Consider the following 72,089-nt stretch of genomic DNA (forward strand, 5'->3'; position numbering starts at 1 on the left):
ACTCACATGGAGCGAAAGAAGCTCAAGGAGAAACTAGCAAAAATTCAGCATAGTTTGATCGGTCGACCCTTGTAATCAGCAAGTCGAAACTCTGCCAAAATTTCCAGATTACTTGCTGGCTGATTTCTACCATTTTAGCCAGGTCGAAATGCCAGTTGATAGATTGGGTCGATCGGTTGAAAATTATAGAATTTTCAGTTTAAATTTCTGGACACTTTTTGGTTATTCGACCCGTTGACTCGACCGGTCCACATACAATAGAAATTACATATTTTTCAAAAATAGTTTTCTAATTTGATTAGTACTCTTTTATTTACTATTTTAGAGTTTTTTTAGGATTGTTTAAGGCATGTTAAACTCGCTTTTTAATCAATATTATTAATTCTATCGATAAAATTTCTTAAACGTTCTTCTATTTCTCTTGTGAATTAAAGAAAATCTCTTATAGATTCAAGAGTTCCTTATAAATTCAAGGTGTTTATTGGCCAAGGAAGACACTGCTCGACCTCATCACGTAGTTGTGAATGCACCACATGAAGACAATACCATTGCTTTTTTTCTTTTTTCCAGTTTCTTTCTTTTGCTCGGCTGATACACCTGTATCGTTTGTTGCGTGAATGGGATGGTTAAGATTTCCTAACGAAAGATCTTCTTCATAATCATGTAAATGGTAAGCTGTTATCATGGGTCAAGAGGTGTATGAAGTAGGGATGGAATGGACTGGATAATACCAGCCATGGTCAGGATGGTATGTCTAGATCATAATGTCCATGGTTTGGATGCTTTGGATCATAATATTGATGGTTTGAATGGTGTAGATAAAAGTATCAACGGTCTGGATGGTCTGTACTATGATATTGGCGGTCTTGATTGTTTATATCACAGTTTCGAAGATTTGGATAGTTCGATCATAACATCTATTGTCTAGATGGTCTAAATCTTGTAACTATCATTTATATATTTATATTCATGGCTTGGATGGATGGATCATAATATTCATTTTATGGTGGCATTTTGTAATTTCCAGTGCATGTAGGGGCACTCTGATCATTGTATGAAGAAGGGCATTTTCATCGTTTTATGTGATGAAGTGGACGACTCTTCCTAATTTCACATGGGTGGATGGCGTGCATTTCTCACAAACATTATGTGGGCTGCATGACAGGTTGAAAGGCGGGCATTGGATACCCATTGTTTTTTACCTTGTGGCCCAGTTGAGTTTTGAGACTATCTCATTTTTGGTCCTACGTCCTAGAATGACTTTGAAAAACTAGTGGATGGCATTGATTTCTCAAAAACATTATGGTATACCCCGCAATCTAATCAACATGTGCATTTAATTAACACTGTTTACCTTGGAGTGAGTGAGAGAGTTAGCTTCAACTTTGGGCATTCCATGCTAACTATTTCCTACCTTCTAATCCACTAGAGTTTTGGATCTGCCTCATTACCTTGCCCTAATATGATATGGTGAGATTTCTGGACGGGCTGGATTATCACAAACTTCATGGTGGCCCTCAGGTGTTTCAACGGTGTTCGTTTTATCTCCTTTATTTCATTTCATGTGGCCCACTTGAGCTTTGGATCTACCTCATTTTTTTTTGGCCCACCACTTAAATTGATCTGGCAAAATTGGTGGATGATATGGATTTGTCATAAACATCATGGTCCCTATGGTCCTGTTAATAGCGAGTGTTTAATATGAGAGAGAGAGAGAGAGAGAGAGAGAGAGAGAGAGAGATATGATTTCAATGATGGGCCTTCAATATCCTGGCTTCCTACCCATATGTTCCACTTGAATTTTGGATTTACTTCATTTTTGGGCCACGCCCTAAAATGATTGTGCAAAAACGGTGGAATGGATTGGATTTGTCACAAACATTGGTATGCCTATGGGTGTTTAAATGGTTGGCTTTCAATACTCGCTATTTCTTAGCTCAGAGGCCTACTCGAGCATTAGATCTACCTCATCTTTAGGTCCACCACTTAAAATAATCCAGTGAAACTGGTGGATCACTACGCCAAAATCGCCAATTTGCGACGGACCAAATCCATTGTAAAACTAAATAAACGACGGATTTCGACCGTCGCTGTTTACTGGGTCTTTTTTTCGACGGATAAAATCCGTCATTCAATCTGCGACGGATAACGTCCGTCGTTACATAGCGACGGATAAGATCTGTTGTAAAAAATAAAAAATCCGTCGGTAAATGTTAAAAAATCAGTCGTTACTAAAAATATTAGCGACGGATAAGATCCGTCGCTAATATGAGTAAGCGACGGACCTCAAATCCGTCGTTGATTTTCAACGGTCAGAAATTAGCGACGGATAAGATCCGTCGCTAATATGAATAAGCGACGGACCTCAAATCCGTCGTAGACGTTCAAGGGTCAGAAATTAGTGACGGATGAGGTCCGTCGCTAATATGAGTAAGCGACGGGCCTCAAATCCGTCGTTGGTTGTTAATGTTCACAAATTAGTGACGGATTTGTTCTGTCACTAAAATATCTGTAAATAAAATAAAATATTGATAAATTATTATTATTATTATTTTTTTAATCTTGCACCTGATAGTCATTCAAAAAATAATTCACACTACTGTTTGATAAGAATCCTATTCACAAAATTGGTAACAACTCAATTCAATAAAAGAGGAAATGACCCAAGTGGCCCACTCTAACAAAAGTTGACTTACCCTACTAACTAAACATTTCCCCCTCTTAAATTAGGACCCGTATAAAAGAAATTACCCGGAACTTCAACTGTTGGCTATGCCTTGCCTTGAATTGGCTACTTATTATCTACTCTTGTTCAACCTTCTTTTGAGCCCTTCCTACATATATTACAAACAACCAGATTCAATCCAAGAAAAGAATAGTTTAGTCAACCCTTCATATATTACAAATAACCAGCTCAAATCCATGAAATGTGAAGAGTTTAATCAACTGAAACCAATTAACAAAATAAAAGATTAGAATTCATCCTAGCCATTAGAGGTTCAGGTAAGAGCATTTCTTAACTTCATAGCATTCACTGGGAGAGCACAATACAGTTTGAAAGGATCTTTAGATGTTGGAATCAATACACAACAGTGCAAGGCAATCTGCATTTAATGCACTAGTGTCTAACAACATGACTAACGGAAAGTGTAGGAACTGGGAAATTCCTATTTCCCAACAATTCGAACTCTTTTATGAGCAGGATAATGCATCAAGTTCAGCTAAGTTGGACTGTAGGTTATTGTCCAGCCAGTGGACAACTTCTAACCTGTCGTGCATGCAACATCCAACTTGTCCAAAAGGTGGGCCTACCATGAGGAGCACCTTGTGCAAAAATCAGCACAATCCATGCACCAGATGAACCCTATATGTATAGATGCCCTGGCCCATAATTCAGGCTGGTCCCACATGCATGTTGACTGTTTGGGATCACATGAAGAAACTTGATTTGTATACGAAAATATCATGTGTTTGGTCAAGCACATATTGTCTATTTGAAAGGGAAAAAAAAGAGGAGAAAATGTACCCATTTAAATAGATATCCATGGTTTAGATTCCATGTATATGAGAGATTCATGCCAAAGATCCTAGTAACCAATGAATAAATAGAGAGGCAAACAATTCCAGAGCTAAGGAAGAGCTCTAGGTGTAATGGAAAAGAAGAAAAGATAAATAGATCCCCAAACATGCATTGCAATTAAAACAAATACTGTTAGTAGTAAAATACAAGAATTTGGAGATCAAACTAAAGAAAAGAATCCAATGCATGTGCAGTTCATTACCAATGTCCTTGTAAAATCTCACCTGAATCAGTTGATTTCAATAACTGTCAAGTTGGGGAAAAAAAAAACCATGATTGTCAATTGCATTAACATCTTCAGTTTTGCCATAACCATCACCATTGGAGTCAGCCATGTATGCTGTAAAAGATACAAAACTTGAAAATGCCCACAGAAGTGCTTAATGCAAGTGCAAGGGATGATATTAGACTAAAAAAAATCCCAGATAACTTTGGAATGAAAAAATAAGGAAAAAAATAGCAAATTCAATCACATAAACCGAACACTTGCAACCGTCCATCACACAAATCGCATTAAAAGAAGAAAAAATAAACATTAAACTATCTATCCATTTCCTACCAAAACATGCCAGGTTGGTATTTGTTAAATCTGAATTCCAAAGTATGAATTTGAAGTTAGAAAACTAGTGGTGAATGGATGTTTGGTTTATCCAAAAGGTATCCAGTTTGAAGCTGAAAGGCATAAAAAGTACATCTTCCAAGTTCTTTTACTCGGTCTTCCACTCAAAACAAAATGTTTACTATTGATCCTAGTATTATCTACTACATACTAGTAACATACAACTAATATTGGGGCACCATACCATAAGCTACAAAATTTCATGTCCCCCTAAACAAGGCATCCTCCATTGATAACATATATATATATATATATATATATATATATATATATATAATAAGTTTTTTTTTTTCATTTACATTCACAAATACATTCATCATCCATCAAACTATTAACAACATTTACAAAAAATAAAATATATCCAACCAACTCTTAATAATAATTTGCAACTTAACCTACTGGGAACCGTTATGCACCGTAATGTCTTACGGCAGAGCAGGTTCTGAGGAGTTACAAGTTGACCCTAACGACAGCATATAAATGAAGCGATAAAGATATAAATGATTTGAGATTAATTAAAGGTTTCGAGAACTTACATCCACCTCGCTCTTATTGCCAAGTAGTCCCGACGAAAATGCATCCACACTACGAGAAGGGAAAAAAAAAATAAATTTTGTGGCTGCACCGATACGGTCTAGTATGAACGGCTGCCTACGTATCCAATGTTTGGAAGATTGGGATCAAGCCACTACGTAGTTCTTAATATTTAAATCAGAACATTTTACGCATAAGCAAAGAAAAAATTAAAATAAATTATAATAGAAATATGTGTACATTCTATCACGCATAAGAAGATGAAAAGCTGAAACAAATCACTAGATTAGTCAAGCAAAACTACTAAATAATTCAAGATAAAGATTTAGTCAAATAATATCCAAAATAACCTCAAACACAATCCATATGTCCTGACCAAATTACAAAAATATGTTCTTGACTTAGGAAAAGTTTTAAGTAAACTCCTTTAATATCTATGTTTTCGTCAGCACTCTAGGCCAAACGAGAACATCACCCACGTCGCAATCGGCTAACGTCTTCTCAATGTCACCAAACACATTCGCACTGGGAACTTCAACAACATCCAATATAACTTTGATGCAATCTGGAGGGATGCCTGCATTATCTCTAATCAGACGCCCACGTGCAACAACTCGACTACAAATATCTATCAAATGACAGATTTGTTCCACCCGTAGAAGTGGAGGTGGAGGTGGAGTTGACTCATCACGATGACTTGAGGTATCGCCTGATCGAAAAAACGCCAACAAGAAATAATTTTTATTATTTTCATGGATAAAATAGTAACTATACATTATTCTTTTATTGTTAAAATACCTGAGAACCAGCAGTGCCTGGAGAGCATTGCATTGGTTGAACTGGAATATTTATTTGATTCTGAACTTCAAGCAAACGTTCTCCAATAGTCAATATCATGTCCTTGCACTCGTTGATCTTGTTTTCCATTTACTCTTTTAATATAATCATCGATGCTTTAACCTCGGCAATTTCGCCCTTTCCTTCTCTAATTTCATTAATGTAAGGGGTTGAAGCAATAATGGTAGTTTTTGCAATATGACCCAACCCCCTTACACGTCCTCTTTTATCAAGACCACAAACCTAAATGATAATCAACCATTATTAGTAATGCATGTATATTATAACAAAAAATGTTCAGAAAGCTAAGTATATCAAAGTGAAGAGAATGAATGAAAAACCTGTGCAACCGGGTCGTGATTTAAATCATTATGTATACAAGCCGGGTTATTGGCAACTATGTCTTTTATTTTTTCTGTTGTGATGCTCAGCTCCTGTGAAGGGAGAGACCCATCGGATCTAGTATGAGTTGCCAGAAATAATTCAGTTCTTGTGATTTGAGTATCTGGATTTTTTTGTTGTTGTAATTTACAATGAGAAATCATGTTAATTATTCTGTATTCTTAAATTGGATTAAAAGAAATTAAAGTTATATTAAAAACTTACAATCAACTCTGCCGTCCTAGCAGATCCCCGTCGCCCAGTCGTGTGAGGGAACTTCATTTCGCTTCTGGATTCCTTTCCCTTTCCACGACGAGACTTTGCCTCTTCTGTAGATTCGTAATCAACGAATTTGACCCAATCTTCTAGCTTTACGCCATTAGGGCAATTTTTTTTTCTGTCTCCATCATTATCATACATATCCAGGACAGTTCCTTGTAATCGGTTCTTCCAATCCTTCCATATATCATTAGCACGCTTAATTATGGCAGTTTTACAGCTGTCACTGTTGTCAACATCATATTTAGCCTACATATTTCATTAAATAGGGCAATTAGTTAACAACAATTATATTATAAACATTAGAAAGTAAAACTCATGTATTTAAATGCTTACCAAAATAGTTGACCAAACATTATCCTTGATGGTATCTGGCACAAGCCGCCAATCTTTGTATGCAATTGGACAATGAGTCCTGACCACATTTCCTAGAAATGAGGTGAATTGATTTTTGTTATCTCCAGTAATCTCTCCAACTGGACTAATTGAAACTTTTATCTTTGTGGTGCTTCCTGGGGCAGAACTAGAAGGCCCTATATACGACATAATTTCTAAAAAAAAATTAAGATTATTAGTAATTTAATATGTTGCTATACATAATAAAGAGATGACACTATACACATGCATAAGTTTTTACTGAATTTAGAAAAAATGAAAAGAAAAATAATCTAATATAGTAAAAGTAGTTAAATTTATTTCAACCTGATATGAAACTTGATCAGTTTCTTTTTCGCTTCTGAATACGTGGGTTACTTGATACAATTTCTACATATAACCCTTCTTGTATATCTTCACTAGTTGGGTCATACAGATCATCTACTAAGGAAGGGCTCGAGGAACCTGCAGTCAACCTGGCCTCAAACACTAGCGGATCCTCAAATGCACATGCATCTTTTGTTAGTCGCTTCGGAACATCTAATACAACATGCCAGTCATCTCTTGTCGGATCCTTGCAATAGAAGACTTGAGCCGCCTGAGATGCATGTATAAATGGCTCATCCTCTTCCTTGATATTCCTTCTAAACCTTCCTAGGTTAACAAATATCAGATTTGTTTCAGGATCTACATAACATCCATTTGAACTATCTTCGATATGCACCCAATCACAGTAGAACAATGTTATCTTAAAGGTGAAGTAGTTTAATTCAAGAATTTGTCTAATGATACCATAGTAGGTGGCTTCCTGTTCTACCAAGTTCTTATCCCTGACACTCGCCCTGAACATAGTTAAGGCTTTCATAGAGACTCCGTTGTTTTGTGTTGTCAAGTTTTTTTCAGAGTCTGATGTGCAAAAAACATATCCATTTACTGAATATGTACTGTATGATGTGGCATCGTCGCTAGGACCAGTAGCGATTCTCTTAAATTATGACATTTCTTCATTCTCTAATTGTTCCCTTAACCAAGCATTGTAGTCTACTTCTTTTTGTACCGACGGATTGCCCCTCCTGTTTTGTCCCTTACGTGTTTGGTCATGAATGTATTCATTGTACTTCCTACAATTCACATATAATATAATATATGAATTAAACTTTTTACTTTACATGGTACAATTTAAAAACATTAAGGATAGAAACATAGACTTTTGTCAACTTACCCCAGCCATTGAGTATTTTCAGCGTGATGTTGTAATACCCATCTGCGTGCTTGTTGATATTGCACATTAGTAAGAAGATAACTTTTTCCTTTTTTATCGATTTGAAAATTATCGGCATTATCATCACCCTCATCATAGAATATCTTTTTCACTCTCTTATGGCTTCCTAACATCTTATCAGGCATGTAGTCCATGCAGTATACATCATGGACTCTTCCAGTATGTAGCGTTCAGCAATACAACCCTCTGGATAAGTTTGATTTGTCACATACTTTTTGTATGTTCTCATTATCCTATACACATTAAAATCAGATATGGATATAAATTTTAAAAAAAAATGGAAAAAGAAAGTTGATAAATTCTGATAATTAATGTTACCTCTCAAAAGGATACATCCACCGATATCTGACAGGTCCACAAAGTTGTGCTTCCTTTGCTAAGTGCACCACTAGGTGTGTCATAGGAACAAAAAAAGATGGGGGAAAATATTTTTCGAATACACATAATGTTTCCACTATTTTTTTTTTTACATTTTGAAGCTCTTCACGATTAATAACTTTTGAACATATGACGTTGAAGAATCTTGACATTTCACAAATGGCAGTGCGCAATGTCTTCTTCTTTCCTAAAAACGAGTGCATCAACAAAACTGGTAGCAATTGCTGCATCACAATGTGATAATCATGTGACTTGAGGGCCTTTAGCTGACAATCCTCTAAATTGACACGATGTGTCTAGTTTGCACAATATCCTCTTGGGACTTTCAAATTGCTCAGTGTCAAACAAAACATGTTTCTTTCAGATGTGGACAACGTGAAAGGAGCTTTGGGTAAGAATAACCTGCCGTTTCTTTCTTCAGGCCACATAGACTTTCTTATCTTCATAACCTGAAGATCCTGACGGGCTTGTAAACCATCCTTAGTCTTATCTTTTGTATCCATGATTGTTGCAATGAGGTTCTCGGTGACATTTTTCTCAACATGCATCACATCCAGATTGTGACGAATGGGCAAATGCTCCCAGTATGGCAAGTCAAAAAGGATTGATCTCTTTGTCCAGGCAGTAATGTTGTTCGGGTCATTCTTAAACTTTTTCTTAGTCTTTCCCACTTGCTTTTCGAAAACGGTTTCAATATTATTCATTTTACGTAGTACATCTGAACCTTTCATACGCTTCGGAGCCTTTCTTTTTTCCTCTTTCCCATTGAATCTGGTTCTATCAGTCCTAAAGTCATGACCTGATGGCAGGAATCTTCTATGTCCCATATATGCAAACTTCTTTCCATGTTCAAGCCAAACCGATTCTGTCTCCTCACTACAAATAGGGCATGCGTACTTTCCTCCTGTCCTACAACCAGAAAGATGTCTATATGCTGGAAAATCATGTATTGCCCATAGTAAAATTGCCCTCATTTGAACATATTCTTACTGTGCGAGTCATATGTCACAGATCCTTCCCACAATTCAAGCAACTCTGCAATCAACGGTTGCAAATAAACGTCAATGTCATGTCCTGGACCTTTTTTTCCAGGGATCAAAAGTGTTAACATGGTAAACTCCTTCCGCATGCATAAATGAGGCGGGAGATTATACGTAACAATCATAATAGGCCAGCAACTATATGAATTGCTCATATTCCCAAAAGGATTGAATCCATCCGTTGCAAGTCCTAAACGAACGTTATGTGGCTCCGCAGCAAAATCAACATACTTTTCATCTACAATCTTCCACATAGACGAATCCACTGGATGACGCATGCAAATATCATCTTGAGCTGACTTTGAATGCCATATCATATTCTCTGCAATCTCTGGTATAGTGTAGAGTCTTTTTAACCTCGGCGTTAATGGGAAGTACCTTAGCACCTTACAAGATACATGTGGGGCGGTTGACCTTACAATACTATTAAATTTCCATCTGCTTGCTCCACATTTTGGACAACACTGCTTATCAACATGGTCCTTCCAGTACAAAATACAATCGTTAGGGCATGCATGTATTGTCTCATAGTTCATACCCAATGAACTGATCAGCCTCTTTGCATTATAAGTATTATCTGGCAAAGAGTTCTCGTTGGGCAAAATTTTCTTGAGCAAGTTTAATAACTCTGTAAAGCTATTGTCTGACCAACGAAACCTAGCCTTCATACTCAGCAACTCCACTGTCACAGACAACTTTGTATGCTCCAGTTTACACGATGGATATAGGGGTTGTTTTTCTAACAGATGGGTGTAATCTAGTTAGTCCCATACATGAAAGTAGACGACCAAAATCTGAAAATCCGAATCAATCTAACAAAAACCAACAAAATCCAAAACCCAAAATAAGATTTAAAACAAACCAAAATGGATGCCTAAACTGCAAAAACTACACAAGAAGCATGTACATGCATCTACCGACTAGTTACCACCTGTAGTTTCTCCAACAATGCATGACATCGATAAACTTCTGCTTTTGATTTTTCTATATAGCATAAATTAGAAAAGATTCAAGTGACTAAAATTTTTCTATGGATGGTAACTGGCCAAGAAAAGCTAATCACATTATATATAGTAAAAATTAGAAAAGATTCGAGTGACAAAAATTTTCTTATGGATGGTAACTGTCCAAGAACAGTTTAGCCATTTGTTCCAAATGACATGGATTGACGACTCATCTGAGTTACACATGACTTGTCATAGTAAACTTGGACCCTAGTTTGGAACCACAAATAATCTATCATGTAGCAGCCAAGGCAAGATCAACTGGTCCGTTTTCAGCATCTATCATGGTCATGTAGCAGCCGAGGCAGGCACACGGCTCAAGCGGTAAAACACTGCAATTACTGCTGGTTGAACTCGCCTCACACGTGTGTAAGATCAGAAAGCTGACCAGGCTTTCCTTATTGTGTAGATTACATGCATCCAAAAGCAGCCAAAACATGTCAATTTGCTCTTTGCCTTCGTTTATATTGTACAACAGGCATCAGCACTGCTGGGATCAAATGACGAGTGGGTCTGATATTGCACATGTGTGCCTTGATCGCATTTGCAAGGCATCAGCATTGCTGAGATCAAAAGCCAAAAAGCTAGCTTCTCTTTCATTCAGAATAGTTATCCCTCAAAGAAGACGACGCTAGACTTCATCATGGCCATCCCTGCATCAGCGTTTAATACAAGCCAGTGGGCCTTTAATAAGGAGCATTCAAGAGAGCTTTGCTATGACTATCCGCATGTACAAGGTGGTATATCGTAAACCCAGCACAGCACCATAGCAAACAGGTGCAATGACCAGGCCATCCATCTACCTAGTGGGTCTGGCCATGTTGATGTTCTCACCTAAGAAACAAATCTAGTCCACTCAGGAAGTGGGCAATGAATTTAGAAAGAAGGAATTGCTTAGAAAACTTCAGCCAAGCTTTTCTAATTAGTTGTACTTTTACTTGGAAAATTTCAGCCCATCTAATTAACATGATTATTGGGCCAGGTCATCCATCCACATAGTCGTACTCTTCTCGTGTGGACCGTCTAGATCACACACCGACATGCCATGACATTGCAGCCATTTTGGTTTTTGGCAATCCAAACTGTTTGCGAGGTGGAATAGTCAAAATGTGTCATGTGCTCATCACGTGGTGGGCCATCATCTCATCTATGTAAATCTTCAAATTGATTTTTCTGCCCGCCATGTGACCTATATGAACACGCGTCACATTTCAACAGGTTCACGTTAGAAGTTTCATAACATGAGATTTTTGTAACAAGTGGTTCAGGTAGTTCACGTTGTCACACAAAGGGTCCACCAGACCTAGATGGTCATCTATATATAAATAAATAAATAAATAAAAGGAAAAAAAAGGCAATTCTAATTGTTAGGTAGGATAGAATGTCAAGTGCAATTAACAGCCCACTCCAGATCACCTTCATTTCAAGTCGATCGACGATCAATATCATTGATCAACAATAGCAAAAGTTTTGCTATGGGCACTTTGTTTTCGTAGTAAAAGACAATATCAAGAAAGGGTTGGTAGCCGGGCAGCATAACACGGTCGTTCCACCACTTCCCTCTGGGGCCCACCAGCACAACATCACCTATTTTGTTTGGTGGGTGGGTCCCACGTAGGGCCCACGATCTTTTATATATATATATAATATAAAATATATAATATATAATATATAATATATATAATATATAAATATAAAATATATAACATATATGTGCATGCTGACGTCCAGGCCCTGGACGGCCTGGACAGTCACATACATCAAGGAGGGCCTCACACGTGGGGTGTGGATGGTGGACGGTTTGGATAAAACACATGCACGGTGGTGTGGCCCACTAAAGTGGATGGATGACGTGGGTGAGTCTCATGGACCCCACCCTCAGTCCACACCTTTGTGTTAGCCACTGTACAAGGCACTAATGCCTCAACGTTAAAACGAGGTACCTTTCAACCAGCCTACCACTGAGCTATGGATCTGGGCGTGGATAAACAGGGGCCCACACGGACGTGGGTCCCACCGTCTAGGGGTGGTGGACGATTGGATAAAACACATACTCTATGGTGTGGCCCATCTAAAAGGGTGGACGGCGTGGATGGGTCTCATGGACCCCACCATCACACACTCCACTGTCAGCACACACCCACCGTCAGTACACACCCACCATCAGTTAACACTTCACTGTTACCAGAGAGAGAGAGAGCATTACCTGTGTTGGTGAAGAGATCGACAGGAAGAAAGAGGTGGGAGAGATGTCTGCGGCCGGCGCTGGGAGAGGAAGAGACGGAGTGAATGAGAGGGAGAGAGAACAGGGGAGTCATTTTAGGTAGATTGCGTTCTGAGTAACTCAGTACCTTGCGTACTGAGTAAACCATGTGGGGTCCACCGTTATTTATTTATTTTATCCACTCCGTTAATACATTTTAACAGATAATTTTAAGTCTTGATACCAAAATGGAAGAATATCTAAACCTCAAGTGGACCACACCACGAGAAACAATTTTTTTGAACCTCTACCATTGAAAAATTAATGGAGGTCACAGAAGTTTTGGATCAAGCTGATGTTTGTTTTTTCTCTTCATTTATGTATTTGTGATCTTAAGAACAGGTTGGATGACAAATAAACATCACTGTGGGTCCTAGGAAGTTTTCAACGGTGTAAATCATTATTCCACACTATTTCCTGTGGTATGGTACTCTAGAGCTTTGGATTGACTTAACATTTTGGATCAACCCCTAAAATTAGTTGGAAAAAAGGATGGACGGTGTGGATTAACCACATACATTCACAGTGCAAGATCTGGACCATGAATCAGGTGAAAAAAAATATAGACATTCCGTTTCACAGAAATAATCCGATAACAAATCACTTACTATTCGCGTGTACATCGAATATATACCATTGGTGATTGTGTTCCTGTAATTTTCCATTATATAATAAATTAATGGATAGGATATATGGAATATAGAATTAAATTGATCTAAAAAAATCTGATTAATGGGTCAGATCTAATAATATGTAGGTATATCATCATTTATACCGCGATTCATTTCTTCACTCTCTTCTCATGCGAGTCGTCATGGAATTTCAAATTTAAAGAATGGGAAGGTGATGTGGTTACCTGACCAACCGTGCTCTGTTAGGGGACGTTGATTATATACACGTACACATTCTCACACGCACGTTTCGTACCTTCACTTAATCTTAACCGTCCAAAATATCAGATCCAGTAAGAATTAGGTACATCCCATAAATCGATTCGTAGCCATTTGATTAATGGTCATTTCCTATTGAAATGTGACTGTTGGATATCCAATCAATATTGTTTTCCTATGATGTGGTCCACCTTAGGTTTATATTCCTATCATTTTTTTGATCAAGCCCTAAAATGATTGGTAAAAATGGATGAACATAATGGATGAAATACATACATCATGGTGGGGCCCACATAGCACGTAATACTAGCCAACGGGTGGGTGGCAGGGGAGTAGTCAATCCGTTCCCATCCATGCTGGTATTTGTGGTGTGGTCCATTTAATCTTTGGAAATGATTCATTTTCGGAATAATTCTCTGAAATGATCTCGAAAAATGGATGAACGGTGTGGGTTGATCCCAAATTTTCGGTAAATCCAAAGCTCAAGTAGACCATGCCACACGAAACAATGTGGAATAATGATTTCCACCATTGATACCTTCCTTGGGCCCACAGTAACGTTAATGTTAATTTATTTGCCATCCAACCTATTCATAATATCAAATATATATGAATGAAGAGAAAACACAAACATCAGCTTGATCCAAAACTTCTATGGCCTCCAAGAATTTTTCAATGGTAGAGGTTCAATCACACTATTTCCTGTGGTGTGGTTCACTTGAGCTTTGGATATGCTTCCTTTTTGTTCTTTAGACCTCAAATTATTTGTTAACATGGATAAACGGAATGGATAAAATAAATAAATAATGGTGGACCCCACAAAGTTTACTTTGGTAAAGGTAATGACTAATTCACCTAAATGTAGAGGGGTTTCCTTAAAACATTCATAATCATATATTAGGCTTGCCTTAATGTGATTCACATATCCAACCCACTCATTATGTGTGTCCCACTTGGATGGGGGGTCAGACCAAGTTTTAGCCGCATCCAAAACTCATGTGGGCCCCACCAAGTGCTTTTATATTTTTTATGATGTCTTGACGTGGTTTTAGATGGTATGGTCGACCTGAGTTTCGTTTATGGATGATTTTTGAGATATCTCATAACCTAAAGGGGACACATTAAATGCACAGTGTTGATGTTCGACACACATCATGATGGGGCCCACAAAACTTATCTACATCAATTCGTAGGTTCTCACAAGGTCAATAAATTGGGTCACAATTTTGACAATAACATTTAGCCCATTTTATATGTATAGTCCATTCACTCTATTTTATTGATCAATATCCTCAATTTGACTAGTTACTCGCCTCAATCAGGCTAGCTACATGTGAGAAAGGTATTGGGAATACAAGATTGATCAACAATTTGAGTGAAATTTGATTTAAACATATGAAGTTATTTACTCTTCAATCTGGACTAATTCGATTGTCCAAAAATGGTTAAATGTTCAATTAGTGGATGTGCCTAATAATTTATTAAAAAAATATTTTTTTTCACAGATAAATATCAATTTCCATTTAACATTTACATTTTTTTCAAAATGTATATTTTTTTACTCTTAATTTTTCTTTGAAAACTTTTAACAAAATATCATTTTTAATATAAAATATTTCAAAAAAATAAATTAAAATACAAATTCTGAATTTTTATTTTCAAAATATCTTAAATTTTTGCAATTTTTAATTTTTTTCCAAAAATTCCAAAAAGCCAATTTTTTTTTTCTTTAAAAGCATCATGTTGTTTTCAACTTTTCAATTTTTTTAAAAAATTATATATATTTTTTCAAAATCTTAGTGTTTTTATAAATAACTTTTTCTTTTAATTTCGAATTTTGAACATTTTCAATTATTTTTCAAAATCACAAAATTTTTCAACTTATTTATTTTTCGTTTCAAAATGTTTGTTTTTTGATAAAGTATCGATTTTTTAATATCGTTTTATTTTAAAAATTTTCAATTCTTTTTCACTTCTCCATTTTTTTAAAAATCATTTTATTCGAAATTGTCAATTTTAATTGAACTTCACAATTTATTTTTATTTTTTTTTTCAAATTTCAAACTCTCATTTTCTTTTTAAAAATATTTTCATTTTTCAACATTGTGAAAATTTTCACATTTTTTAAAATATTTTTAATTTTCTTTTTCAGGATATTATTTTTTCTCAAAATCAAATGCTATTTTTTTTTTCAAATTTATCAACTTTATTAAATATTCTTTTTTGTTCCCACAATAGATTTTTATTAAATCACGATTTTTATTTTTTCAAAATCTAATTTTTTTTCTCAAACATTGTTAAATTTTTTAAACTTCTCAATATTCTTTTTCATGTGATATTACAAATCATTTAAATATTAGTTTTAAATTAAAAAATAAAAATAAAAATTCCACTCATTTGATATAAAAATAAATAAATTTTCTTTTTGCATTCAATCAATTGTTAAAAAATAATCTTAGATACAAATATGTACAATTAAACCACTGAAATTATGTTAAAAAACAATTATTAGACTACAAAAAACTTAATTTTCCACCATATTCTAAAGAAAATGAAAAAAAAAAAAATAAGGTTTAGGCAAAAGTCCTTTTACGAGGGACCTGATCTGTCGCAAAATCAGTTGAAGCCCGCCATTTGCTAATTTCGGCGGGAATTTGCAACTGTTCGTTTCCCGTCGCGAAATCGAAATTTGCGACGGATTTCATCCGTCGCCTAGTTACGACGGACAAAAAATTCGAATTTTAGCGACGGATTTTGGTCCGTCGCTAAATTTCGCGACGTTAGGCCTACGGATATTCGAGAAAGACAAGCTTAGCGACGGACTTTTTTCGTTAGCGACGGATTAAATCCGTCGTTAAACCAAGAGATTTTTGTACATAATGGATGGGATGGGACTTGCCACAACATCACAGTTGACCCTTGCCTTTTTTGTGGCCCACTTGAGCTTTTGATTGCCTCAATTTTGGGCCACCACCTAAATTCATCTAATGAAACTAGTAGATATGATGGATTTATTAGAAACATCACAGTGGGCCATATGATCTTGTCAATGTAGGGGGTTTTAGCTCCTGCACCGTTTACGAAATGCAAGATTGAGAGAGTTGACTTCAATATTAATGGATGTTTAATACTCACTCTGTCTTGCTGTGTGGTGCACTTGAATTTTGGATCTACCTCATTTTTAAGCCCACGCCCTGAAATGATTTGGTGAAAATGATGGATGGGATGGATTTGTCAAAAACGTCATGATGGACCCCAAGAGATTCAATGGTGGTTGTTCAATACTCACTATTTCCTTCCGTGTGGCCCACTTCAGGCTTGTAACTACCTCATCTTTAGGTTCACCACCTAAAATGATATGACCAAACTGGTAGATGGGATGAATTTGTTATCGATCCAAAACAATAAGGTCCCACCACAAGAACCTGTGAGGATTGAATGACCCACCATTGAAAAAACTTGGGGCCCTCAAAAGATTAGGTTTTGGGTGATGTTTGTTTTTTCCCTCCATCTTGGTGGGAGTCACCTTGTGAACAGCTTGGATTCATTATAAACATAAAGGTGGGCCTCAGGAAGGTTTGAATGGTGGGTGTTTCAATCCTCACTGTTTCTTGTAATGTAGCCCACTTGATTTTTGGATCTACCTCATTTTTGGGCTCAAGTACCAACATGAGATGGAGAAATTGATGGATGGATTGGATGTTAGACAAGAATTGAGATGGGCTCCACATGGCTCTTGGTTGGATGCATATTGCTTCCATACCTAAAGCACAACATGGCCCAAGCTCAATAGGGCCCACCATGATATATATGTTTGACAACTTGATTATAGTTGCATTTCTTTCTCAACTAGGATTGAGGGGAAGGATTACATGGAGTTGAATGTGGGGCCCTGTGTCTATGACATCTAACCCGTGCATCATGTGCACTCCCCTCATGCTATTGCTAGGCCAAGATACTAAAAAAGTCAAACATAAAACCTATAAACCACAAGATGTGCCCTCCCTGACTTTTGAATTGGGCTGATTTTGGTTAGTCCCTTCCTCCAGATGGGTGCACCTTTCCAATGTGTTGGATAAGACATACACACCGTAATGGGCCCCTACACAGCATCTTGAAAGTTTCAATGATGTGGCCCACTTGAGTCTTGGGTCAGGCTGACTTTTTGCTTGACGGTAGGAGAAGGAAGCATACCTGACAGAAGTGGTGGATGTCATATAAGACACGGTGGGCCCCATATAGCTAGACCATATTTATCACTTGTATTTCTTTCAATCCAAAGAAATGTATTTTACCACAACAACAAAGTGCGGCATTGCCGACCCTTTTTTTCGGGCGCTTCTTTCAATCCAAAGAAATGTATTTTACCACTACAACAAAGCGCGGCATCGCCGACCCTTTTTTTCGGGCGCCCAACGTGCACTGCCGGCAAAGGGCGCCGAACATATCAATAACCCTAACTGGCCCCTTCATTTGCTCTCTCTCTCTCTCTCTCTCTCTCTCTCTCTCTCTCTCTCTCTCTGAGAGTCAGAAACCCATTTGGTTTAGAGAGGCTATATTTCGCGTAGAAATTCCATTACAGTCACAAACCCATTTGCTTTAGGCTTTAGAGTAGCTCTATTTCACATAGAAAAATCTATAGTCACAAACCCATTTGATTTACAGTAGATATATTTCAAAAAAAAAAATCGTAGTCACAAACCCATTAGTATTAGAGAAATTTCATAGACACAAACCCTTTTGGTTTAGAGAAGCTATGAACATGTGTGTAGTTATTACACAAAAAGAGGAGGCTACAAAAGGCAAGATGTGCTGGTATTACTCAAAATGGAGGTTTATAAAGAAAAATTCCCATTTGAAATTGTTACATCGGATCTTTTGCTAAATTCTCGTCCTAGATTTTTCTTTTCTTTTCTCCCTTGTCATAACAGAAATCATGGCTGATGGATGACCCTTCCCCTTTGACAAGAAGTACGAAAGTCTAAAGAAAAAATTGGATAATAAAAAGAAGTCAGGGCCGAGGTTACAATTGATATGTGAGGAGACATTGCCTAGAGCCAATGTGACTCGTTCGGTCGTAAATGGTCATGCAGGGATTCAAAAATGTCTCGGTGGCTATGGTTCCAGTGGCTCAGCAATTACAGTTAATTGCTATGGGGTGAATCCAGAGAAATGGATATTGCAACTGAGCAAGGAGAAGAACGAGTACGTCTTCACGGGGGATTTGGCAAAAATGATACATAAAATCAAGGAGTATCATAAAATCATGGACCAAGAAAGCAAAATACAAATATGGGGCTGCCCAAAGGCAACTTGGGTGGACGGTGTCTGCTTCGTGTTTAGCTTCGACCTTTAGTGCATGAGAGTGATCGTGAAAGAAAGGCCGCGATCATGACACATGAACAAGTCCACGTGTGTGTGGCATAGGATAGATGGATAGATAAGTACCATTACACATATAATAAACATTGAGTCCCGGATACACATGCATGCATCTACAATATACCATGGCTTTTTTTCTTTCTTTTTTTAAAATGGTGATCTCTTCTTTTATTTTTTCTGATTACAATGTTATTCCATTTGTAGTATTCATGGTTTGAAATAGGTGGATCACGACGCCAATACTGTCTGGCTGTTGACAGCGTTATATGAGCCCCAATATGATATATGTGTTTTATCCACGCTGTTCATCTGTTTTTCTAAATCATTTCAGGACATGATCCCAAAAACAAGACAGATCCAAATCTTAAGTCAACTACACCAGAAGAAAACAGTAGTGATTGAACGCCCACCGTTAAAAACTTCTTATCGCCCGCCATAATATTTATTTGCCATCCAACCTGTTGATTAGGTCACATAGACCTGGATGAAGGGAAAGAAAAGAAAAGAAAAGAAAAAACGGAGCTTCATTCAAAACTTCTGTGGCCCCTAAGAAGTTTTTAATGGTAGACGTTCAATCACTGCTGTTTCCTGTGGTGTGGTCCAGATGAGATTTGGATTTGTCTCATTTTTGGAATCATGCCCTAAAATGATATGAAAAAATGGATGGACAACATGGATAAAATACATATATCATGGTGATGTCCACAGAGAAGCAATAAATTTTTGACACGCTCACTTACAAGGTTTTTATTTGTTGGGCTTCCTCTCCCAACGGTTCCGATGGCGTGGCCCACCTTAGTTTCTGATTATGCTGGTTGTTGGCCTCATTGACTAACGTAAAAGGGGTAGATCAGATGCACATATCAAAGTGGGCCCCACAGAGGTCATCTCTACTAGAACTTACCCTCTAGTTGATATTATACTATCATTTTCCTTGAAATAAACCAATAAAATGGACCCGACTCAATCTGTGGGTTGGACATGGATTGGGGTTTTAGGTCTGATAATCAACTGGGCTGGATCTGTCTGCATGTCCTAAATGTCCAAACAAATTCGCCTAAACAAGTCTGATTTCTATTGTTGACGTGTTGAGTAATTCAGTAGTGGGCCTATTCCAGATTTCCAGCCCAAGCTCAGTTCCTTATCCTTGCGGTTAGCTCGGACTTTGGGCTTTAGCTCAAGGAATGTATCTGGACATGATTGGCCCATCCGAATGGGGCTGCACGTGGTCCAAATGCTGAAACTAATACAGGTGGTTTGCTTGTACATTTGGTTGCACTTTCACAAACCCTCATCTGAACCACCATCAACCAAACAAGTATTAGAAGCTAGAAATCAATTGGATCGGTTTTCTACGAGCGGACGAACAAAATCAGAATAACTCCCTTTTGCGTGAATTGCATCCAAATGGGCCCTCTCGAGTTCCTGATACTGCTGATCTTTGGGATATCCTGAAGGGACTCACCAAATGCATAGAGTGGATGTCCAATACACATCACAGTGGGGCCCACACAGCTCAAGCTCATAGGAAGCTCCCATGAGGTCGACTTCATAGCACCATTTCTGGTGCTATGAATTGGGCTGGATCCATGTCTGAATATATTCCAAAAATCCCAACAAATTAACCCATACTATTGGTAAAACACCATGTGAATCCGAATTAGATTCCCAGCATTTTGCCAAGATTTCAAAATTATCCGTTGGGAGGTATTTGGATTCACATGGAATCCAATTCAACATTAAATATAAGGGTTGCCAAACATAGAGAAAACTCACATTTACCATCAATTCACACCAAATGCAGCCATCCAAAAGATTTCTGGTTCGTTGTTACAATTGATCTGCGAGAAGACAATGGCTCGAGCTGATGCGAGTAACTTCGTTATAGATGATGATTTAGCCATGGCTGGTAAGTGTAGTTGCTTGAGTGGTCCCAGTGATCAAATGATCTATGTTAATGGCTATAATCAGAGGGGAAGGAAATGGGAATTGTGTCTGAGGAAGCAGCCCAACGGAGTGTAGTGGGAGGATATGATAGAGGAAGTTATGAGGGTTGAAGGAAGTCATGACGCTTCTGAATTTTTGCTTTCACTTTTGCCATTGAAAGTATTGGAATTGTCTGATAGAGAAAAAATAAAAATAAAAATAAAAATAAAAAGTGGTTGTAGCCTTGTAGGACTACTCATCTAACTCATATCCAACCAAGGCATGTCAACTCAGCTTCAATCAGTACTTGACTCAAAGCAACCGAATCGAAAAGCCATGGTTGTAGATTAAGGGGACCTATTCTCAGTTTCCAGAGCACCACCGGCTTCAAATTATCCTAATTAGAAAATCGGTAAACCATTCATTTGGATTGCCAAATGCTGTTCTTGAGTGTAGATGCTTGTACTGGTAATTACTCGAAGGAGAGATGCCTCTCCTGGATTTTATTGGCCAATTTGGATTTAGCCAATAAAAAGATCCAAACAAGATAAACCGTACATTCACCAATAAAAATGTGTGGCCCACTTAACAAGCCCATCTCATAAATTTCGGGCTGAACTGAGATGGTCAATGGAATTCACAGCACACATTGGAAGCAACTACAGCAAACAAATAGTGGTTTTCTGATAATCCTATCCATCCAACCACTCAATTCTACCTATCAAATACGGAACATTTGCTCTCTCTTTTTCTTTTTCTTTTTTCACTACCCATTTCTTAGCTGTCCATTTTTTGGCTTCTAAAGTGACAGCTAAGATAATCCAATCACTATTTTTGGGACTTTCCTAAAAATGGGCCAGAATGCACCCAAATGAAATTTCAATGAGATTTATAATACACCTCAAAATGATAACAATAAGCGTTTTGTAATACAGTTTATGTCACAACGAAATCAATAGCTATTTGAATCTGTACTAAAATTGCATGCTGCCAATCGGATGACCATTTTCACCAACCGAATTCCATCCTCTGATGCATTTTGCTGTATTCAGCATTTGGCTGCAATCCTTGTAGAAGCCTTTGGATTTGCAGAAGATGGTCACATTCCAGAGGAAAAATCAGTGGTGCCAAGCTCGACGCAGAGCGGTTTTATCCCAGGTTCATCCAACAAGCTAAATGCACAAAACCCATAGTAGGGATGGTAGAGATCCGGCAGCTGCTTCGGGAATTTACTGAAACCGCCGTACTGGTGCAGGAGAATCAATAGAATTAAAAGAGGAGGTCCAGAATGACATTAGTTACAATTGATGATCCTGGCTGATCCAATGGGTCCCAGCATGGATGGACCACAGCCCAAAATCTCCAGGATGTGAAGATCCTGACCAATCTTTGGATCATCGTTCCTATTAAATGTTTGCTGCATTTCTTAACTGTTTGTGTCCCCATATGGGTTGGGGATCCAAGACACTGGTAGAAGGTTAGGATCATCCTGTCCAGGAGGTTTGGGGGGCTTGATCTATTGTGGAGCACGTCAGATCAATAGCCTGGATCCCAATTGTATAGCACGGGAGTCTGAGGATGTCATTCATATCCTTACGGATAGCATAAATACAGGAATGAAAACTCTCCATACAGCACATACATGGCGTTCCAAACCATCCATTCACAGGCACAAGGACGAATGTCTTATGGACCAAAAAATAAAATAAAAAATTACAACAATAGGACAATAGTAATCCAGCTGACAGTTTTTTGTACAACATATGTTTCACAAATAGGTTGTCCGATCGTAGTGATTTTTGGTGTAGGATCCATTTATTGAGCCTCACGATGAATGGACGGTTCAGTTCATCATACATGTACGCCACATATACGGTGTAAACCTTGGGAGGATTAAAATGGACTGCATCTACAATTAATAATAGAGCTATGACAGCAGAGAGAGAAGGTGATGAACCATGTACCGGGGTCTGACAGGAAAGCAAAAAAGCACGCAGAGCATCCTTGTCAAAGAAGTGGTGAGCTCCTAAGATCTTCAAAACACTGCCGACCCTGAATGCCACATTGCCCTTTTTAAACATCACACCAAATGCAGCTGCTGACTCTTAGGGGCCTGTTTGGATTGATGGAATCCAAAGTGTAGATTTGGAAAGGAAAATGTCATATCTGAGGGAAACTGTGGATGAGGAAATCCATTGAAAAGAATCTAAAAAAGGTTGGTTGTTTTAGTTTCCATCATGCTCAGAGAATTGTGGAATAGTCAATGGTCAAAAAGTAAAACCTGTTTCTCAAAAAATTTTGTGGAAATGAGGACAATCGAGTTATTTGGAGGAAAGGGAAAGGCCCTTTTTTGAGGAAAACCTTGGAAAAGAAAATCGTATTCCACGGGTTACTTTCTTGTCACAATGGGTGGAAAATGACAGATCTACAGAAGACATTTTCTTTTATACAGTTACTTGTGGATTCCATCAATCCAAAAGAGTCCCTTAACTTCATGGCTATGTGGGCTTACCAAAATGCATAACATGTGTCACTAGGCTTGTTGGTTCGGCCTTGAAATCCACCATCAATTGTTTGCCTCTGTAGTAGGAAAAGGGAAGGGTGCAAACTTTCACATTCAAATGCTAACATCTGCAGAGGTTGTCACTAATATTAGAGTACAGAGGGCAGCAAAATGCACCCTGTCGAATTTGTATCGCAAGATCACAATATCCAACCATCTAATACATTTCAGAAATGACATCAGGTGCTTATTATGACACTTCAATCTTAAGCCTGAAAGCACAATCCATGATGAGGAAATCTATGAAGTTGATTGAGAATTTGCTTGGCCTGCATTTTGGTGATTGAAATCGTTCATATTGTGGGCCACATGGGGGATTGGAGATCCCTAAAGATGGCACTCCTCGTACAATTTGGGCCTCATTAAATGCGGACTATCAGTTGCAATCATCCATTTTCATGATGCAGAAGAATCCTGCAGCTACCTTAGAAATGGTGTATCACAAAAATATATACTGCTTCTTTGAAAAAAAAATAAAAAGGTGGAGCAGGCCCACCAAATATATTAATGAAAATGATGTACATCCATTCGGGCGGGCCCCAACAAAAAGATATGGGCCTCACCTATCTTATACAAGAACACCCTCTGAACTAAGCACAACTCAACACCAGAAGCAATCCAAGGGCACCCAGGGGATACAGCCTGGGCGAAGGGGACGCCTCTACCTACCCTAACTGGCGAAAACAGGATCGCAGGGCACCCAGACCCGCTTGGTCGAGAACCATGGAGCCCCTGACACAGCGGGGCAATTCAGACCGGGATTTAAAGAACTTGTTCTCACACCCTTCGCTGGCCAGTCTAGCTAGAGCATCAGCCACTGAATTGCCCTCACGGAAAATATGCCTAAAAGAGATGCTGAGGGACCGGCTGAGAAGGTGAAAAGCCCCCATTCTATGCCAAAAATATATACTGCTTTGAGACTGACAAAAGAAGAAGAAGAAGAAGAAAACAAAGAAAGAAAACAAAAGAGAAGAAAAGAAAAGACACCTCTAATTAGCTCCACTCCAGCAACGCTGGCACGTTGATGACAGAAGATGAAATGAATTTGGATAGACTATCATCTTTGATGAATCCCATCAACCGTAGAGCTGCAACCGCACAATAAGTCGCACCACCTGTGTTGCTAAGACAGTTATAGATGGTAAGCTTTCAGAGAGATGTTCGTTGACTTTAACCTAATAAAATCATAGGTGGTATGCGCCCCACCACCGCCCCCCCCCCCCACAGAAAAAAAAAAAAAGAAAAAAAGATGTCAAGTTGGAAAGAAAGGGGTGTACTATTTTAGTCTATTTGATACTTTCTTTGAAAATGCATATGCCAAAGATGTGATTCTTCACAAGCGCTCATCATTTTATTTGTTTGGGTTTTCCAAAGTCATGATTTTATGACACAGACATCAGGAGGATTGCCTGAAAAACAAACAATCCGAAGGAAGACCATACATTGTGACATCCAGATTGAAACCAGAAAAGCTGTAAATGGATCTATACACGAATAAAGACATTCCATCCCTCACTGACGTAATCACAGCAGCAATTCAAATTGCTAAGTGTGTGTTTGGACTTAGGATAAGTGCCGAATTGTGCATCAGTGATAATTCCAGTGTGGCAGTTGAAAGAAAGGCATGCTTCCAGAAATATATTAAGTGCATAACTGCATTCTGCATCAGACAGTATGAGTTTTAAATATCAGCATGAATTGCCCTTGAGCTCCCAATGGGCTTGCGGCCCATTGGGAAAATGGGAAATAAGAGCGGTGGCAATTTGGGAAAATGGGCTTTTCGGCCCAATGGGAGCTTAATAATTCCCCCACAGACCCTGAAATTTAAAGCAACCTCTTGCGGTTTCGGCCCCTCATACTTCGACAGAAGCTGATTCAAGCCCATGCTACAAAATTGTCAAAGCTTATCTTGACAGAGAAAGAAAATCCTCCGGTGTTAGTCATGGACATGAGGAAGAAATGGTCTATTTAAACTCGGTAGGAGAGTTCAAAGTTAGACTGCCGCTAAGGAGCAACTTGACTTGTCCAGCAATGTCACTCCAAATGGTGTTGGATTAAAAGAATTGTTATATACACACCATATAAAACCTGTAAATATGAATAGAAAAGAACTTCAAAAAGAAAACATAGCCACAGAAGCTGCCAACGAGTTATTGCATCTTCGAAGTTAACAACTTCTTCTTCTTCTTTTTTCTTTTTTCTTTTTTTTTGATCACTATCAGGGAATGAACCCTGGATCGATCACACACTACACAGTCTCCACCAGCTCATCTAATAAGCAGGAGACATCTTCGAAGTTAGTTTATATGTGGAACCAACATCTTTCCATTGATATCTTTATAAATCCATTTAGTTACTTTTCTCAACCGATAAACATGGATATATATTCATGAAGCTGTGGATGGACCCACACAGTTTAATTAATCATGACCCATGTGGACCTATCACCTATTTATCCGCAAAAAGAGGTATGCTACAGCACTGCTTATGGGCCAAGATATAGCTTGTTTTTTGGGTTAAATCTAGCGGTCTTTTCTTTCTGTTTGAATCAGACAAGTTGGAAATTTCAAGGATAGGTTTTTAGATAATCAGGAGCTGAGATGATCCTAGAATCAAGGGCTGAGATTTATCCCCAGATTTTGTTTTATGTATATACACATTTTAATGGGATTCTTATTAGAGTGATTGATATTCTTTTTGCTGGAATCTTTTTTGAGAAGGGTTTTCTCTTTTTCCATAGCTGTGATTTCTTGAAGTTTATCCAAGAGGTACCCTCCTTATGGTGCTTCTCCATTAATCTCTTTTAGTGAATTTTGGATTGTTTTGCTCGAGTTTAAGGTGAATCAGATGACTCATCCGTACAACAGCCCCTTGTTTGCACCATATATGTACATAAATGAGCCTTGCCAATCCCACATGAGTGTAGAACCCAGCCATCATAACAGCAGCGCATGTGCCAAGATGTACAAGATTGAAGCCATCCAACAGGTTGGTCCACTGTGTAGATGACCTGGCCAAAAAATAAGGCTGCTCCACTCATTAGGTCAATTACAATGCAAAAAACAAATGGAAGGTTAAAAAACAAAATCAGCCAAGTTTCCTTAGTCATATTTTGTATAACGTCGCCACCTGATGAGTGGACATGCCTAATTTTTGGGACAGAACATCTACAAGCTGGAACCAGCCAATCATTGCATTAAAAACCAACATTTGAAACATGTAGGACAACCAGTTTCTGCACTAAAATAGCAATAGTTGAAATATGTAAGTCGCATGATAATATGGACTTTGCAGTATCTACTTACCATGAGATTCTGAGCCCGGAACTAAGCCAAAACCACCATCATATGACTGCAAATGACAGCTGGAATATTTAGTGTAGATGCATGACAAACCCAACATCTTTGAAAGGCATTTTATCAGGAAAAATGGTGGCAGCATAGAGCGGAAAAATCACAAAAGAAGGAGCACTAGCCACAGACCTGGCAATTGAGTAAAAACCAACATTGGTGGGAGTCACCTTGTGAACAGCTTGGATTCATTATAAACATCAAGGTGGGCCTCAGGAAGGTTTGAATGGTGGGTGTTTCAATCCTCACTGTTTCTTGTAATGTAGCCCACTTGATTTTTGGATCTAACTCATTATTGGGTTCAAGTCCCAACATGAGATGGTGAAATTGATGGATGGATTGGATGTTAGATGAGCATTGAGATGGGCTCCACACGGCTCTTGGTCGGATGCATATTGCTTCCATACCTAGAGCACAACATGGCCCAAGCTCAATAGGGCCCACTATAATATATATGTTTGACAACTTGATTATAGTTGCATTTCCTTTCTCAACTAGGATTGAGGGGAAGGATTACATGGAGTGGACTGTGGGGCCCACTGCAATGTCCCTATGACATCTAACCCGTGCATCATGTGCACCCCCCTCATGCTATTGCTATTTGCTAGGCCAAGATACTAAAAATCAGCCACACTGGAAGAAACAACGAAAAAAAGTCATGCATAAAACCTATAAACCACAAGATGTGCCCTGCCTGACTTTTGAATTGGGCTGATTTTGGTTAGTCCCGATGGGTGCACCTTTCCAATGGGTTGGATTAGATATACACACCATAATGGGCCCCTACACAGCATCTTGAAAGTTTCAATGAGGTGGCCTACTTGAGTCTTGGGTAAGGCTGACTTTTCACCTGAGGGTAGGAGAAGGAAGCATACCTGACAGAAGTGGTACTGGATATCATATAAGACAAGGTGGGCCCCACATAGCTCGACCATATTTATCTCTTGTATTTCTTCCAATCCAAAGAGTAGTATTTTACCTAGAAATTTCAGAGTCACAAACCCATTTGGTTTAGAGAGGCTACATTTCGCATAGAAATTCCATTACAGTCACAAACCCATTTGCTTTAGGCTTTAGAGTAGCTCTATTTCACACAGAAAAATCTATAGTCACAAACCCATTATATTTCAAATAAATAAAAAAACCATAGTCACAAACCCATCAGTATTAGAGAAATTTCATAGACACAAACCCTTTTGGTTTAGAGAAGCTATGAACATGTGTGTAGTTATTACACAAAAAGAGGAGGTTACCCAAGGCAAGATGTGTTGGTATTACTCAAAATGGAGGTCTATAAAAGAAAATGCCCATTTGAAATTGTTACATCGAATCTTTTGCTAAATTCTCGTCCTAGATTTTTCTTTTCTTTTCTCCCTTCTCATAACAGAAATCATGGCTGATGGACGACCCTTCCCCTTTGACAAGAAGTACGAAAATCTAAAGAAAAAATTAGATAATCAAAAGAAGTCAGGGACGAGGTTACAGTTGATATGTGAGGAGACATTGGCTAGAGACAATGCGACTCGTTTGGTCGTAAATGGTCATGTAGGGATTCAAAAATGTCTCAGTGGCTATGGTTCTAGTGGCTCAGCAGTTACAGTTAATTGCTATGGTGTGAATGGAGAGAAATGGAAATTGCAACTGAGCAAGGAGGAGAACGAGTACGTCTTCACATGGGATTTGGCGAATAAGATACATAAAATCATGGACCAAGAAAGCAAAATACAAATATGGGGCTGCCCAGAGGCAAGTTGGGTGGACGGTGTCTGCTTTGTGTTTAGCTTCGACCTTTAGTTCATGAGAGTGATCGTGAAAGAAAGGCTGCAATCGTGCCACATGAACAAGTCCACGTGCGTGTGGCATAGGATAGATGGATAGATAAGTACCATTACACATATAATAAACATTGAGTCCTGGATACACATGCATGCATCTATAATATACCATGACTTTTTTTTTCTTTTTTTTTTGGTGATCTCTTCTTTTATTTTTTCTGATTACAATGTTATTCCATTTCTAGTATTCATGGTTTGAAATAGGTGGATCACGACGCCAATACTGTATGGCTGCTGACAGCATTATATGAGCCCCACCATGATATATGTGTTTTATCCACACTGTTCATCTATTTTTCTAAATCATGTCAGGACATGATCCCAAAAATGAGACAGATCCAAATCTCAAGGCAACTACACCGTAAGAAAACAGTGGTGATTGTACGCCCACCATTAAAAACTTCTTATCGCCCACCATAATATTTATTTGCCATCCAACCTGTTGATTAGGTCACATAGACCTGGATGAAGGGAAAGAAAAGAAAAAAAAAATTGAGCTTCATTCAAAACTTCTGTGGCCCCTAAGAAGTTTTTAATGGTAGACGTTCAATCACCACTGTTTCCTGTGGTGTGGTCCAGATGAGATTTGGATTTGTCTCATTTTTGGAATCATGCCCTAAAATGATATGGGAAAATGGATGGACAACATGGATAAAATACATATATCTTGGTGAGGTCCACCGAGAAGCAATAAATTTTTGACACGTCACTTACAAGGTTTTCATTTGTTGGGCGTCCTCTCCCAACAGTTCCCGATGGCATGGCCCACCTTAGTTTCTGATTATGCTGGTTGTTGGCCTCATTGACTAACGTAAAAGGGGTAGATCGGATGCACATATCAAAGTGGGCCCCACAGAGGTCATCTCTACTAGAACTTACCCTCTAGTTGATATTATATGATCATTTTCCTTGAAATAAACCAATAAAATGGACCCGACTCAATCTGTGGGTTGGACATGGACTGGGTTTTTAGGTCTGATAATCAACTGGGCTGGATCTGTCTGCATGTGCTAAATGTCCAATCAACTGGGCTGGGCCCCACAGAGGTCATCTCTACTAGAACTTACCCTCTAGTCGTTGCGAAGGTTTGTTTCCTTGTGTAGTTTTTGGTTTCTTTCACGATAGGCCCCCTTTTAAGTCCTGGGGTGCCCGAATGTACAGGAGCTAATTATTAATGAAATGGATCCAGTTTTTTTGAAAAAAATAAAAATAAAAATAAGTTGCCTAAACAAGTCTGATTTCTATTGTTGACGTGTTGAGTATTTCAGCAGTGGGCCTATCCAGATTTCCAGCCCTAGCTCAGTTCCTTATCCTTACGGTTAGCTCGGACTTTGGGCTTTAGCTCATGGACTGTATCTGGACATGATTGGCCCGTCCTAGTCGGACCGCACGTGGTCCAAATGCTGAAACTAAAACAGGTGGTTTGCTTGTACATTTGGTTGCACTTTCGCAACCCCTCATCTGAACCACCTTCAACCAAACATGTATTAGAAGCTAGAAATCAATTGGATTGGTTTTCTACGAGTGGACGAACAAATCGGAATTAACTCCCTTTTGCGTGAATTGCATCCAAATGGGCCCTCTTGAGTTCCTGATACTGCTGATTTTTGGGATATCCTATAACCTAGAAGGGACCCACCAAATGCAAAGAGTGGATGTCCGATACACATCACAGTGGGGCCCCACACAGCTCAAGCTCATAGGAAGCTCCCATGAGGTCGACTTTGTGGCACCATTTCTAGTGCTATGAATTGGCCTGGATCCATGTCTGAATATATTCCAAAAATCCCAACAAATTCACCCCATACTATTGGTAAAACACCATGTGAATCCGAATTAGATTCCCCGCATTTTGCCAAGATTTCAAAATTATCCGTTGGGAGGTATTTGGATTCACATGGAATCCAATTCAACATTAAATATAAGGGTTGCCAAACATAGAGAAAACTCACATTTACCATCAATTCACACCAAATGCAGCCATCCAAAAGATTTCTGGTTCGTTGTTACAACTGATCTGTGAGAAGACAATGGCTCGAGCTGATGCCAGTAACTTCGTTATAGATGATGATTTAGCCATGGCTGGTATCTGTAGTTGCTTGAGTGATCCCAGTGATCAAATGATCTATGTTAATGGCTATGATCAGAGGGGAAGGAAATGGGAATCGTGTATGAGGAAGCAGCCCAACGGAGTGGAGTGGGCGGATATGATAAAGGAAGTCATTGAAAGTATTGGAATTGTCTGTTATAGAAAAAAAGCGGTTGTAGGACTACTCATCTAACTCATATCCAACTAAGCCATGTCAACTCGGTTTCAGTCAGCACTTGACTCAAAGCAACCGTATCGAATAACTATGGTTGTAGATTAAGGGGACCTATTCTCAGTTTCCAGAGCACCACCGGCTTCAAATTATCCTAATTAGAAAATCGGAAAACCATTCATTTGGATTGCCAAATGCTGTTCTTGAGTGTAGATGCTTGTACTGGTTACTCGAAGGAGAGATTCCTCTCCTGTATTTTATTGGCCAATTTGGATTTAGCCAATAAAAAGATCCAAACAAGATAAACCGTACATTCACCAATAAAAATGTGTGGCCCACTTAACAAGCCCATCTCATAAATTTCGGGCTGAACTGAGATGGTCAATGGAATTCACAGCACACATTGGAAGCAACTACAGCAAACAAATAGTGGTTTTCTGATAATCCTATCCATCCAACCACTCAATTCTACCTATCAAATACGGAACATTTGCTCTCTCTTTTTCTTTTTCTTTTTTCACTACCCATTTCTTAGCTGTCCATTTTTTGGCTTCTAAAGTGACAGCTAAGATAATCCAATCACTATTTTTGGGACTTTCCTAAAAATGGGCCAGAATGCACCCAAATGAAATTTCAATGAGATTTATAATACACCTCAAAATGATAACAATAAGCGTTTTGTAATACAGTTTATGTCACAACGAAATCAATAGCTATTTGAATCTGTACTAAAATTGCATGCTGCCAATCGGATGACCATTTTCACCAACCGAATTCCATCCTCTGATGCATTTTGCTGTATTCAGCATTTGGCTGCAATCCTTGTAGAAGCCTTTGGATTTGCAGAAGATGGCCACATTCCAGAGGTAAAATCAGTGGTGCCAAGCTCGACGCAGAGCGGTCTTATCCCAGGTTCATCCAACAAGCTAAATGCACAAAACCCATAGTAGGTATGGTAGAGATCCGGCAGCTGCTTCGGGAATTTTCTGAAACCGCTGTACTGGTGCAGGAGAATCAATAGAATTAAAAGAGGAGCTCCAGAATGACATTAGTTACAATTGATGATCCTGGCTGATCCAATGGGTCCCACCATGGATGGACCACAGCCCAAAATCTCCAGGATGTGAAGATCCCGACCAATCTTTGGATCCTCGTTCCTATTAAATGTTTGCTGCATTTCTTAACTGTTTGTGTCCCCATATGGGTTGCGGATCCAAGACACTGGTAGAAGGTTAGGATCATCCTGTCCAGGAGGTTTGGGGGGCTTGATCTATTGTGGGGCACATCAGATCAATAGCCTGGATCCCAATTGTATAGCACGGGAGTCCGAGGATGCTATTCATATCCTTACGGATAGCATAAATACGGGAATGAAAACTCTCCATACGGCATGTACATGGTGTTCCAAACCATCCATTCACAGGCACAAGGACGAATGTCTTATGGACCAAAAAATAAAATAAAAAATTACAACAATAGGACAATAGTAATCCAGCTGACAGTTTTTTTACAACATATGTTTCACAATTAGGTTGTCCGATCGGAGTGATTTACTGTTTATTTTATTGAGTGCTATTTACTGTTTATTTTTCCTTTTCTTGAATCTTTATTATATTTATACTCAAGAGTCTTTAAGAAAAAAAAAAATGTTGTCTTGATCGGAGTGATTTTTGGTGTAGGGTCCATTTATTGAGCATTACGATGAATGGACGGTTCAGCTCATCATACATGTATGCCACATATACGGTGTAAACCTTGGGAGGATTAAAATGGACTGCATCTACAATTAATAATAGAGCTACAACAGTAGAGAGAGAAGGTGAAGAACCATGTACCGGGGTCTGACAGGAAAGCAAAAAAGCACGCAGAGCATCCTTGTCAAAGAAGTGGTGAGCTCCTAAGATCTTCAAAACACCACCAACCCTGAATGCCACATTGCCCTTTTTAAACATCGCACCAAATGCAGCTGCAGACTCTTAGGAGCCTGTTTGGATTGATGGAATCCAAAGTGTAGATTTGGAAAGCAAAATGTCATATCTGAGGGAAACTGTGGATGAGGAAATCCGTTGAAAAGAATCCAAAAAAGGTTGGTTGTTTGAGTTTCCATCATGTTCAGAGAATTGTGGAATAGTCAATGGTCAAAAAGTAAAACCCGTTTCTCAAAAAGTTTGTGGAAATGAGGACAATCGAGTTTTTTGGAGGAAAGGGAAAGACCCGTTTTTGAGGAAAACCTTGGAAAAGATAATCGTATTCCACAGGTTACTTTCTTGTCACAATGGGTGGAAAATGACAGATCTACAGAAGACATTTTCTTTTATACAGTTACTTTTGGATTCCATCAATCCAAAAGAGGCCCTTAACTTCATGGCTATGTGGGCTTACCAAAATGCATAACATGTGTCACTAGGCTTGTTGGTTCGGCCTTGAAATCCACCATCAATTGTTTGCCTCCGTAGTAGGAAAAGGGAAGGGCGTAAACTTTCACATTCAAATGCTAACATCTGCAGAGGTTGTCACTAATATTAGAGTACAGAGGGCAACAAAATGCACCCTGTCGAATTTGTATCGCAGGATCACAATATCCAACCATCTAATACATACAAGAAATGACATCAGGTGCTTATTATGACACTTCAATCTTAAGCCTGAAAGCACAATCCATGATGAGGAAATCTATGATGTTGATTGAGAATTTGCTTGGCCTGCATTTTGGTGATTGAAATCGTTCATATTGTGGGCCACATGGGGGATTGGAGATCCCTAAAGATGGCACTCCTCATACAATTTGGGCCTCATTAAATGCAGACTATCGGTTGCAATCATCCATTTTCATGATGCAGAAGAATCCTGCAGCTACCTTAGGAATGGTGTATCACAAAAATATTGATATCACATACTGCTTTGAGACTGACAAAAGAAGAAGAAGAAGAAGAGAAAGAAAGATAACAAAAGAGGAGAAGAAAATACACCTCTAAGCTCCGCTCCAGCAACGCTGGCACGTTGATGATGGAAGATGAAATGAATTTGGATGGACTATCATCTTTGATGAATCCCATCAACCGTAGAGCTGCAACCGCACAGTAAGTCGCACCACCTGTGTTGCTAAGACAGTTATATATATAGTAAGCTTTCAGACAGATGAATTGACTTTAAACTAATAAAATCATAGGTGGTATGCTCACACGATCCCCCCGAAAAAAAAAAAAAAAGAAGTAGAGGAAGTATATGTCAAGTTGAAAAGAAAGGCGTGTACTATTTTAGTCTATTTGATACTTTCTTTGAAAATGCATATTGCCAAAGATGTGATTCTTCACAAGCGCTCATCATTTTATTTGTTTGGGTTTTCCCAAAGTCATGATTTTATGACACAGACATCAGGAGGATTGCCTGAAAAACAAACAATCCGAACGAAGACCATACATTGTGACATCCAGATTGAAACCAGAAAAGCTTTAAATGGATCTATACACGAATAAAGACATTCCATCCCTCACTGACGTAATCACAGCAGCAATTCAAATTGCTAAGTGTGTGTTTGGACTTAGGATAAGTGCCAGAATTGTGCATCAGTAATAATTCCAGTGTGGCAGTTGAAATAAAGCCGTGCTTCCAGAAATATATTAAGTGCATAACTGCATTCTGCATCAGACAGTATGAGTTTTAAAAATCAGCATGAATTGCCCTCCAACTCCCTTGTAGGACAAGAAATAAGAGCGGTGGCAATTTGGGAAAATGGGCTTTCGGCCCAATGGGAGGTTAATAATTCCCCCACAGACCCTGAAATTTAAAGCAACCTCTTGCAGTTTCGGCCCCTCATACTTCGACAGAAGCTGATTCAAGCCCATGCTACAAAATTGTCAAAGCTTATCTTTGACAACGAAAGAAAATTCTCCGGTGTTAGTCATCAACATGAGGAAGAAATGGTCTATTTAAACTCGGTAGGAGAGTTCAGGAATTATCAAGTCAAAGTTAGACTGCCGCAAGGGAGCAACTTGACTTGTCCAGCAATGTCACTCCAAATGGTGTTGGATTAACAGAATTGTTATATACACACCATATAAAACCTGTAAATATGAATAGAAAAGAACTTCAAAAAGAAAACATAGCTGCAAAACATTTGGTTTAGGGAAGCTATATTTCATGTGGAGATTCCCTAGTCACAAACTCATTTAGTTTAGGGAAGCTATATTTCACATAGAGATTCCATAGTCACAAACCCATTTGGTTTAGAGAAGCTATATTTCACATAGAGATTCCATAGTCACAAACTCATTTGGTTTAGAGAAGCTATATTTCACATAGAGATAGATTCCATAGTCACAAAACCCATTTGGTTTAGAGAAGTTATATTTCACATGGAGATTCCATAGTCACAGACTCACATACCCATTTGGTTAGGGAAGCTATGTACATGTGTTGGTATTACACAAAAAAGACGGTTACCCAAATCTGTTGGTATTACTCAAAATGGTGGATGTGTATAAAAAAATGGCCACTCATAATAGTTGAATCGGATATCTTACTAAATTCTCTCAGCTTAGAATTTTCTTTTCTCCCTTCTACTAACCAAATGTTAAAAATTCTTAGGACAAATTAAATGGCGAAAAGATTTCTGGTTCACAATTTCTATTGATCTTTAAGAAGACAATCAGTCGAGCCAATGTGAGGTGCTTTCTTGTAGATGATGATGCAGCGATTGCTTCTATCCGTAGTTGTCTCCCTCATCCTGGCACCCAAACGGTCATTGTTAATGGCTATGATGAGATAGGAAGGAGATGGAAACTGTATCTGAGGAAGCAGCTGAATGGGTATGTCATCGAAGGGGAGTGGGCCAATATGATACATAAAATCATGAGGGCCAAAGAGGGCAAGATACAAGTATGGGGCTGCCCGGAGGCACATTGGGCTCGCAATGTCTGCTTTGTGTTCACCTTCACGAGAGATTGATTGTGGAAGAAAGGATTGCGATTGTACCACATGAATAAGTGCCCGTGTATATATGTGACATAGGATAGATTGATAGATAAATACTTATATACATACATATATGGATACACATTCATGTACAATACCATGGCTGTTTCTGACTGATACTGGGCTGGTGCACCCGTATCATCATGGGCAATATCTAGTACCGATTTTGAAGGATGCTTGTACCTGGGTTGCATTATCTATTTTCCTCTCAGATCTGTAAGTTATACTGCTGCTAGTTTTATTAGTTGAGTTACACCGTCCAATTTATGGATCTGAACCGTCCATTAAGTCTAGAACACATTGTATGTGCTACCAAGCAAAAATCACAAGAATTGAATAATCCAATCCATCATTGATTCGGTCTTAGTTTTCCAAAGCTATGGATGGGATGGTTAAGATTGCCTAACAAAAGAGTTTCTTCGTAATCAATCATGTGTTAAGAGATGTATCCAGCGGGGATGCAACAGTCTAGATAGTAATATCCATGGTCAGGATGGTCTTGATGATAATATCCAACATTTGGATGGTGCAAATAAAAGTGTCAACGGTTTGGATAAGCTTGACAAAATAAACACCAAAATACAATATCAAGATATGAGAGTACTGGATCATTTATCATAAATAACAGCAGCAACAACCCCAACAACAACACAACGACCCTGTTTAGTAACTACTGAAAAATGAGTTATGCAGTATATAAATTGTTGGTGATTAAAATCATTTTTAATCCCTACCAAAATAATTGATCTCTAATGCATAGTTAAGGTTGACTAAATTGATATGAAATCATTTTTCAGTGGCTACCATGTTGGGGGGATTGTGGAAGCACACGGAGATGAATCAAGTGAAGTAATCCAATCACACCAATCAAACACAAACACAAACACTCCAATTTTAATGTGGAAAAATCCTCAGGGCCGAAATTTTTTTTAAAAATGGCTTGTTAGTTCATAGATCGACTTGTCGGTGCCCTGCACAAGCATGGTTAGCTCATAAGGGCACATGCAATCGACCCTTAAGGCCCAATTTTTTTTAAAAAAAATGTCTTGTTAGTTACCTTTGATTGTCGTCGGGGCAATTCTGGCGGTGTGGCGTGGTCGCGGCTATGCCACGGGTTAGCGGGGATCGGGTGAATGTTCCAATCTATCCCCTCCTACACCTTCTCCCCTTCTCCTCTTCTCTCTCTCTCCTCAATTTTTGCAAGTGAAAATTTGTATGAGAGTGAGAGAGAAATTTTTGGGCTTTTATAGTCTCAGATTTTGTGTCCAAATGACCTTAGGGGTCTCTTTTCCATTATACTTGCCCATAATAAGTTAGTTTTGGCCCATAAGGCCCCTTCGGGGGCCCACTGGCTTATCCGCACAAAAGGGGTAGGTGCCCCATCATAGGATTTGCGATTGGTCAAAATTGAGTAGAGATCAGATGCTTCGATCAACCGCGGGGACCTCATTTGTAATGGACGGTCGTTGATGATCGATCAGGGACGCGGCTATACAGATACGGGTGGGGAAATATCCTTGACTCGTGTCTCGAGTTTGGTCGTAATCTAACGGTCAGAAGTTCGTAACTTTGCGAAACAATGAGGGGTCTATTTTACTTAAGTTTTCAGATTTCAGCCTAAGGGATTCGCGCGTTTCAAGCACTTGGCTTATGACCCAAGTTGAGAAATTCTGGGTACTTTCTTGGTTTGCCACCCGTGATGGGCGTCAAGCTCAGTGAGACAGACATTATTGTATAGTTTCGGAACTAGTGGTCCACTAACAAGCAGTCTAGAGCTCGTTTGGATAATCAATGCATTTTTTGGATGAATTAGGTATCAAGATTTCTTGTGCATAATTAATAGGGTTTAGATTAACTATGTTCATAGTGTGACCTATTCACAATTAACGAAAATGGCGATGCGATCATAATTACTCTAGACCGTTGGTTCTTAAGCTAAATGAGTAACTGGGTTGATTTGGTTTATTAATTAAGATCCAACCCATAGTTGTCTCAGCTTTAGGGGTCTTTATGTAATTATGGTTGTCTCAATTGGTTAGTGATAGATTGGCTAGATTTGGGCCTTAGATGAACAAATCACAAGACTAGACTTGAAGTTTAAGTGATTGGGCAGGTTTATTTGGCTTCATATGGTCAATTAATCGAATTCATATGGTTCTTTATTGGTATCACCTACGTATATATAGGCTCACCTTGAGCGTCAAAGGTCAGTAAGTAACGACATAGGCTAGTTGTATAATTATTTTTTTATACTAATTTTTAGCAATCTAAAATAGCGAAAATATAGAACGTTACAATACCCGATTCGAAGAAGCCTTGAATTACCCCAAGTTACACCCTTGAAACCTTAGGAACTAATTGGAAAGCTCTGAGATATAACCCAATCCCAATTACACCTCTATATACAGTCTTAGGAAGAATCACAATCGAAATCGGAAACAAATCTCGCAGATCGCAACTCTGCGATATGTTCAATGGGACCTTCGATGTCATCAACAAACCTTCGATGTCATCAACAGACTGTCGGTGGCATCGAACTAACACCAAAATAGTCCAGAGACAAAACATGAAAAATCGAATTTTCTCGATTGCCTTTCGTTGGGTTTCGATGGTATTGAACTTAAGTTTTGTAGCATCGAAACTAAGTTCGATGGCTTCAAACAGGTACCCAAATGGTCCAGCAACCAACTAGAGAAATTCCAAAATTCTCAATGGGATCGAGTAGTCGTTCGTTGGCATCGAATGGTCTGTTAATGGCATCGATAGACCTTGTTTCTGAATTGATTTAAGACATCAAAAAACAACATACCAAACATGGCCTAAAACTCTAAAAAATACCATTTTGTTACTCGAAGGAACGAAGGATTGGAAGATTGATTTAGAGTGGGTCGCGGACAGTTTCATGGCCAAGATGGATTAGAAAAGGCCCGGTCGACGACAGAAGTGATCCGGACCGTCAGACCTCAGATCAAGCGTATCTCGCAATCCGGAATGAGTTACCTGCCGTAAAATATATGATTTTGGTGTAGAACGAGCTACTTTAGCCAACCAACCCTACTACGTCAGGTTGCGTAGCCCGGAATTGCGAAAAACCCCTAGATCGATGGTCGTTTCCCTATTTTAATTTCGTTTTTACTATAAATAGTAAGTTTTAGTTTGATTATAACTCTTCATCCGCCGGGCTTTAGGAGTTGCGCCCAACGTGAAAGGAGCTTAGAATAATTAGGAGAACGGTTTGGTAAAGCCAAATAGGACACTTACTATTTTTGGCCAAAAACCTTACGCACTAGTAGACATCACGACCATCTATAAATAGTAAGTTTATTATTTATAGTAAGTCGCGGATTCTAGGAGTTTGAGTTGTAGTTTGATTCTGATTTCTTTCCCATTGCTTAGTACCCCTATTTAAAGGGTTGTGAACTTGTTTTTATTCATCAATTAATCAAATTCGAATTTATTAGAATTTATTTCTATTTTCTGCTTTCTTTCCTCGTGGATTCGAGAAGTCTCTGTGAGGAGTCCAGAGAAGCTCCCTGGATTCGGAGTAGTTATCCTCATCACGTTCATCCCTGCGTCAATCGGTATCAGAGAGAGGATTCCCTCGGGCCGATGGCAAACAATGAAGGTATGAATCAAAATCCTGTGGACGGTGATCCAGGGATTCGTTATCCTTCGGAAAGAATAGAAGCTTTCCACCGGGAGAGTCAGTTGACCATGCAAGGGCTGCAGGCAACTCTTGACCGTCTTGCGGATGTGCTACTTCCGCCTCGAGCCCTAGGCGGTGCTCCACTACCTTTGGTTGCTCCCCCGCCCATGGTGGCTCTACCACCCATGGTTGTTGTACGACGCAACCCCGATTTTCATAAAGCACTACCAGTGGCAAACCGTAGGGCTACACTAAATGATTCAAGTTCTAGCGGCAAGGACCTTAATGAGGGTTTTGCCCGATGACCAATCCATGGAGGTAATTATCTAGATCGTGCTGAAAGAAACTATCGAGGTAAGGCTGAACTTCCTAGTTTTAACGTTTTATTACGTATAAAAGATTTTCTCGATTGGTTAGCCGAAGTACAGAGATATTTTGATTACATGGATGTGCTAGATCATAAAAAGGGTAAAATTGGTAGCGTTTAAATTAAAATCTAGTGCTTCTGCATGGTGGGAACAATTACAACTCTCACGAGTCCGCGAGAACAAGGCGCCCATCTCATCATGGCCACGGATGAGACATCTTCTTCGATCACGATTTCTCTCCGGTGATTATGAGCAGATATTATTCCAGCAATATCAAAATTGCAGACAAGGAAATCGAACGGTCACAGATTACACTGAAGAATTTCAATGGCTGGCTACATGAAACGATCTGTCAGAATCTGAGTCACAGAAGGTGGCACGATTTATAGGGGGTTGCGACCGACAGTTCAGGATCGAGTTCAAATGTACCCAGTCGGGACTGTGGATGAAGCAGTTCAATTGGTGGGTAGGGCAGAAATACAACTTGCAAGAGCTCCTACTCGTCCATATCCTTCAACTCGACCCCCCATAACGGGTCCCACGCAAGACCCAGTGCTGCCACGAGAAAAAGACTCAGTACCTCAACTTCCTACAACCGCAAACCGTGATACGGGAAGCAGCTCATCCAGACCTCAACGTGCAGCACCCATAACAGCGGGTCCGAGTAGGATTCCAAATCCTTATGCTCGACCAAGGTCGAACAATTGTTACCGCTGTGGCCAACCAGGCCACTTATCAAACACTTGTCTTCAACGTCCCGCAATATACTTAACTATAAACGAAGGGGACACTGAAGATGAGGCCATAGAAGAAGACCATCGCTTTGATGAACATGAACAAACCACTGAAGAAATAGCAGGTGGCGATGAAATGACAGGCGAGGATCGTGGTGAATTTTTAGTTGTGAGGCGATTGTTGTATGCCTCACGGAAGGAATTACATCCACAATGACACAATATATTTCATACTCGGTGCACCGTCAACAAAAAGGTCTGTGATGTGATCATAGATAGTGGTAGTAGTGAGAACATCATCTCGAGAGTGATGGTGGACAAGTTGCGGCTACCAACGATGAAACGTCCTTCCCCGTACTCAATTTGCTAGATAAAAAAGGTGAATGAGACCAAGGTAACTGAACAATGCACTGTCTCATTTTCAATTGGTAAAAATTATAAGGATCAAATACTTTGTGACGTGGTCGATATGAAAGCTTGTCATATGTTACTCGGTCGACCCTGGTAATCAGACCGTGATGCGACCCATCGGGGACGAGATAATGTTTATGTATTCGTCAAGGATAGTCGAAAAATAATCCTTGCCCTTATGGCACCAGAGAACCACCCTGGAGCCTCTAAAGTGGAGGGGAGTTCTCTCCTGACCATTTGGAATTTTATGGAGGAATCCAAGGAAACCGGCGAGGTATACGCTGTAGTGGTGAAGGGCGAGGAAGAGGAACCCTCAAAGATCCCTCCAAGTTTAAGACTGTTGCTAAATGAATTCAAAGAAGTCTGACCTGAGGATTTACCTAATGGATTGCCCCCCATGAGGGACATCCAACATCACGTAGACCTCGTCCCTGGGGCTAGCCTACTCAATCACCCTCATTATCGGATGAGTCCGAAGGAGTGTAAGATACTTCAAGGGCAAGTGGAGGAATTGATCCGTAAAGGTCTCTTGAGAGAGAGCATGAGCTCATGTACCGTACCAGCATTATTAACGCCAAAAAAAGATGAAAGCTTGCGCATGTGTGTCGACAGCTGGGCAATCAATAAAATTACCATCAAATATCGGTTCCCAATACTACGGTTGGACGACATGCTCGATATCTTAGAAGGGGCCAAGGTGTTCTCGGGTACTATCAGATTCTTATTCAACCCGGTGATGAGTGAAAAATGGTATTCAAGACCAAGGAAGGGTTGTATGAGTGGCAGGTCATGCCCTTCGGCCTATCGAACGCACCAAGTACTTTTATGCGTTTGATGAATCAAGTTTTAAAACCGTTCACTGGCCGATTTGTGGTAATATATTTTGATGACATATTGATATATAGCCATGATGAGGCGGAGCACAGGAAACATCTCAGGCAGGTGCTGTAGGTCCTACAAATTAACAAGTTGTACCTCAACTTTAAGAAGTGTAGTTTTTTAACTGATAGCCTGTTGTTTCTAGAATTTATTGTAACGTCCACAGGCATTCGTGTGGACGATGAAAAGGTACAAGCTATTAGGGAATGGCCGATCCCGACAAACATTCATGAGGTGAGTTGTTTTCAAGGGTTAGCGACTTTCTATTGTCGATTTGTGCGAGATTTTAGCACCATAGTCGCGCCTATAACAGATTGCATGAAAAAAGGACCGTTTCAGTGGATCGATAAAGCTGACAAGAGCTTTCATGAGATCAAGTATCGTTTGTCTACAACACCGGTCTTGGTGCTTTCTAATTTCGACAAATTGTTTGAGGTTGAGTATGACGCTTCATACGTTGGAATTGGAGGAGTATTATCACCGGAAGGCAAGTCGATAGCCTTCTACAGCGAGAAGCTCAGCGAAGCCCGAAAGAAGTGGTCGACTTATGAGCTTGAGTTGTACACAGTTGTTCAGGCGCTGCGACATTGGCGACATTATCTGATTCAAAGAGAGTTTGTTTTGTACACTGACTATCAAGCATTAAAGTTTATTAATAGTCAGACTAATGTGAATCGTGTGCATGCTAGATGGGTTGCATTTTTACAGGAATTCACGTTCGTTCTGAAGCACAAGTCAGGGCAGCAGAACAAGGTGGCTGATGCACTTAGCCGTCGTGCATCACTACTTGTTACGATGAACAACGAGGTGGTCGGCTTCGATTGTCTCAAGGAGCTATATGCCGAGGACGAGGACTTCAAAGATTCTTGGATGAAGTACCAAGAAGGTCACCCCAGTTACCTTCATATACAGGACAATTTTCTCTTCAAAGGGAATCAATTGTGCATCCCCCAAAGTTCTCTGAGGGGACAAATTATTCAGGAGCTACATGGAGGTGGCCTCAGTGGACACCTGGGGCGAGACAAGACGCGAGCTGTTGAGGGTCAAATATTGCATATTAAACCTCAATTATTACCTGAATTTATGAACATGATGCCGTTTAACGACCTATTTTAATCGTGTTTATGCTGCAGGGTGAATTTAGGAGCCTGGACTGAAAAAGGATGTTAAAAGCATAGAAGTTTTAACGTGAGGACAGGGAGAGAAAGGAGAAGTCTTTTTTTTTCTTTTCCTTATTTTCTTTTCTGTTGTTTCTTTTTTCTTTTTTCTCTTATGACTCCTAAGGTTATTAGTCCATCCATGAGGGGTTAAACCTCTTAGCTAGGGCTAAGAGGTGAAGCCTGTAGCGTGATGGGAGACTTTTGCTATGCCTTTGTTTAGACTGAATTGATGTTGATTTTAGTTTTAATTAGGGGAATATTTTTTTTAGTTTTTAATGGTCTGTTGTGACTAAAATTACAATAGGTCTGCGATGACTTTAAGCATGTTCCTTTCCTTTTATGTGTATGACGTCAGGAAGCCCTATTGTTCACCATCATCTCCTGGGCATGGTTGAATGACGGTACCCTTCCTAACCTTCATACATTGTTGATAGGTTGGTAATTAGTTTAATTCCGTTGTTTACTTTGTCTCCTGGTCATGGTTTGGTGATGGAATCCATTCTAATTCATATACCTTTCATCTCTTAAAAACTATATCAAAGGAGGTTTGGTGATGGAATCCATTCTAATTCATATACCTTTCATCTCTTAAAAACTATATCAAAGGAGGTTTAGTCTTGTTTTTCATGAAGATGGAACTCTAAGTCCAGTTGAGTTGTTGAAATAGGCATAAGAACTCTAAGTGGATCCTCTGAATCCCTAGTTCCTTTCCCTGAATTGTTTAAGTTTTAGATAATTATTTCATCATCGTTCCTCAAATTACATTCGATTTAGATTTCATCTCATTCTAGTTCTAGTTCTAGTTAGTTTCATATTACGTACAGGTTTCAGTCCCTTGGGATTCGACCTCGGTCTCACCGAGTTTATTACTATATCACAACCCTACACTTGGGGAGTGAACACGAGCTCTTGTGGAAGAGCGGTATTACTGGCCGCAATTAGTACACAATGTAGGAAAAGCCGTACAACGTTGCCATGTTTGTCAGACATCCAAGGGGCAATCTCAGAATACGGGCCTCTACACCTCGTTACCTGTGCCTAACGGTCCTTGGGAGGATTTATCAATGGACTTCGTGCTTGGTCTCCCACGAACACAACGCGGCATGGATTCGGTGTTTATGGTGGTAGATCGTTTCTCCAAGATGGCGCACTTTATACCATGCAAGAAGACTCTCGATGCAACACACGTGGCGAATCTATTTTTCAGGGAGGTCGTATGGCTACACGAGGTCCCCAAGACCATTACTTCCGATCGTGACAGGAAGTTCATTAGCCACTTTTGGCGGACTTTATGGAATCGATTCGATACACGACTTCAATTCAGCAGTGCTTATCACCCACAGACTGATGGGCAAACCAAAGTTGTGAATCGCACGTTGGGAAACCTCCTTCGCTGTATTTTAGGAGAAAAACTGAAGCAGTGAGATTTGGTCTTATCTCAAGCGGAGTTTGTATTCAACAACATGGTGAACCGCTCAACAGGGAGATCACCATTCCAGATTATCTACAGACGAGTGCCTCGCCACACACTTGACTTGGTCCCTTTGCCCAAGCACCCAGGCACGAGCATTGTAGCAGAACATATGGTAGATAAGATCATGGGCATCCATGCAGAAGTGCAGACCAAGCTACATGCCTCGAACGAGAAGTACAAGGAACAAGCATCGGCGACAAAAAGTGTTCGAGGTGGGCGACCGACCGCGTTATGGTCCATTTGCGCAAAGAGAGATTTCCGACCGAGACGTACAACAAGTTGAAAAATAAGAAGATTGGACCCGTCCCAATCATTCGAAAGATCAATGACAATGCTTATATTGTTAATCTTCCAAATGATATGGCGATCTCACGGATTTTCAACGTCGCGGACCTGACCGAATATCATGAATCAGAGCAGGATGAGAACTCGAGGACGAGTTCTTTTGAAGTGGAGGGGACTGATGTAGAGCGGGTCGCGGACAGTTTCATGGCCAAGATGGATCAGAAAAGGCCCGGTTGACGACAAAAGTGATCCGGAACGTCGGACCTTAGATCAGGCATATCTCGCAATCCGGAATGAGTTGCCTGACGTAAAATATATGATTTTGGGGTAGAACGAGCTACTTTAGCCAACCAAACCTGCTACATCGGGTTGCGCAGCCCGGAATTGCAAAAAACCCCTGGATCAATGGTCGTTTCCTTGTTTTAATTTCATTTTTACTATAAATAGTAAGTTTTAGTTTGATTAAAACTCTTCTTCCGCCGGGCTTTAGGAGTTGTGCCCAACGTGAAAGGAGCTTAGAATAATTAAGAGAACAGTTTGGTGAAGCCAAATAGGACACTTACTATTTTTTGGCCGAAAACCTTGCGCACTGGTAGACATCACGACCGTCTATAAATAGTAAGTTTACTATTTATAGTAAGTCGCGGATTCTAGGAGTTTGAGTTGTAGTTTGATTCTGATTTCTTTCCTATTGCTTGGTACCCCTATTTAAAGGGTTGTGAACTTGTTTTTATCCATCAATTAATCAAATTCGAATTTATTAGAATTTATTTCTATTTTCTGCTTTCTTTCCTCGTGGATTCGAGAAGTCTCTGTGAGGAGTCCAGAGAAACTCCGTAGATTTGGAGTAGTTATCCTCATCACGTTCATCCCTACGTCAAAGATTCTTCATTTTAGTTAAGATAATAAACATGCACAAGGAAAAGGTCCAAATGCAGTAAGGTTTTCCATGATTCACAATCTCAGCCTTTACATAAAAACAAAGGTCTGGATTTGACCAATTTTTCAGGACCTTGCAAAAGGTAAATATTTTCCATGACTTTCACACACAAGTTCCATAGTCACAAATCCATCTGGTTTAAAGAAGCTATATTCCACGTAGAAATTCCATAGTCACAAACCCATTTGGTCTAGAGAAGGTATACTTCACATAGAAATTCCATAGTTGCTAGCCCATTTGGTTCAAAGAAGCTATACTTCACATAGAAATTCCGTAGTTACAAACCCATTTGGTTTAGAGAACTATATTTCACACGGAAATTTCATAGTCACAAACCCATTTAGTTTAGAGAAGCTTTATTTAAAAATTTCATAGTCACAAGCCCATTTGATTTAGAGAAACCATTTACGTACGTGTTATGGTATTACACAAAAACAATGGGTTAACCCAAGTTAAAATCAGCCGGTATTACTCAAAATGGAGGTCTATAAAAGAAAATGCCATTCAAAATTATTGCATTGGCCGATCTCCTTTCTCCTAAGAGAAATCATGGCTATTCGAAAATTTCCCTTTGAGCTCCATGGAGAAAGTGTCAAGCATCTAAAGGAGAAAATATATAGTAATGAAATGAATTCGGTTTCAGAATTACAATTGATATGGGAGAAGACAATGGCTCAAGACAATATGAATAACTTCGTTGTTGATGATAATGCAGCGGTGACTAGTATCCGTAGTTGCCTCCGTAGTTATGGTGGTGTTCAAACAGTCGCTGGCTATGATTGGAGGGGAAGGAGATGGAAATTGTGTCTGGAGGAAAGGTCGAACAAGATCTTCTTTGAAGAAGGGTGGAATGATATGATAAAGAACATCAAAGGTCGACGAGACAACGTAATACAAATATGGGGCTGCCCGGATGCAAGTTGGAAGCATGATGCCTGCTTCGTCTTCACCTTTGACCTTTAAACAAGAGAGTGATTGTGATAGAACGGTTGCGATCGTGCCCCATGAACAAGTGCATGTGTGTCTGGCACATACACATGCATGTATATACAATACATGCATGAACAATACCATGGCTCTTTTCTAATCTCTTTCCTTTTATTTTTCTAAAATTTCAATGATATTTCGTTTTTTGCATTCAAGGTTTTGAATGGGTGTGTGACGTATTGACCGTTTACCAACGATACCGTTGTGTATTTGGCCCGTAACAGCCTATAATAGGATGTTTTGGGCTGATATGGGGCTGATATACTGAATCATGCATGGCAATACATATAGTACTGGTTTTGAAATTGGCTTTCACAGACTTATCTATTTTAATAAAAGAATTGCTTCATCATTGCAATGTGATGCGTCGGGACCTTAACATTTGAATCTTGGTCATTTAAAAAAAAAATGAAATGAACTGTTTATATGAAAAGTTGGTTAGACAACAAATAAAAGCTCTCATTGGAATTATTTCAACATGTTTACGCCAGCTCTGGCACATTCATGCTGACCAATAAAATGCCATCACATGTCGACACTACCTACAAAATAATGGATCAAGTCCTAATCGCATACTGAGGTTATCTTTTGCCCAACATCCTTTGGTGGCATGTCATCTACCATAAGAAAAATGGTATAGAACCTTACGCACATCATAAGAAAAATGGTATAGAACCTTACGCACATTTGCAAATAAGACACTGTGACAAGTGATATGTAACCCCAACATAAGTTGCACACATAATCCCCTTAAGGGAGGGGCCCATGAGGTGCCGCCGTTGGCTCACGAACCAGCGGAAGTGGACCATGCGGATCCCCATCCACACGGGGACTCAGATCCTCTAGAGCAGCGTACCTGACAAGTTTATAAAGACCTGCCGAGATAGGGATCTGATCACAATTTGGATATGCTTGACAAGACTGTCATATAATCTTACTAAAATGGGAGACCTTCACCAAAATGGAAGACTTTCCTAGAGATGATTGGTGCTTTCATGGCGATTACGAAGGTTCAAGATGTGAATTCATCTCAAAGTGGAAGGAAATTGGAAGACACCATGAGGAATATGAATTCAGTGAGATTGATCCTGTAACGTCCATGGATCTCTGCAATCATGTTGGTAAAGAGATCTAAAAATGATTTCAAACTGTAACCTTTAAAAATCTCTTTGGCTAGGCTCGGAAGATCGGAAAACAATTTTGCTCCGTAATCATCAAGGATTTTGGACCAACATGGAGACCAGTGAGGGTTTGTCTCCTCTCTAGCTATATAAGGAGCATATGTTGAAGACTTCGAGGCCTTGCGCCAAACACAATCAATTTATATAGCGCAACGCTGCTTATAGTAGTTTAAATTTCTCCACTTGTGCTTAGCCACATTATAGAACGTCTGAAATTTAGATTACTTAAATTGTTACTGTCTAGCGCCATCGCTGTAGTATGCTTAGGAGTAACATAAATATCCGCGACTTACCATTGCCAATCCTTACCCGAAAGATCACACCCCGATCACATTTCGTTGATCACCCACCGAGATTGCTTATCCATACAGACAATCGCCCATATTTTTCTTTTATTTATTTCTTTATTAATTGTACCGAATTTCAAATACAAATCAATAAAATCGACATTGTTGTCCTCTTAGTTTTAAATCTTTTCATCCATCATTGTTCTATTGAGAATACAAGGTCAACAATTACTGTTGAAACAAAAGTCCTAAATGTAAGGGAAAATGTTTCCATTCGGAAGGATAAACTTTGCCGCTTCTAAATTGTTGATCTTTTGCAACGATAGGTGGTTCGAAAGCTAGCCGATCCCACAGATTCAGTCTTAATCGATCAATCTTAACACTTATGGTCGCAATGTAGTCAATCGAATTCAAGTCAAGTACGACTACCATGCCTGTACTTTCTTAATCATAAACATTTAACTAAATATAGTGAAACACAGTCCTTAGATAACTTGGCTTTTTTTCTTTTAAACATAAACGACCATCATAACCTTTGTATATAATCAATGGTCGAAATGTTAACTTTTTTTAGATAAACGGTTTTTACCATTGAAAAATGACCAAATTTGATGCATAGAGTTCCAATGTATCTTGTCATAGTATGTGAAGATGTCTCATAAATTCCTTCGTTATAGACTCAACTTAATACGGGGGCATTTTCACACCGAGCTCGAGTGGGGTAGCCCGTGGGATGCGGGGGCACACACGAGGTAGGTGGCCTGCATAATCTATAGATTTGAGGCCTGTGTGAGGTGAAGCCCATGAATTTGGAGCCCATGAGGAGGGTTCGGACAAGGACCTAACCCATGAATTTGGGGCCTGGGTTATGAGATAAAGGGATTAATTCACCATGCTCTATCAGTTCGAGCTTTTAGAGTCAGTGGTTAATTATCCTAAATGCGAGCAAACTTGATTTTTATGAAAATTAGGAAATTACGAAGTGGAGAAATATTTGGAGAGTCTTGGCTATTCAGGACTAAAGTGACTGTCACCTATGAGTGGCCATATATACCATAGGAAACAATGTTTATTGATCATTAATGGGCCACAAAAATTTTAGCTCAAGCTGATATTTGTTTTTCCCCTTCATCCAGGATTATGTGACCTAATCAATAGGTTAGATGGATAATAAACATTACAGTGGGCTCCATGAAGTTTTTAATGGTAGGGCAGTCAATCCTTATAGTATGGTCCACCTGAGAAATAGATGTGCTTCATTTTTGGGCTCACGCCCTCAAATGATCAAGCAGAACGGACAAACGTCGTTGGATATAGAATACATACATCGAGATGGGACCCATAGTAAGGGCCGCACCTTCTTGGGTGAGGCCAGGGCGCACCGATTCCGCTCCCTCCAAACCGTCTATCTAGTGCATCTCCTCATTCGAAGCCAGGTGCATAAAAATCATCCCCATCTCAAGCCCAGTGGGCCACACCAGTCCACACAACAAGATGCAATGTAAATTCAAGTCTAATAGCACTTAATTTACGTGGTGTGGCCCACCCTAATTTTTCAATGGGCTGATCTTTGGAGAGTCACTTTATCCAAATTACGCAGCTATGGTTGTTCTGCAAGAAAGCAATTGCTAATGCGAGCCGTACAATCGCAGATGATGCTGGACCATCTACAGTGACGGTTAATATCCGAAACGAATGGGAACTGAATGTTTGTAACGGGCCAAATGGGAATGTGTGTGCCTTCGATGAGGGGCGGTCCAAGAAAATAATAAATATCATGGACCTGAGCCGTGAGATACAAATGTGGGACCGTCCAAATGAACGTCGGATATGCAATGTCTGCTTGGTATTCACCTCTAACCATAAAATAGGACGGAAATTGTGAAAGAACGAACGTGAACGTGCATGTGTCATATGAGATAGATACCTAAATGCATGCACACAAACATAGAGCCTGTGTGGCCTGAATTTTGGTGTATCCCTCGAAATCGGATTGCCTACTGAGTTATCGTACAGATTAAACTCTGTTGGGCCCAATTGGTTTATCCACGCCGTCCATCCGTTTTTCCAGATCATTTTATGGGTTGAGACCAAAATTGAAGTATATCCAAATCTCATATGGACCACACCACAGGAAACAGAGGCAATAATGTTTTCCACCGTTGAAACCTTCCTAGGGACCACAGTAATTTTTATTTTCATCCAACCTGTTCATAAGATTAAAAAAAAAAAAAAATGGATTAAGGAAAAAACAAATGTAAGCTTGATCCAAAACTTCACTGGCCCCCAGGAAATTTTTAACGGTAGAAGTTAAATTCACACTGTTTCCAAAGGTGTAGTCCACCTGAGCTTTAGATATGCTTCAAATTTTAGCTCTAACCAAAAAATTATATATTAAAATAGATAAACCGAGTGGATAAAATAAATAAATCACGGTGGGCCCCACAAAGTTTACCCAGTACGCTTAGCCTACTTAGTAACTCAGTACGGAATTCCGTATCCCTCCACTGGATAAATGGATTGGAAATGGTGGGCCCCACATAACAACAATTTAGAAGGTTTTTATTTGTTGATTGTCCTCTTCCAACAATTCCCAAAGGCATGGCCCACCTAAGTTTCTGATCATTCTAGTAGTTGGCCTTATGGACTAACATCAAAAGAGTAGTATATCTGAAGCAGACATCAAAGTGAGGCCCACAGAGGTCATCTCAGCCGTAACTTACCCTCCAGCTGACACTATATGATCATTTTCCTCGGAATAAACCAATAAGAGATGGTCCAGTCCCACAGAGGATCACATGGAGTTGACTGTGGAGCCCACCATTGTGTGCGTGTGGCATCTAACCCGTACATCATGTGCACCCCCTCATGTTGGGTCAAGATCCTGAAAATCAGCCTGATTCAAAAACTCGGCTGGCCACTCTTGAGGATACAATGAAAAGTCATTCAAAACCGAGCTGGCCCTACTTGAGGTAGGTCCAAATCTCAGGTGGAGACTTTATGAACAGGTTGGATGCAACGTAAATATTGTGGTGGGCCCCCAAGCAGTTTTGGACCGTAAACATTCAACTCCTGTTATTTCCTGTGGTGTGGTTCACTTGAGATTTGGATCAACCTAACCTTTTGGATCAGGCTCTAAAATGATCTTGCAAAATGGATGGAAGGTGTGGATATAGCACATACATCATGATGGGGCCCAAAGAACTTTGTCACGTCAACACACCACCAAAGTTGGTGGTGTGTGGAACACCACGCAATCCGCTTCCGACATTCAAAAAAGTGGTGGATATGATACAAACCCATTTGCTTTGGAGAAGCTACATTTCACGTAGAAATTTCATAATCACAAACCCATATGGTTTAGAGGAGCTATATTTCACATAGAATTTCCATAATCACAAACCCGTTTGGTTTCAAGAAGCTATATTTCACATAGGAATTCCATAATCACAAACCCATTTGGTTTGAAGAAGCTATATTTCAAATAGTCATAATCACAAACCCATTTGGTTTAGAGAAGCTATATACATGTGTTGGTATTACTATTAGAGAGAGAGAGAGGGTTACCCAAGTTCAAATCAGTTGGTATTACTCAAAATGGAGGTCTATAAAAAGAAGAAGAAGAAGAAAAATAAAAGCCCATTCGAAATTTTTGCATTGGATCTCTTACTAAATTCTCTCACCTAAGATTTTTCTTCTCCTTTCTCCCAGGAAAAATCATGGTGAATCGAACATTCCCCTTTGGCGAGTTCCCAAATCTAAGGGAAAAATTACGTCGTGAAAAGATGAATGTTTCGCTGTTAAAATTAATCTGCGAGAAGAATATGGCTCCAAACAATGTGAGTGGTTTCGTTATAGCTATAGACGGCATTGGTCCTAAAGAGCAAGCAGTTGAAGTTAAGGGCTATGATGATAGCGGAAAGGAATGGGAATTGTGTCTGACAAAGCGGCAAAATGGGTATGCCTTCGAAGGGGAGTGGGCGAATATGATAGGTAAAATCATGAGGGACCAAGAGGCCAAGATACAAATATGGGGTTGGGCTTGTGATGGCCGCCGCCCTGTTCGCTTCGTCTTCACCATTAACCTTTAGCTCAGGAGACTTATTGTGAAAGAAAGCAACGTAGGACGAGGATCAAGCATGTTCCTTACTCACATGGAGCGAAAGAAGCTCAAGGAGAAACTAGCAAAAATTCAGCATACTTCGATTGGTCGACCCTTGTAATCGGCAAGTCGAAATTCTGCCAAAAATTCCAGATTACTTGCTGGCTGATTTCTACCATTTTAGACAGGTCAAAATGCCAGTTGATAGATTGGGTTGATAGGTTGAAAATTTATAGAATTTTCAGTTTAAATTTCTGGACACTTTTTGGTTATTCGACCCGTCGACTCGACCGGTCCACATACAGCAGAAATTACATATTTTTCAAAAATAGTTTTCTTATTTGATTAGTACTCTTTTATTTACTATTTTAGAGTTTGTTTAGGATTATTTAAGGTATGTTAAACTTGCTTTTTAATCAATATTATTAATTCTATCAATAAAATTTCTTAGAAGTTCTCCTGTTTCTCTTGTGAATTCGAGAAAATCTCTTATAGATTCAAGAGTACCTTATAAATTCAAGGCGTTTATTGGTTAAGGAAGACAGTGCTCGACCTCATTAGGTAGTAGTGAATGCACCGCATGAAGACAATAACATTGCTTTCTTTCTTTTTTCTAGTTTCTTTCTTTTGCGGCTGTATCGTTGTTGGGTGAATGGGATGGTTAAGATTTCCTAACAAAAGATCTTCTTCATGATCATGTAAATGGTAAGATGTTATCATGGGTCAAGAGGTGTATGAAGTAGGGATGGAATGGTCTGGATATTACTATCCATGGTCAGGATGGTACGTCTAGATCATAACGTCCATGGTTTGGTTCCTCTGGATCATAATATTGATGGTTTGGATGGTGTAGATAAAAGTATCAACGGTCTGGATGGTCTGTATTATGATATTGGCGGTCTTGATTGTTTTATATCACAGTTTCGAAGATTTGGATAGTTCGATCATAACATCCATTGTCTGGATGGTCTAAATGTTGTAACTGTCATTAATTTATATCTTTATATTCATGGCTTGGATAGATGGATCTTAATATTCATTTCATGGTGGCATTTTGTAATTTCTAATGCATGTAGGGGTACTCTGATCATTGTATGAAGAATGGCATTTTCATCATTTTACGCGATGAAGTGGACGACTCTTCCTAATTTCGCATGGCATGTGGTGAAATAAACAACCACTTTAAAATTGAGTGCGGATCCTCTATTTCCGGAAGGCAGGAACTCCCTGACTCCAGCGTTTTCATTGGTCAACGTCATTGGAAGTGCCTCGTCATCAATTTTTTTAAATATATTTAAAAAAAGTACATTTAATAAGAACCATAACGGAGACGTTAAACAGAAGCGGTTTGTGTGCTAAGTAACTCAGTATGGTAAGCCTAATGAGTAAAGTCTGTGGAGCCCACCGTCATTGTCATTTGTGCATTGTATCAACTCCATCCATCTCTTTTATCATCTAATTTTAGGGTATCCAAATATCAAGTGGACCACACCACCTGAAACAGTGTGAATTGAATTCTACCGTTGAAAATTTTTTTAGGGGGCCCACAGAAGTTTTATATCAAGATGATATTTGTTTTTTCCATTCATCCATGTCTTTGTGATCTTATGAACAGTTTGGATGAAAAATAAACATCATTGGGGGCTTAGAAACACTTCAATGGTGAAAATCAATACTTCCACTGTTTCCTTTGGTATGGTCTACTTGAGCTTTTGAAATACTTCAGTTTTGGGCTCAACTCCTAAAATGATATGAAAAAACGGATGGATGGTGTGGATAAACCACATGAATTCACAGTAGGCCCAACAGAGTTTACTCAGTACGATAAGACTTGGTACGCAATCCGATTTCACATGTCGGACGGTGGATTTCCTGCCAAAGCCTTTTGCAGTAAGATCCTGCACAAGGATTCCAGATGGGCCCAATGTCTTAAAATAAGCTATAAAAATGGATGAATGGATTGAATTTCTTATAAACATCACAATAAACCTCACCATACATCCCAGCGCTGGAACTTCATGCAAAAGGCTTTCCCTAGTGAATCCGCGTTCACAGTTTCCATTGGAAACGTATTGGCTACTCCCCTGCCACTCAGTGCTATGTGGGCCCACCATGATGTATGTGTTTCATTCATGCCGTCCATCTATTTTTCTAGATCATTTTATGGTCTGAGACCAAAAATGAGGTATAACCCAATCTCAAGTGGACCACATTACATGAAACAATGTTGAATGAGCGTTGACTATTAAAAACTTTTTGGGGACCATAAAATTTTTGGATCAAGCTTATCTTTGTTTTTTCCCTTCACCTGAGTCTTTATGACCAAACCAACAGATTGGATGTCAAATAAACAGTACGGTTGGCCTTAGGAGGACTTTAATGATGGATATCCAATCACCATTGTTTTCCTTGTGGTGTGCTCCATATGAGATTTATATCCCCCTCATTTTTGGGATCAACCCCAAAACTATATGTAAAAATAGATTAACGGAATGGATGAAACACATACACCATGGTGGGGAAGTGATGCCACCCATTTATATGGGTCCCACTATGATGTATGTTTTGTATCCACACCGTCCATCCATTTGGAGAGATCATTTTAGGGCATGAGCCAAAGAATGAATTAGATCCAAAACTCGAGTGGACTCCACTACAGAAAACAGTGGAGAGAGTCACGCCCACCATTTTTTATAACTGAATCCAATCCAAACCTCGTCATTTTGTCTACTGAACCCCGTCACTTTGTACTGCAACCCCGTCACTTTGTCTACTGAACCCCGTCACTTTGTGCTGCAACCTCGTCACTTTGTCTAGTGAACCTTGTCACTTTGTACTGCAAACCCGTCACTTTGTCTACTGAACCTCATCACTTTGTACTGCAACCCCGTCACTTTGTATTGCAACATCGTCACTTTGTCTAATATACCTCGTCACTTTATGTTACAACCTCGTCACTTTGTCTACGGTACCCTGTCACTTTGTACTGTAATCTCGTCACTTTGTCTAGTGAACTCCGTCACTTTGTACTGCAATTTCGTCACTTTGTCTACTGAACCCCGTTACTTTGTACTGCAACCTCGTCACTTTGTCTGCTATACCCCGTCACTTTGTACTGCAACCTTGTCACTTTGTCTAGTGAACCCCGTCACTTTGTACTGCAACTCTGTCACTTTGTCTAGTGAACCTCGTCACTTTATCTAGTGAACCCCGTCACTTTGTACTGCAACCCCGTTACTTTGTCTACTGAACTTCATCACTTTGTACTGTAACATCGTCACTTTGTCTACTGTACCCAGTCACTTTGTCTACTGAACCTCATCACTTTGTCTACTGAACTCCATCACTTTGTACTGCAACATCGTCACTTTGTCTACTGTACCCAGTCACGTTGTGTTGCAACCTCGTCACTTTGTCTACTGTACATCGTCACTTTGTGATGGGGTTAAGTAGGGTTACTGGACAAAGTGACGGGGTATAGTAGACAAAGTGACGAGGTTGCAGCACAAAGTGACTGGGTACAATAGACAAAGTGACGATGTTGCGGTACAAAGCGACAGGGTTCCAGTACAAAGTGATGGGGTTGCAGTACAAAGTAACGGGGTTCAGTAGACAGTGACGAGGTTACAATACAAAGTGACAAGGTTCACTACACAAAGTGACGGGGTTCAGTAGATAAAGTGATGGGGTTGCAGTACAAAGTGACAGGGGACAGTAGACAAAGTGTCGAGGTTGCAGTACAAAGTAACGAGGTTCAGTAGAAAAAGTGACGATGTTACAGTACAAAGTGATGGGGTTCACTAGACAAAGTGACAAGATTACAGCACAAAGTGACGGGGTACAGTGAACAAAGTGACGATGTTGTAGCATAAAGTGACGGGGTACAATAGACAAAGTGACGATGTTGCAGTACAAAGTGATGGAGTTCAGTAGACAAAGTGACGGGATTCAGTAGACAAAGTGACGAAGTTGCAGTAAAAAGTGACGAGGTTCACTAGACGAAGTGACGGGGTTCAGTAGACAAAGTGACGGAGTTATAGTACGAAGTGACAGGGTTCAGTAGACAAAGTGGCGAGGTTTGGATTAGATTAAGTCATAATAAATGGTGGGCGTAACTCTCTCCACTATTTTCTATGGAGTTTTGGATCTGATTCATTCTTTGGCTCATGCCCTAAAATGATCTCTCCAAATGGATGGACGGTGTGGATACAAAACATACATCATAGTGGGACCCATATAAATGGGTGACATCACTTCCCCACCATGGTGTATGTGTTTCATCCATTCCGTTAATCTATTTTTACATATAATTTTAGGGGTTGATCACAAAAATGAGAGGGATATAAATCTCATATGGACCACACCACAGGAAAACAATGGTGGTTGGATATCCATCATTAAAGTCCTCCTAAGGCCCACCGTACTATTTATTTGACATCCAGTCTGTTGGTTTGGTTATAAAGACCCAAATGAAGCGAAAAAACAAAGATCAGCTTGATCCAAAACTTTTATGGCCCCCAACAACCTTTCAATGGTCAACGTTCATTCAACACTGTTTCATGTAATGTGGTCCACTTGAGATTGGGTTATACCTCATTTTTTGTCTCAGATCATAAAATGATCTAGAAAAATAGATGGACGACATGGATGAAACACATACATGATGGTGGGCCCACATAGCACCGAGTGGCAGGGGAGTAGCCAATACGTTTCCAATGGAAACCGTGGACGCGGATTCACGGGGAAAGCCTTTTGCATGAAGTTCCAGCCTGGGATGTATGGTGGGGTCCACCATGATGTTTATAAGAATTCCAATCCATTCATCCGTTTTTAGAGCTCATTTTAAGACATGTAACCAAAAATTAGGATGATTAAAAACTCAACTGGGCCATACAAGATGAAACAATGGAGAAAGAAATTCCTACCGTTGAAACCTTCCTGGGCCTCTTGATGTTTATATGCCATCTAAACTGTTTATAAGGTCATTTTTATTAGGATTAAGTGAAAACACCAAAATATTAGACCGATGCAAAACTTTTGTGGCCATATAAATATTTCAACGGTGGACACTAAATCCCCATTGTTTCCTCTTGTGTGGCCCATTTGAGTTTTGTATATTCATTAGTTTTGGTATGATGTCCTAAAATGATATCTAAAAATAGATGAACGGGTTGGATTTATCACAAAAGTCGTAGTGGACCCATTTGGAATCCTTGCGCAGGAAGATCCTGCAAAAGGCTTATGCAGGTGTCCCGTTAGACACGTGAAATCGGATTGCATACGAGTCTTCTCGTACTGAGTGAACTCTATTAGGCCCACTGTGAATTCATGTGATTTATCCACGCCGTCCATCCATTTTTTTTCAAATCATTTTAGGAGTTGAGCCCAAAACTAAAGTATATCAAAAGCTCAGGTAGACAATACCAAATGAAACTGTGGAAGTATTGATTTTCACCATTGAAGTATTTTCAAGCCCCCAATGATTTTTATTTTTCATCCAAACTGTTCATAAGATCGCAGAGACATAGATGAATGGAAAAAACAAATATCATCTTGATATAAAACTTCCGTGGGCCCCAACGACTTTTCAGCGGTAGAATTCAATTCACACTGTTTCAAGTGGTGTGGTCCACTTGATCTTTGGATATGATTAATTTTTGTTGTAAAACCATAAAATTAGATGGTAAAAGAGATGGATGGAGAATGGAGTTGGTATGATGCACGAATGACAATGACGGTCAGCTCCACAGACTTTACTCATTACACTTACCGTACTAAGTTACTCAGCACGCAAACCGCTTCCGTTTAACGTCTCCGTTGGAAGCGGATTGCCTACTGAGTAACTCAGTAAGCTAAGCGTATGGAGTAAACTCTGTGGGGTTCACCTTGATTTATGTATTTTATCCACTCTGTCTATCCATTTTACCTGATAATTTTAGCGCTCTATCGAAAAATGAATTATATCCAAATCCTAATTGGACCACACCACAGGAAACAGTGTAAATTGAACATTTACCATTAAAAATTTCTTGGGGGCCATAGAAATTTTGGATCCAGCTTGTATTTGTGATTTCCCCTCATCCATGTTTTTGTGATCTTGTAAACAGGTTGGATGAGAAATAAACATCACTGTGGGCCCTATAAAGGTTTCAACAGTGGAAATCATTATTCCAACTGTTTCCTTTGGTATGATCCATTTGATCTTTGGGTATGCTTAAATTTTTGTCTCAACCCCTAAAATAAGATGGAAAAATGGATGGACGGCGTGGATACACCAGATACATTCATGGTGGGCCCAACAGAGTTTACTCAGTACGGTAATAGCGTACTGAGTAACTCAGTACGCAATCCGATTTCGTCTCCGTTATAGTTCTTATTAAATGTACTTTTTTAAATATATTTGAAATAATTGATGATGTGGCATTTTCAGTGACGTTGACCAATGAAAACGCTGGAGTCAGGGAATTCCTGCCTTCAGGAAACAGAGGATCCGCACTCTTTAAATATGGGTGGTTATGTTTGATTCTAATAAAAATGCGTGGTTCTTTCTACCACAATATGGGTGGAATTTTCTAAAGATTTCTAATTTAAATTTGGGATAATGACCAAATAGCCCATTGTTTATACTGGTCGGACCTATTACAGCAATCTTTATATTTTCCTTACAAACTATACGGCATGTCTAATAAGCAACTACCTAAGTTTTGCGTAAAAAAGATATTTTAGTATAGTTGAGTTATAAAGAAAAAGTTGTTGACTTTTAAACTATTTCGAGGTTTAACCTAGATTGAGTCCGGGTATGGCCCGGACTAATCCAGTCTGAGTCCAACACAGTCATAAGGATTGAGTCGGGTCGGGTTGAACTTTGCTTCTTCTTCTTCTTCTTCTTCTTCTTTTTTTTTTTCTTTTTTTTTTAGTTGAGTAGGGTTGTTAGATAATTAGTTATTTATATTTTTTTCATTTATATACTATGGAACCCAAGTCAAGTCCGGTTTCAGATCGGTTGAGTCTGAACTAGTCAAATTTTGGGTCAGGTTGAGTCTAGTTACTGGGTGACTCAGACTTTACTCGGTTTGAGTTCGGATTGGGTGAAGCTTACTTGGTTCAGATCGACTCAACCACTTAGTTCGAGTAAAATCAGATCCGAATGAGTCAAATGAGTTGAGTTTGCCAAGTCAACTCACCCGGTGCACACAACTCTGAATACCATTCCCAACGCCCTTTCGCGCTACTGTTGAAGCTTGGTGGGCCCTAGCTCCTGATCTTTGTGATAAATCCACCTTATCTCCCAGCTTGGCCATATCATTTTAGATGGTGGGTCAAAAAACATGGCAGGAAAAAGTGAGGTGGTAATTTGCTGCTGTTGAAACATTCCCAAGATCCACTATGATGTTCTTATGCCATCCAAAAAAATCTGTTTATAAGGTCATTTAAACACTTTGTAAGGTCATTCCTACTGCTATTAATAATATGCATGATCTTTAGAGCCACTCTTTTTTTTCTTTTTTTTTTTAGCTCACGCCCTAATTAAATGATCCAGCAGAACTGATAGATGGGATGACTTTCTCACAAACATTATGCGGGCTGCATGACAGGTTGAAAGGTGGGCATTGGATACCCATTGTTTTTTACCTAGTGGCCCAGTTGAGTTTTGAGACTACCTCATTTTTGGTCCTACGTCCTAGAATGATTTTGAAAAACTAGTGGATGGCATGGATTTCTGAAAAACATTATGGTATACCCCGCAATCTAATCAACATGTGCATTTAATTAACACTGTTTACCTCGGAGTGAGTGAGAGAGTTAGCTTCAACTTTGGGCGTGCAATGCTAACTATTTCCTACCTTCTAATCCACTAGAGTTTTGGATCTGCCTCATTACCATGCCCTAATATGATATGGTGAGATTTCTGGACGGGCTGGATTATCACAAACTTCATGGTGGCCCTCAAGTGTTTCAACGGTGTTCGTTTAATGTCCATTATTTTGTTTCATGTGGCCCACTTGAGCTTTGGATCTGCCTCATTTTTTGGCCCACCACTTAAATTGATCTGGCAAAACTGGTGGATGATATGGATTTGTCATAATCATCATGGTGAGCCCTGTGATCTTGTTAATAGTGAGTGTTTAATATAAAAGGAGAGAGAGAAATATGATTTCAATGATCGGCCTTCAATATCCTGGCTTCCTGCCCATATGTTCCACTTGAATTTTGGATTTACTTCATTTTTGGGCCACGCCCTAAAATGATTGGGCAAAAATGGTGGAATGGATTGGATTTGTCACAAACATCATGGTATGCCTGTGGGATCGCTATTTCTTAGCTCAGAGGCCTACTCGGGCATTAGATCTACCTCATCTTTAGGTCCACCACATAAAATAATCCAGTGAAACTGGTGGATGGGTTGGTCCTGTCACAACATAACAGTTGACCCTTGCCTTTTTTGTGGCCCACTTGAGCTTTTGATTGCCTCAATTTTGGGCCACCACCTAAATTCATCTAATGAAACTAGTGGATAGGATGTATTTATTAGAAACATCACAGTGGGCCATATGATCTTGTCAATGTTGGGGGTTTTAGTGTGCACCGTTTACAAAATGCAAGATTGAGAGAGTTGACTTCAATAACGGATGTTTAATTTCACTGCCTTGCTTGTGGTGCACCCTGAATTTTCGATCTACCTCATTTTTAAGCCTACCGACCTGAAATGATTTGGTGAAATGATGGATGGGATGGATTTGTCACAAACGTCACGATGTGCCCCAAGAGATTCAATGGTGGTTGTTCAATACTCACTATATTTCCTTCCGTGTGGCCCGCTTCAGTTTCCTCAGAATCGCCTCATCCTCGTCTACCACCAAAATGATATGGCCAAACTGGTATACGGATGAATTTTTCATCGATCCAAAACAATAAGGTCCCACCTCACAAGAACCTCGTGGGAGGATTGAATGACCACCATTGAAAACTTCTTGGGGCCCACAAAAGATTAGGAGTTTTGGGTGATGTTTGTTTTTTTCCTCCATCTTGGTGAAGTCACCTGTGAACAGTTTGACCATTATAAACATCAACGTGGGGCCCTTGGCCAGCCAGGATAAAGTTAATTTCCAGCTAAGTCATTCCTGAGGAAGGGGGCTCCAGTGAGGAGGAAATCGACGACATAATCTTCCAACACCCTAGACATGGCGGCGATCGAGTAGATCGAGCGGATCGAGAATTCAAGATGAGGGTTGATATTCCTAGCTTCAATAGCCAATTACACATTGAGGATTTCCTCGATTGGCTTTATGAAGTTGAGCGATTTTTTGACTACATGGACATCCCTGAAGTAAAGAAGGTCAAGCTTGTGGCTTACAAGTTGAAAGGAGGAGCTTCGGCTTGGTGGGAACAACTGCACCTCGCGAACCCGGCAGACGAAAGCACCAATCCGCACTGGCAACGAAGCAACTACTACGTGCCCGATTCCTCCCTGGCGATTACGATCGGGTATTATTCCAACAATACCAAAATTGTCGACGGGTAGTCGGTCGGTGAGAGAATACGAGAAGAATTTTACCGCTGGCGGCGCGTAACGATTTGGAGTCGCAGCAAGTCGCCCGATTCAGCGGTGGATTGCGTATGGCTATCCAGGATCGGGTCGAGATGCAGGTCGTTCCGGACGATGAATGATGCGATCAAGTTGGCTACTCGTGCGAAGTGCAACTTGAGGCGTCCTACACACGGACCTATCTCTGCAAGGATTCTGTGGCCAGTGTACGCGGGAATTGCACTAAGGGGAAGGAGCCCGTAAGAGCACGCACTCAACCTCCTACGTTTGAGAGCCAAGATCAGGGAAGCTGGCAAGCTAGACCCCAAAGGGGCGTATCGACTGCTGCTGGTCCAAGTAGAATTCTGAACCCCTATACTCGGCCAAGGCCCGATAACTGCTATCATTATGGCTAACCGGGCCACCTATCAAATACTCGTCCCCAGCTAAAAGTGGTAAACCTCGCTATCAATGATGGTAGTGCTGATAACGCTTATGAAGATCCAGATATTGAAGAACAGGAGCATACCACCGAGGATGAGGCAGATCATTCGAGTTAGGTTCAGCAAGATCACGGCGAGTTGTTCGTCGTGAGGCGACTATTATATGCGCCAAGAAAAGAAGTGCATCCACAGCGGCATAACATCTTCCGCACTAGGTGTACGGTGAATCGAAAGGTTTGTGACGTGATCATTGATAGTGGGAGCAGCGAGAACATCGTCTCCAAGGTCATGGTGGAAAAATTACAATTGAAAACGGAGCGTCATCCCTCTCCATATACAATCGGTTGGATCAAGAAGGTCAGTGAAACAAAGGTAACTGAACGGTGCACCATATCCTTTTCAATTGGCAAACATTATAAGGATGAAGTAGTATGCGATGTGGTTGACATGGAAGCATGTCACATACTACTCGGTCGGCCCTAGCAATCTGACCGTGACGCCACTCATAAAGGGCGAGATAATATATATATCTTCGTCAAGGGCGGCCGAAAGACCATATTGGCCCCTATGAATCCAGAGGGACCACCTGAAACTTCTAAAGTGGAGGGTCATTTTCTCTTAACCATACGGGACTTCGTGGAAGAATCAAAGGAAACAGGACAAACTTATGCATTAATTGTAAAAGGGGAAGAACTCGAGCCTACCAACATCCCTGAAATACTAAGGCCCCTGCTACATGAATTCAAAGAAATCTGGCCCGATGACCTTCCCGATGGGTTACCCCCCATGCGGGATATCCAACACCATATCGACTTTGTCCCTGGGTCCAGTTTACCGAATCGTCCTCATTATCGAATGAGTCCGAATGAGTGCGAGATTCTGCAGGGACAAGTAGAGGAGTTGATCCGTAAGGGTCTTATTCGAGAGAGCATGAGTCCATGTGTTGTACCAGCTCTATTAACTCCAAAGAAAGATGGGAGTTGGCGCATGTGTGTTGACAGCCGAGCCATCAACAAAATCACCATAAAATACAGGTTTCCTATACCACGGTTGGACGATATGCTGGACATGCTAGAGGGTGCAAAAATATTCTCTAAATTGGACCTAAGGAGCGGCTACCATCAGATTCGAATACGGTCGGGTGATGAGTGGAAAACAGCCTTTAAGACCAAGGAAGGATTATACGAATGGATGGTCATGCCCTTCGGGCTTTCGAATGCGCCTAGCACATTTATGAGATTGATGAACCAAGTTCTGAAACCTTTCATTGGGCGGTTCGTTGTGGTTTACTTCGATGATATTTTGATATACAGTCAAGACGAAACCGCCCATATGGAACACCTCAAGAAGGTCCTTCAAGTGCTCACTAAAAATAAACTGTATCTCAATTTAAAAAAGTGCAGCTTCATGACTGATAGCCTATTGTTTCTGGGTTTTGTCGTCACATCCACGGGCATTCGGGTGGATGAGGAAAAGGTGAAGGCAATCAGAGAATGGCCGGTTCCTACAAATATTCACGAAGTGCGAAGTTTTCATGGACTGGCGACATTTTATCGTCGGTTCGTGAAAAATTTCAGTACCATTATGTCACCAATCACAGATGCATGAAAAAAAGGGCAATTTCAGTGGACTGACGAAGCCGACAGGAGCTTTGCCGAAATTAAGTGCAAGTTATCCACGACCCCAGTTCTTATACTTCCCAACTTTAAAAAACTATTTGAAGTCGAATGTGATGCCTCATATGTCGGAATTGGGGAGTTTTGTCTCAAGAAGGTAAGCCGATAGCCTTTTACAATGAGAAACCTAGCGATTCACATGAGATTGAGTTATACGCGGTGGTCCAAGCACTGCGGCACTGGCGACATTATTTGATTCAAAGGGAATTCATACTTTACACGGACCATCAAGCTCTCAAATTCATTAATAGTCAAGCTAACATTAACCGTGTGCATGCTAGATGGATCTCGTTTTTGTAGGAATTCACGTTCGTACTAAAACATAAGTCAGGACAACAGAATAAAGTAGATGATGCATTGAGTCGCTATGCAACTTTATTAGTCACTATGAGTAATGAGGTTGTCGGGTTGGAGCGCCTCAAAGACATATATGCCGATGACGATGACTTCAAGGACGCATGGGTTAGATGCCAAGAAGGTCACCCCGGTGACTTACATATGCAAGACGGGTTCCTTTTCAAGGGAAATCGAATGTGAATCCTAAACAGTTCGCTAAGGGAACGGATAATCCAAGAGCTACATGGAAGTAGCCTCAGTGGACACCTTGGGCAAGACAAGACGCGAGCTCTCGTGGAAGAACGGTATTACTGGCTGCAATTGGTACGTGATGTAAGAAAGGCAGTCCAACATTGTTATATTTGTCAGACCTCTAAGGGGCAATCTCATAATATGGGCCTTTACACTCTGTTACCCGTGCCTGACGGCCCTTAGAAGGATTTATCGATGGACTTCGTACTTGGTCTCTCACGAACACAACGTGGCATGGATTTGGTGTTCGTGGTAGTAGATCGTTTATCCAAGATGGCGCACTTTATTCCATATAAGAAGACTCTCGATGCAACACACGTGGCGAATCTATTCTTCAGAGAAATTGTGCGGCTACACGGGGTTCCCAAGACTATTACTTCTGATTGTGACATGAAGCTCATAAGCCACTTTTGGTGGACTCTGTGGACTCGATTCGATACACGACTTCAGTTCAACAGCGCCTACCACCCACAGACTGACGGTCAAACGGAGGTTGTGAATCGCACGTTGGGAAACCTCCTTCGATCTATTTCAGGAGAAAAATCGAAGCGGTGGGATTTGGCCTTATCTCAAGCGGAGTTTGTATTCAACAACATGGTGAACCGCTCGACAGGAAAATCCCCGTTCCAGGTTATTTATGGACGAGTCCCTCGCTACACACTAGACTTGGTCCCTCTGCCCAAGCTCCCAGGCATGAGCATTGCAGCGGAACATATGGCTGACAAGATCATGGGCATTCATGCGGAAGTACAAACCAAGTTACATGCCTCGAACGAAAAATACAAGGAGCAAGCCGACAAGCATCGGCGACAAAAAGTGTTCGAGGTGGGTGACCAAGTAATGGTCCATCTGCGCAAAGAACGATTTCCGACCGGAACATACAACAAGTTGAAGAATAAAAAGATTGGACTGGTACCAATCATCCGAAAGATCAATGACAACGCTTATGTTGTTGATCTTCCAGATGACATGGCGATCTCACGGACTTTTAACGTCGCGGACTTGTTCGAGTATCATGAACCAGCGCATGATGAGAACTCGAGGACGAGTTCTTTTGAAGTGGAGGGGACTGATGTAGAGCGGGTCGCGGACAGTTTCATGGCCAAGATGGATCAGAAAAGGCCTGGTCGACGACAGAAGTGATCCGGACCATCGGACCTTAGATCGGGCGTATCTCGCAATCCGGAATGAGTTAGCTGACGTAAAATATATGATTTTGGGGTAGAACGAGCTACTTTAGCCAACCAACCCGCTATGCCGGGTTGCGCCGCCCGGAATTGCGAAAAACCCCTTGATTGACGGTCGTTTCCCTGTTTTAATTTCGTTTTTACTATAAATAGTAAGTTTTAGTTTGATTATAACTCTTCATCCGTTGGGCTTTAGGAGTTGCGCCCAACGTGAAAAGAGCTTAGAATAATTAGGGGAACGGTTTGGTGAAGCCAAATAGGACACTTACTATTTTTGGCCGAAAACCTTGCGCACTAGTAGACATCACGACCGTCTATAAATAGTAAGTTTACTATTTATAGTAAGTCGCGGATTCTAGGAGTTTGAGTTGTAGTTTGATTATGATTTCTTTCCCATTGCTTGATACCCTTATTTAAAGGGTTGTGAACTCGATTTTAATTATTCATCAATCAATTTCGAATTTATTAGAATTTATTTCTATTTTCTGCTTTCTTTCCTCGTGGATTCGAGAAGTCTCTGTGAGGAGTCCAGAGAAGTTCCGTGGATTCGGAATAGTTATCCTCTTGAGGAAGACGGTGCTCGACCTCACGTCCTCCCCTGCGTCAGTGGGGCCCCACACAGCTCAAGCTCATAGGAAGCTCCCATGAGGTCGACTTTGTGGCACCATTTCTAGTGCTATGAATTGGCCTGGATCCATGTCTGAATATATTCCAAAAATCCCAACAAATTCACCCCATACTATTGGTAAAACACCATGTGAATCCGAATTAGATTCCCCGCATTTTGCCAAGATTTCAAAATTATCCGTTGGGAGGTATTTGGATTCACATGGAATCCAATTCAACATTAAATATAAGGGTTGCCAAACATAGAGAAAACTCACATTTACCATCAATTCACACCAAATGCAGCCATCCAAAAGATTTCTGGTTCGTTGTTACAACTGATCTGTGAGAAGACAATGGCTCGAGCTGATGCCAGTAACTTCGTTATAGATGATGATTTAGCCATGGCTGGTATCTGTAGTTGCTTGAGTGATCCCAGTGATCAAATGATCTATGTTAATGGCTATGATCAGAGGGGAAGGAAATGGGAATCGTGTATGAGGAAGCAGCCCAACGGAGTGGAGTGGGCGGATATGATAAAGGAAGTCATTGAAAGTATTGGAATTGTCTGTTATAGAAAAAAAGCGGTTGTAGGACTACTCATCTAACTCATATCCAACTAAGCCATGTCAACTCGGTTTCAGTCAGCACTTGACTCAAAGCAACCGTATCGAATAACTATGGTTGTAGATTAAGGGGACCTATTCTCAGTTTCCAGAGCACCACCGGCTTCAAATTATCCTAATTAGAAAATCGGAAAACCATTCATTTGGATTGCCAAATGCTGTTCTTGAGTGTAGATGCTTGTACTGGTTACTCGAAGGAGAGATTCCTCTCCTGTATTTTATTGGCCAATTTGGATTTAGCCAATAAAAAGATCCAAACAAGATAAACTGTACATTCACCAATAAAAATGTGTGGCCCACTTAACAAGCCCATCTCATAAATTTCAGGCTAAACTGAGATGGTCAATGGAATTCACAGCACACATTGGAAGCAACTACAGCAAACAAATAGTGGTTTTCTGATAATCCTATCCATCCAACCACTCAATTCTACCTAACAAATACGGATCCTTTGCTCTCTCTTTTTCTTTTTCTTTTTTTCACTACCCATTTCTTAGCTGTCCGTTTTTTGGCTTCTAAAGTGACAGCTAAGATAATCCAATCACTATTTTTGGGACTTTCCTAAAAATGGGCCAGAATGCACCCAAATGAAATTTCAATGAGATTTATGATACAGATTTGTAATACACCTCAAAACGACAACAATAAGTGTTCTGTAATGCAGTTTATGTCACAACGAAATCAATAGCTATTTGAATCTGTACTCAAATTGCATGCTGCCAATCGGATGACCATTTTCACCAACCGAATTCCATCCTCTGATGCATTTTGCTGTATTCAGCATTTGGCTGCAATCCTTGTAGAAGCCTTTGGATTTGCAGAAGATGGCCACATTCCAGAGGTAAAATCAGTGGTGCCAAGCTCGACGCAGAGCGGTCTTATCCCAGGTTCATCCAACAAGCTAAATGCACAAAACCCATAGTAGGTATGGTAGAGATCCGGCAGCTGCTTCGGGAATTTTCTGAAACCGCTGTACTGGTGCAGGAGAATCAATAGAATTAAAAGAGGAGGTCCAGAATGACATTAGTTACAATTGATGATCCTGGCTGATCCAATGGGTCCCACCATGGATGGACCACAGCCCAAAATCTCCAGGATGTGAAGATCCCGACCAATCTTTGGATCCTCGTTCCTATTAAATGTTTGCTGCATTTCTTAACTGTTTGTGTCCCCATATGGGTTGCGGATCCAAGACACTGGTAGAAGGTTAGGATCATCCTGTCCAGGAGGTTTGGGGGGCTTGATCTATTGTGGGGCACATCAGATCAATAGCCTGGATCCCAATTGTATAGCACGGGAGTCCGAGGATGCTATTCATATCCTTACGGATAGCATAAATACGGGAATGAAAACTCTCCATACGGCATGTACATGGTGTTCCAAACCATCCATTCACAGGCACAAGGACGAATGTCTTATGGACCAAAAAATAAAATAAAAAATTACAACAATAGGACAATAGTAATCCAGCTGACAGTTTTTTTACAACATATGTTTCACAATTAGGTTGTCCGATCGGAGTGATTTACTGTTTATTTTATTGAGTGCTATTTACTGTTTATTTTTCCTTTTCTTGAATCTTTATTATATTTATACTCAAGAGTCTTTAAGAAAAAAAAAAATGTTGTCTTGATCGGAGTGATTTTTGGTGTAGGGTCCATTTATTGAGCATTACGATGAATGGACGGTTCAGCTCATCATACATGTATGCCACATATACGGTGTAAACCTTGGGAGGATTAAAATGGACTGCATCTACAATTAATAATAGAGCTACAACAGTAGAGAGAGAAGGTGAAGAACCATGTACCGGGGTCTGACAGGAAAGCAAAAAAGCACGCAGAGCATCCTTGTCAAAGAAGTGGTGAGCTCCTAAGATCTTCAAAACACCACCAACCCTGAATGCCACATTGCCCTTTTTAAACATCGCACCAAATGCAGCTGCAGACTCTTAGGAGCCTGTTTGGATTGATGGAATCCAAAGTGTAGATTTGGAAAGCAAAATGTCATATCTGAGGGAAACTGTGGATGAGGAAATCCGTTGAAAAGAATCCAAAAAAGGTTGGTTGTTTGAGTTTCCATCATGTTCAGAGAATTGTGGAATAGTCAATGGTCAAAAAGTAAAACCCGTTTCTCAAAAAGTTTGTGGAAATGAGGACAATCGAGTTTTTTGGAGGAAAGGGAAAGACCCGTTTTTGAGGAAAACCTTGGAAAAGATAATCGTATTCCACAGGTTACTTTCTTGTCACAATGGGTGGAAAATGACAGATCTACAGAAGACATTTTCTTTTATACAGTTACTTTTGGATTCCATCAATCCAAAAGAGGCCCTTAACTTCATGGCTATGTGGGCTTACCAAAATGCATAACATGTGTCACTAGGCTTGTTGGTTCGGCCTTGAAATCCACCATCAATTGTTTGCCTCCGTAGTAGGAAAAGGGAAGGGCGTAAACTTTCACATTCAAATGCTAACATCTGCAGAGGTTGTCACTAATATTAGAGTACAGAGGGCAACAAAATGCACCCTGTCGAATTTGTATCGCAAGATCACAATATCCAACCATCTAATACATACAAGAAATGACATCAGGTGCTTATTATGACACTTCAATCTTAAGCCTGAAAGCACAATCCATGATGAGGAAATCTATGATGTTGATTGAGAATTTGCTTGGCCTGCATTTTGGTGATTGAAATCGTTCATATTGTGGGCCACATGGGGGATTGGAGATCCCTAAAGATGGCACTCCTCATACAATTTGGGCCTCATTAAATGCAGACTATCGGTTGCAATCATCCATTTTCATGATGCAGAAGAATCCTGCAGCTACCTTAGGAATGGTGTATCACAAAAATATTGATATCACATACTGCTTTGAGACTGACAAAAGAAGAAGAAGAAGAAGAGAAAGAAAGATAACAAAAGAGGAGAAGAAAAGACACCTCTAAGCTCCGCTCCAGCAACGCTGGCACGTTGATGATGGAAGATGAAATGAATTTGGATGGACTATCATCTTTGATGAATCCCATCAACCGTAGAGCTGCAACCGCACAGTAAGTCGCACCACCTGTGTTGCTAAGACAGTTATATATATAGTAAGCTTTCAGACAGATGAATTGACTTTAAACTAATAAAATCATAGGTGGTATGCTCACACGATCCCCCCGAAAAAAAAAAAAAAGAAGTAGAGGAAGTATATGTCAAGTTGAAAAGAAAGGCGTGTACTATTTTAGTCTATTTGATACTTTCTTTGAAAATGCATATTGCCAAAGATGTGATTCTTCACAAGCGCTCATCATTTTATTTGTTTGGGTTTTCCCAAAGTCATGATTTTATGACACAGACATCAGGAGGATTGCCTGAAAAACAAACAATCCGAACGAAGACCATACATTGTGACATCCAGATTGAAACCAGAAAAGCTTTAAATGGATCTATACACGAATAAAGACATTCCATCCCTCACTCACGTAATCACAGCAGCAATTCAAATTGCTAAGTGTGTGTTTGGACTTAGGATAAGTGCCAGAATTGTGCATCAGTAATAATTCCAGTGTGGCAGTTGAAATAAAGCCGTGCTTCCAGAAATATATTAAGTGCATAACTGCATTCTGCATCAGACAGTATGAGTTTTAAAAATCAGCATGAATTGCCCTCCAACTCCCTTGTAGGACAAGAAATAAGAGCGGTGGCAATTTGGGAAAATGGGCTTTCGGCCCAATGGGAGGTTAATAATTCCCCCACAGACCCTGAAATTTAAAGCAACCTCTTGCAGTTTCGGCCCCTCATACTTCGACAGAAGCTGATTCAAGCCCATGCTACAAAATTGTCAAAGCTTATCTTTGACAACGAAAGAAAATTCTCCGGTGTTAGTCATCAACATGAGGAAGAAATGGTCTATTTAAACTCGGTAGGAGAGTTCAGGAATTATCAAGTCAAAGTTAGACTGCCGCAAGGGAGCAACTTGACTTGTCCAGCAATGTCACTCCAAATGGTGTTGGATTAACAGAATTGTTATATACACACCATATAAAACCTGTAAATATGAATAGAAAAGAACTTCAAAAAGAAAACATAGCTGCAAAACATTTGGTTTAGGGAAGCTATATTTCATGTGGAGATTCCCTAGTCACAAACTCATTTAGTTTAGGGAAGCTATATTTCACATAGAGATTCCATAGTCACAAACCCATTTGGTTTAGAGAAGCTATATTTCACATAGAGATTCCATAGTCACAAACTCATTTGGTTTAGAGAAGCTATATTTCACATAGAGATAGATTCCATAGTCACAAAACCCATTTGGTTTAGAGAAGTTATATTTCACATGGAGATTCCATAGTCACAGACTCACATACCCATTTGGTTAGGGAAGCTATGTACATGTGTTGGTATTACACAAAAAAGACGGTTACCCAAATCTGTTGGTATTACTCAAAATGGTGGATGTGTATAAAAAAATGGCCACTCATAATAGTTGAATCGGATATCTTACTAAATTCTCTCAGCTTAGAATTTTCTTTTCTCCCTTCTACTAACCAAATGTTAAAAATTCTTAGGACAAATTAAATGGCGAAAAGATTTCTGGTTCACAATTTCTATTGATCTTTAAGAAGACAATCAGTCGAGCCAATGTGAGGTGCTTTCTTGTAGATGATGATGCAGCGATTGCTTCTATCCGTAGTTGTCTCCCTCATCCTGGCACCCAAACGGTCATTGTTAATGGCTATGATGAGATAGGAAGGAGATGGAAACTGTATCTGAGGAAGCAGCTGAATGGGTATGTCATCGAAGGGGAGTGGGCCAATATGATACATAAAATCATGAGGGCCAAAGAGGGCAAGATACAAGTATGGGGCTGCCCGGAGGCACATTGGGCTCGCAATGTCTGCTTTGTGTTCACCTTCACGAGAGATTGATTGTGGAAGAAAGGATTGCGATTGTACCACATGAATAAGTGCCCGTGTATATATGTGACATAGGATAGATTGATAGATAAATACTTATATACATACATATATGGATACACATTCATGTACAATACCATGGCTGTTTCTGACTGATACTGGGCTGGTGCACCCGTATCATCATGGGCAATATCTAGTACCGATTTTGAAGGATGCTTGTACCTGGGTTGCATTATCTATTTTCCTCTCAGATCTGTAAGTTATACTGCTGCTAGTTTTATTAGTTGAGTTACACCGTCCAATTTATGGATCTGAACCGTC

The 72,089-nt window shown here is 39.9% G+C and overlaps 3 protein-coding genes across 3 annotated transcripts; all 3 read right to left on the reverse strand.

The window, feature by feature from the left end:
* Positions 1-21,547: 21,547 nt before the first annotated feature.
* On the reverse strand, positions 21,548-26,789 carry LOC131243677 (geranylgeranyl transferase type-1 subunit beta-like). Its single transcript, XM_058243184.1, has 5 exons — positions 26,639-26,789; positions 24,329-24,448; positions 23,283-23,355; positions 22,735-22,822; positions 21,548-22,016 (listed from the first exon to the last, which is right to left on the reverse strand). Exons 1-5 carry the CDS (start codon positions 26,772-26,774, stop codon positions 21,870-21,872), a joined length of 564 nt encoding a protein of 187 aa, XP_058099167.1. The 5' UTR covers positions 26,775-26,789; the 3' UTR covers positions 21,548-21,869.
* Positions 26,790-31,279: 4,490 nt separating this feature from the next.
* LOC131243678 (geranylgeranyl transferase type-1 subunit beta-like) lies at positions 31,280-33,935 on the reverse strand. The gene is made up of 4 exons (XM_058243185.1): positions 33,747-33,935; positions 33,162-33,227; positions 32,615-32,702; positions 31,280-31,779 (listed from the first exon to the last, which is right to left on the reverse strand). The coding sequence occupies exons 1-4, from the start codon at positions 33,833-33,835 to the stop codon at positions 31,582-31,584; spliced, it is 441 nt and encodes a 146-aa protein (XP_058099168.1). The 5' UTR covers positions 33,836-33,935; the 3' UTR covers positions 31,280-31,581.
* A 33,420-nt stretch (positions 33,936-67,355) lies between these two features.
* Positions 67,356-70,023, reverse strand: LOC131244629 (geranylgeranyl transferase type-1 subunit beta-like). Its single transcript, XM_058244133.1, has 4 exons — positions 69,802-70,023; positions 69,217-69,282; positions 68,670-68,757; positions 67,356-67,834 (listed from the first exon to the last, which is right to left on the reverse strand). Exons 1-4 carry the CDS (start codon positions 69,888-69,890, stop codon positions 67,637-67,639), a joined length of 441 nt encoding a protein of 146 aa, XP_058100116.1. The 5' UTR covers positions 69,891-70,023; the 3' UTR covers positions 67,356-67,636.
* Between the last annotated feature and the right edge of the window lie 2,066 nt (positions 70,024-72,089).

This window comes from Magnolia sinica, chromosome 4, assembly GCF_029962835.1.
Source record: "Magnolia sinica isolate HGM2019 chromosome 4, MsV1, whole genome shotgun sequence".
Lineage (NCBI taxonomy): Eukaryota > Viridiplantae > Streptophyta > Magnoliopsida > Magnoliales > Magnoliaceae > Magnolia > Magnolia sinica.

Coding starts and splice junctions, on each gene's coding strand:
- LOC131243677 (XM_058243184.1), bottom strand. CDS start 26,774: ATGCTGCCACCATTTTTCCTGATAAAATGCCTTTCAAAGATGTTGGGT. Junction 24,449..26,638: donor TCCGGGCTCAGAATCTCATG/GTAAGTAGATAC, acceptor TTAGCAACACAG/GTGGTGCGACTTATTGTGCG. Junction 22,823..23,282: donor GACACATGTTATGCATTTTG/GTAAGCCCACAT, acceptor TGTGGCATTCAG/GGTCGGCAGTGTTTTGAAGA.
- LOC131244629 (XM_058244133.1), bottom strand. CDS start 69,890: ATGGGATTCATCAAAGATGATAGTCCATCCAAATTCATTTCATCTTCC. Junction 69,283..69,801: donor CTGGAGCGGAGCTTAGAGGT/GTCTTTTCTTCT, acceptor CCTACTACGGAG/GCAAACAATTGATGGTGGAT. Junction 67,835..68,669: donor TGCTTTCCTGTCAGACCCCG/GTACATGGTTCT, acceptor CTCCTGCACCAG/TACAGCGGTTTCAGAAAATT.
- LOC131243678 (XM_058243185.1), bottom strand. CDS start 33,835: ATGGGATTCATCAAAGATGATAGTCCATCCAAATTCATTTCATCTTCC. Junction 33,228..33,746: donor CTGGAGCGGAGCTTAGAGGT/GTATTTTCTTCT, acceptor CCTACTACGGAG/GCAAACAATTGATGGTGGAT. Junction 32,703..33,161: donor GACACATGTTATGCATTTTG/GTAAGCCCACAT, acceptor TGTGGCATTCAG/GGTTGGTGGTGTTTTGAAGA.